Raw genomic sequence first — 72,089 nt, 5'->3', positions numbered from 1 at the left:
ATTCCCAAGAAATCAACAATGATTTTAGTGTGCTAGCATTCTTTTAAAGTTTGCATTCAGCTCTGGCAGCAGTAAGGAGACTTTAAAAATTGCATACTTAATAAATTAAACTTAATTTTCACTTTTTCAAAATTGTTCATAACATTGACAAGATTAAAATGAAAAGGACAAGAAAAAAGGCAAATAGAGAAGAGTTCATAATGAATATGTAACACAACACACACAAAATGTTTTTCATTATGGACCACCCACCTTGGGGGCCAGAGGGAGAGCAATCCACAGAATAAATATAAATCTCAGCTCTACTACAAACATGTCAGCATCCACTCTAACAATATTTATCATAGAAGACTTATTCCAAATTGATGGTTAAACAAACACATTTGTGAAAGCTGAAATGCAGCACTCTGTGAAAGCATGACTTCTGATTTAAATTCAGTGACAATGCTTTCTAAGTCAATTTCACTGATTTCTCAATACCAGATTTTGCATTTCATGTAAAAAATAATGGAACTCTGGCTGCTATTTGATGGTTTCATTAACAGAAGAACTTGGCAAACAATAAAATGAAGCCAGCGTAATTTCACTGTCATTAGATGCTTCAAATGGAAAATTAATGAAGTTAATTTCAATTATGTTCAATTTTTTTCATCTAAGTCACAGAATAAAGTAAGAGTTTTGGAAGATGATTTAGTGGAAGAAGAAACACCAACACTATGGTGAAGATTACTGTGAATTTCATATAAAAATTCAATATTTTATGTATAATCTTTTTATAGTGCTGAACATGAATACCATATTGGTGGAGCTTAATGTCATAATAAAGAAATGACTTTCTTATTAAAGTAATAGCTGTATAGAATAGAAAATATTTGAGATAGATTGTGTGGTATATGCAAACTTTAACTGCATACAAATGAGCTACAATGTTCTATACATAAGAATGGAGGCTACCTTCTGTACATCATTTTTTTCTGCCAGTCCTGGGCTTCAGCTCAGGGCCTGAGCATTGTTCTTGGGCTTTCTCAAGGCAAGAGCTCTACCACTTGGGCCTCAGCACTACTTCTGGATTTTTTTCTATGTATGTGGTACCAAGGAATCGAACCTGGGTCTTCGTGCATGCTAGGCAAGCAGTCTACCACTAGGCCAAATTCCCAGCCCTGTTGCTATATCATTTTTATAATAACAATTTTTTAAACACAAAAAATGCTCAGGAACATTGGCCAGACCTGAGTTCAAGTGCCAGTGCTGACACACACAAGAAAATTTTCTTGTTCATCTTATTTTATTCTCTCTCTGATAGAACAAGTCACAAATTTCACTGGATGACTATCATAAACCAAAAATGTTATGAGGTTCTAAACAAAAAAGAATAGAGACTATAGATGTTACAATGTATACTTTCCTATATGTACAATAAAAGTAACTGACCTTCAAATATTTTGTAACAAAAATAAGCTAATGTTAAGATATATTTGCCTTCACAAATCAATAATAATATGGATTTTTAAATGTTTGAACCTTAGAAGCATTTCTTTTTTTATTGACTCACAAACAAAACTAAACCAAAAGAAAAGAAAAATGGTTGAGGAAGAAAAGATGATGGGAGTAAAAGCTAGAGAATACCTCTATTGGACATTATTTTAATGATTTGAACAAAAGATATTGAAGTCAGTGTGTCTTATTTCAAGATGTCTTTATACCATATTCACTTATTACAGGCTCTGTCTCTACCATTCACTGTGATCCTAGGAATACTAGTTAACCACCACTAATAAGTAAACACCTATGAAAATTCAGTCCATAAAATTTCCCAGATGAGAAGCAGTTAAACAGCAAACCAGAATCTGTGCTGAAGAACTTAGGTTTCTGAGTGAAAAACATTCCCATTCACAATCAACCCAAAACAATGAAAATATGATGTTTCTTTGTATTGCATTGGAGATCATTGTTTGAAACAGAGTTATAATGTGCCTAATTTCAGGGAATTATTAAAGTTAACTTTCCAGCAAAGAGCGAGGAGTGCTTGAGAGGATGGAAATATAGCTAACTAAAAATCCACCCAAACAATAACTCACATGCATTGAGCACTTACTCTGTACTCTGAGATTCCAAAGCTTTATTTCATCTTACTTTCATTACAATACAGAAAGGAAGAAACACATTCACCTTACTTGAGGGATGAGGAAAATGGATGTGAAGCACAAGAAATGACACAATGTAAGTTCAATGCTTACCTTTGAAAGCCCTCAGCCTTGCTGAAGAACTCAGACCTTCCTTAACTGAAATGGAACCAGAAAGAAAAATTGTTCAAAATAGGTTTATCTCAAGAGTATATTCCTAAAGCCCATGGAACTGATAAAGCACATTCAACAATGTAGTAGGGTTCAAGATCAACACACAAAAATAAATAGAGTTTTGTATACCAACAAGGAACTGGCTCAGGGAAAAAAAATTAGGAACACAATTTCATGCACAATAGCCTCAAAAAATGTAAAATCCCTAGGAATAAATTTAAATAAGAAGGTGAAAGATCTCAACAATGACAACTACCTTGAATAAGGAAACTAAAGAAGACACCCATGCTCATAGATTGGCTGAATCAATATTATCCAAATGACTCATACCTGATTAATCTATAAATTCACTGCAATCCCCATCAATATCCAAATGTCATTATTCACAGAAATAGAGCATTCAGTCCTGAAATTTATATGGAATTGCAAAATATCCTGAATAACCAAAGAAATTTGGAGGGAGGAAAAAATACTGAAAGTGTCACAATACTGGGTTCAAATTATTCTGTGGAGCTATGGTATAAAAAATAGCGCAATAGTGTCACAAAATCATACTTAAAGACCACTGGAACATAGAAGTCCCAGAAATGAATCCATCTGAGATTTGATGAAGGAACTCAAAGCCTATAATTGGTAAGAGGGAAAACTGGAGATCCCCTTGCAGAAGACTGAAATACAATCCCTGGCCCTTCACCTACATTATACCAATTAAAAGTGGGCCAAGCTTCTTAACCTAAGATTTAAAACCTGAAAGTTACTGCAGCAAAGATAAAGAAAAACACTGGAACAGGCAGTCACTTCTTAAATAGAAATGTAAAAGCTCAGCAATGGCACTAAATATTGACAAATTGAATTGTACCAAATGGAAAATCTTCCATACAGTAAGCAAACACTCATTAGACTGAAGATGCTTCTACAGAATTAGAGAAAATCGTTTTGCCTGCTGTACATCTGACAGCGCATACATCTGATATACATATGTGTGTATATATTTATATGTGTGTATGTATGTATGTATGTATCTGTATATGTATGTGCTCTAACCAGAATATATAGGGAGCTCAAAAAACTGAATTCTCAAAACATCAACAACCTAAAGGACAAATAGGTAAATCAATTAAACAGACAATTCTTGAAAGAACTGCCAATGTGTAATAAATGTATGAAGAAATGTTCAATTTTCCTAGCCATAATGGAAATGCAAATCAAACTAGTATTGAGATTTTTATCTAGTGATATTTAAAATAGCCATCATTAAGAAAACAATGAATGGTAGTGGGATTCAAAAGAAAACTTTGTATACTATGGTCATGTGACGGTATTTATTTTCTATTTCTTCCCTTACTATTTATCTCATGTTGTTACTGAATCTGACTTTGGCACCTGGTTTGATGTATATATGTTTATTTGCTTATTTGAAATAGGGAAGGGAATAGGAAGACAAGATGATTACAAGGTGTGGGAGAGGGAAAGTGGGAGGGAAATATGGGAAGAGTATCAAGGTTCAAGGAATAATATTCCCAATTCCTGATGAGTATAACAACTGTAACCCATCTACACATCACCTTGACAACAACTAAATTTTAAAAAGACTCAATAAATGGAAAAAAGAATAAAAAAAAGTCAATGATGGTGGGAGTCAGACCCAAACATAAATGAATGTCTTCTAAGGAAAAAAATTTTTGTTCCTGTGTATGTATATCAGTACTGGGCTTCAATTGAGAGCCTTACGGTTTTAGTTGCTTTTCACTCAATGCTGGCACTTTACCCACTGGGCCATATCTCTAGTTCCTAGGAAGAGAATCTTTATGCCCTTGCCCTAGGTAGCTACATTTCATCACAGCTACTCTGTTGATTACCAATGTTTCCTCTTCTCCTTCATGTGTCACTCTGCCCCCTCCTGGTGGAGACATGCAAATACAAAAAGAAATAGATTTAAAACATTAAGAAACATCTAGAGCGAATCATGTTGAGTGAGACAAGTCAAGACCAAAGGAAGAAAAGGCGCATGGTATCCCTAATATGTGGCTATTAGGTCCAAACAGTATAAGAGCAAGGACTCAATATTTGCGTACCCAATGCCATGGACATGGTATTGGAAATATAAACACAACTACAGACATAAAAATCTATGACTCTAATTTTAATTTTGTTCTAAAATGTAAGTGCCAGTGATTCCCTTCTTGAATAGTTTGTTAAATACATCATTTGAAATATGATGTAAAAATCAATTGTTAATAAATTCTTCAATAAAAAATAGGTTCTTGGTAACAAAAAAAAATTAAGAAACAAATAAAACCCATCCAAATAAGTAAATGCAGTCTATATCATGTTAGTAAATGCAAGTTCAAACATGTACGTCTCATTCTTATAAGAAAACACATAAATGAAAGGATCTGGACTAAGTTGAATAAAACCTGAGTTTGGTTCATGCTGATAATCCTCCTCAGGAGGCTGAAATCTGGGCATCACAGTTCAAAGCCAGACTGGACAGAAAAGTTCATGAGACTCTTATTTCCTACTTATTTCACCAAGTCTGGGATTTTGGCCTAGTGGTAGAGTGCTTGTGTAGCATGCATTAAGACCCAGATTCGATTCCTCAGTACCACACACATAGAAAAATGCCAGAAGTGGTGTTGTTGCTCAAGTGTTAGAGCTGTAGCCTTAAGAAATCCCAAGGACAGTGCTCAGGCCCTGAACTCAAGGCCCAGGACTGACAAAAAAGGAAAAAACAAAACAAAGCAAAAAAAACAACTGGTCACCAAACTTGAAAGCCAGAAGTGGGACTGTGCCTCAAGTGGTAGAGTGCTAGCTCAGGAACAATGCCCAAGCCCAGATTTCAGGCCCCAGGATTGGCGAATACACCCACCTACCCCCCCCACACACACACATATCCACACTCCTGCACGTGCACACACACACCTCTGCAAAGATTAGCCATCATACTGTTTCCAGTGATAACCATTAATCCGTCTTCATAAAGACTCTAGTCAAATTTGAAGTTGATTCCTTCTTATACTATCATTATACTTACAAGGAAAAATAAGAAAATAATAAAGCAAATTAGCACAAAATGAAAATGTCCATGTACTATTTCAAGATGTAAGGCGACATCTTCTCAAATATTCTGTTAAATATATTTTTTTCAAGTGAAACATTTCTTGGTCAAATTGGTTCAGGAAAACCAATGTTCACTTAGTGTTATCTTACTTCACTGTCCAAAGAAAAGGCAAACTTCTGAGCACTCGTGGCTTACTCTTGCCTGTAATCCTAGCTACTTGGAAGGCTGAGATCTGAAAATCAATGTTCAAACCCAGTACAGGTAAGAAAGTCTATGAGATGATTATTCCCAATCAATCAGCTGCAAGTGGAACAGTGACTCAAGTAGTAGAGTGCCAACCTTGGGCAAAGAAGTCAAGGAAAAGTTTGTGGCCTTCCTTGAGTTTAATCACTAGTACCTGCACAACAATGAAAGTTGTCACAATCTTTAATCTTAATTCTTAGCAAGATCTGCTAAGGATTGGAGCCAGAGTGTAGCTTCATTCAGCTTCAAAAGCTTCAACCTGACAGCCATATAGCGTAGAGTACAGATAAGGGAGGGACTAGAAGACTACTGCTGAGATGAGAACAGAGCACAGTGGGTGATACAGCAGTGGTAACCGGATACCTGGGAAGGTCAAGCCAGCAAGAGGATTAGCAATGGATTCAATTTTAGGTGTGCAAAGAACACTTGTGAAATGGCATCAATATTTGGGAATGGAGTTATCACTCAAGCTCCAATTTGGAAGATTATATAATTATATAACAGATTTCAGAAAAGGTGCTATATTGCTTTCCAAGGCTGATGTAAGTGATGACCACAAACTAAATGCTTTAAGGACATTAACATTTATTTGTCTGCAATTTTGGAAGCTTGAAAGTCTGAAATCACAGCATTCAGAGGGCACACTGACTCCAAAGCATGCAGGGGAGAGCCCATTCTTGCTTTTTGCAGTCTCTGGAGGCCCTGGTGCTTGGTTCACAACAGCACTACTCTATTACATATTTTGATTTTTCACATGCTTTTTATCTGTGAATCTGTGTGGTCTCATTACACTTAGTGTCCACCTCAACCCAAGATGGTCTCCCCTTGAAATTTACATATTCAAATAAGAGTACACTCTGAATTCCAGATGGACATTGTTTTGGCTGAGAAATCTTTAGTTATTCTGACTGGTTTTCTCTTATAAGTGATACATCTCTTCTCTCCTTGTTTTCTTTGAACCAGTTTGGATCACAATGTAGCACTGGGAGGCTCTTTTCTGGTCTCATATGTCAGGTGTCCTAAGGCCTCTTTTACCTGCATGGACTTTGCTTTTTGAACATTTGGGAAATTTTCTGCTAGTATTCTGCTATATTTCCTATACCCATAGTTGTCTATCCTTCTCCTCCAAAACTTATCACCCACAAATTAGATCCTCTAACTGAGGCCTAAAGTTTTTGTAAATCTTTTTGCTTGTTGCTTAGACTGTTTTTGGTATGCTACCTCCTCCCCCTCCCATCTCTCTCTCTCTCTCTCTCTCTCTCTCTCTCTCTCTCTCTCTCTCTCTCTCTCTCTCTCTCTCTCTCTCTCTCTCTCTCTCTCTCTCTCTCTCTCTCTCTCCTCTCTCTCCCCTACTCTATCTTCGGGTCCTGAGGCTATTGTCCATGTCATCTCTGCTGCTGGAGGGGCTTTCTACTTTATTGTCTATTTCTCTGTCATCTGTTCGAGTATTTTTCTACATTTAAGTCTTTTTTATAGATCTTGTGTTGACTTCTGTGCTTCATTGATTTATCAATGTCTTCTTTCATCTCTTAATTGTGTGGGTATTTTTCCATTGGACTCATTTACCATCATTTGGAATTTGACTAGCTTTTAAATCTGTGTTCTCTGTGAGTTCTTCTATTATTCTTCAGTTCATCTGTGCATGTTCATGAAATGTCTTAAATAGGTTTTCTGTGTTTTTGTTGATCATTTTAATCAATTGCTTTGGGATATACCATTTAGCCCCTGTGTGGGGAAAGGAAGAGTTCTATTTAGATACCAAATAGGCTGTTAAAAGTTTTGAAGAGAAAGGTCTGGGATGGAAATAAAAATTTACCATGCATTAATACAAGTTGTATAATTCTATTGCATTTTGCCAAAATTTCTAAAAAATATATTTTTCAATATGAATAGAAATCTAATTTAAAGTATATAAAACAAAGCATATAAAATATCAATGTGAATGTAAGTCCATACTATCTTTCTAACTCCTCCATATAAAAATGTTTTGTAGGTATAGAGACCAAGAAAACAGAAGCAAAGCAAATTTAATAAAGATATAATAGGGACTGGGAGTTTGACCTAGTGATAGAGTGCCTAGCATGCATGAAGACCTGGGTTCAATTCCTTTGTACCCCATACATAGAAAAAGCCACAAGTGGTGCTGTGGCTCAAGTGGTAGAGCTCTAGCCTTGAGAAAGTCCAAGGACAGTGCTCAGGCCCTGATTTCAAGTCCCAGGACTGTCCAAATAAAAGCTATATTATGCTACAAGTATAATGTATACTGTACTTGAGGATAATAGTTTGTGAACTAGAATCTTTAGATCTCCTGCTTAGAGCTTTTAAACAAGGGAAGAGTCATTATGAAATCAGTAATATGTATTATCAGACCAAGAACTGAGTATTATATCATGGAATGAATATTCCATGGTTATCTTCAAGATTCATATTACTCACATCTTTTTCTCCTGTCACTGATCACTTGAAAGATCAACTAAAAGAGAAACTCCAATCTCAGCACAAGAGACCCGAAACTGTTTCTCCTAGGTGTATACAGGGAGCTGAAGAACAAAATCTTCCCTTTTCAGTAGGAAAATAATCAGTGTAAAGTAGAAAAATACTTATTTGTATGAGAAGCAGAAACATTCTTATCAGCTCAAAGTACAACTCTTGAATATTGCAGCAGATGAAGGCTATATACTTTACAGTAAAACTTTAAGATATATATTTGATGCTGTTATATAAGGTTTAGAACAACTCCTCTTAACTAAAACAATAACCAGTAAACACTTTCAACTGGTCTTGTTAAGGATGCTCATTCATCAACGAGGCTGCTGTTTGCGTTACCATGGAAATCATCCTTAGGTTTTACATTTTCAAAGTGTCTGAGCAGTGTAAAGTGAGACAATATGGGAGCTGGTGCTGAGGATGATTTAGCTTGCTTTAGCAACATTATTAGTCTTTTAGTGTCTATAGTGTCTCAAGGGTAGCATAATGAACTTCAGTTGTCATCTTCATTAAATAGAGAAACAGTGACATAAAGGTGAGGCAGAGGATACCAAAGCAAAAGCTTTCTGCATATTGCCTCAGTCATAATCTATATCATGATCTCAGAAGAGACCCTGACTCTGGAAAAGAGATCTAGAAAGAGAAGAGCTGTTTCTTAACATAGAAATATAAATCTAGTTATAACTAGATTTCATTAACATAAGTCTAGTTATAACTCACCCACTTCTGTTGGTGTCTATAAGGAAACAGGATCCTAACATACCAGCAATTTATCTTTCATGGTAGACTAAGCACCCACCCGATGTCAGGAAGGAAAGAGTGCTCAACAATGCTTGTGTTGTGCACATAGAAAAACTTTGGTTCTGGACTCTGCAGAGGAAATGGAAAATCAGGAAATAAGGAAGCTAGATTTTTTTATCCGATCTATTGAACAGTTGGTCTGAATGTTCCCTATGGAACTGAGAGAGAGGAAAAGAGATTTAAAAAAAAACAAACAGTTAAAAAAAAACTAGGCTTTCTACTGGGTCTTTTACAAAGACAGCCTCTTGCCACCTATAGACACTTTGAATATTTACTACATTAGATTTTAACTGTTTAAACTGGAGACTGGGTCAGCAAGGAAAAGTCATGTAACTAAGGTGGCTTGGCATCCAGAAAACAACTGGAATGACTAAAATTGCCTCTCAAGTATATATATGTTTATTTGACTTAGGAAAGAAAAGGGGAACAACAAAATGGTGAGACAAAGGATGAACCAGTATAACAGTGATACTCACAAGACAATATGTTGTAATATGCACTTTACAACTTGGGGGAGCTGGGAGAAAACATGGGAGGGAGTAACAACGTTCAACAAGAAATGTACTCACTTCCATATGTATGTAATGTAACTATACTCCCTCACAATAAAATTTTAAAAACTAGTTATATTTTATTTTTAAAACAGATCTACAGCTCCTGAAAGAGAAAGAAAATTACTTAGAAAGCTACATAACAGTGCTTAGAAGAGATCAAGGAAATTTTATTTTATTTTATTGTTATGGTGATGTCAAGGAAATTTTAAAATGAGAGAGAGGGATTTCTGAAAATATACAAACAGAAGAACTTTATGGAAAGCTTTTATCTGTAAATAAATGAGAGATGATTGCTGTAAAGACTTAAGTTCTCACGTCAAAAAGTAAATAGAGAGGCAGCCGAGGAAGAAATTATTAAGGAAAACACAGGACAGAGAAAGAGCAAGAGACTGGCAAAAAGAAAGAAACAGACATGGAAAATTCAGCAATTAAACTATTCTTAGAAGCAAACTCTTTCTCCAGAAGAGCAGTAAGTGCAAGTGAGTTCTGAGGAGGGAATAAACACATCTTTATTGGCATTGTATCAACAATAACAAAATAACTATCACCAATCAGACTCTATCATACTTCTCACAGATAAGGTTTAAAACTGAGAGGTTGCTTGACTACCCTGCACAGTCACTAATGAAGTGACTACAAAATCAGTGCCCCATCCATCTTTCTGTCAATGGTGGCTAAAGAGACCCAGGACTCGAAGAAGGAAGCAGACAAATATTTGACTTAAGAAACAGTCTCAAAAACATATTTCATAGCTTTAGCATAGACTGTAGCTAAGGACATTAAATATGAGAGGAAGGTAAATTGTATTTATCTATCAAATCTATTAAAAAGGAAGAAAATACATAAAAGAGAGAGAAGAAGGGAAGGAGAGAACAAGGGAGGGGGAAAGAAACAAAGAAAGAGGGTAGAAAAAAATCAGAATTTTCTTATTTATAAACTACTACAAGAGGAATAAAATAGAAAATTCAGTGGATATACTACAAAATCAGGGAAGGGGTGGCTTGGAAGGGGTAGATGAGAATATTGAAAGGGTAACTCTGACCAAGGTGCATTGTATTCATAAACTGCTTTGTTGAATGGCAACTCCCTGTGCATCTACTTAAAGACAATAAAAATGTTTTAAACTGGGCAGGGAGTTTGGCCTAGTGGTAGAGTGCCTGCCTAGCATGTACAAAGACCCTGGTTCGATTCCTCAGTACCACATACATAGAAAAAGGCCAGAGATGGTACTGTGGCTCAAGTGGCAGAGTGCTAGCCTTGAGGAAAGAGCCCAAGGACAGTGCTCAGGCCCTGAGTTCAAGACCCAGGACTGGCAAAAAAAATGTTTTAAACTAATAAAAGATAATCCTAACTCATCAGGATCCTAGTTCAAAACCAGCCCAGGCAGGAAGTTCCATGAAACTCTTATTCCTAATTGACCACTAAAACTCTGGAAGTGAAACTGTGGCAAAAGTGCCAACCTGTGGTAAAGTGCCAACCTTGAGCAAAATAGCTGAGGGACAGTGCCCAGGCCCTGAGCCCCAGCCCTAGGCCTTGAGCTTTCTCAAGGCTAGCACTCTACCACTTGAGCCACAGCACCAGTTCTGGCTTTTTCTGTGTATATGGTACTAAGGAATCAAGCCCAGAGCTTCATGCATGCAAGGCAAGCACTCTACCACTAGGCCACACTCCCAGCCCTGTGTTGATTTTTTTGCTTTTAAGTAAAGCTCTTGCTAATAAATGAAAGTGTGGTGAGGAAAATAAATAGGAATAGAGAGTAGCTCTAATGAACGTATAATATATATATATACACATATATTATAGAAATACAATAGTAAAACTTCTTTATATGCTAATAAAATTCTGGCAACCCATACACTAACAGAAGAAGTAGGTAACAACCCTGGAGGAAAGCGACTTATAAAACCTCTTTGCTTGACAATCCTTTCTGTACCCAGATATGGCTTGTTCACCTCTCCTGCTGTTTTGAGTTCATATGTGCACCTGAGTCCTAGCCCTGGATCCATGCTAACTCCATGACTCATGCCACTCTCTCTTTCTTGCTGTCCCTTATATGGCAACAACTTCATAGTTTTATGTAAACATTAAGTGCATTAAACCCTGTCATGTACTTAGAACAGTTCTTGGCAGAAAAAAAAAACCCAACAACAACAACTGTCAATTATGTATTTATTTAGCCCATCTGTGGGCTTGAACTCTGGGCTTGGATGCTGTCATCTGAGCCTCTTTGTCTCAAGGCTAACACTCTACCACTTGAGTCACTTCCAGCTTTTGGGGGGTAGTTTATTGGAGATAAGAGTGTGACAGACTTTCCTGCGTAGGCTTGCTTTGAACTTTGATCCTCAGATCTCAGCCTCCTAAGTAAGCTAGCATTGCAGGCATGAGCCACCAGGGCCTGGCCTGTCAGTAATATTTTTGTGTCCCCATTCTTGCCTGGAGCACATCAAGCTCTATCCTTACCTTCTCCCGCTCCCCTCTTGGAAATGGAAGGTGGACTGTACAAAACGAATCTTCTACTTAATGTTCAAGAGGAGTTTGCTTCAGTCAGAGGAATTACATGCAAATACACTTTCTTATTCTTAATAGCACTGATATCTAAAGACAAATAAACCTTCACTATTATGAACTATTTTGATCCCCACAGTGTTGTTGTTGTTGGTTTGTTTGTTTACTTGTTTGTTATGCCAGAGTCCTGGAGCTTGGATTCAGGACCTGGGCATTGTTTCTGAGATTTTTTTTACTCACAGCTAGCACTCTACCACTCAAGACACCCTCCACATCGGGCTTTGAAAGTTAATGAACGCTAAGAGTCTCATGGACTTTTCTGCCAGGGCTGGTTTTGAACCAGGATCCTTGGATCAGCCTCCTGATTAGCTAGGCTTGTAAGGTATGAGCCACAGGCATCCAGCTTTCCTACAGGGTTTTAGCAGCATCCCTGGCCTTTGCCCTACAGATGCCAATAATTGCTCCATGAAAAAAAGTCTTCAGATTTTGCCAAATGTTTGGTAATTTCCCTCCATACCCAACTGCCTAGCACCAGCCAGTGCATCACCATGGGAACACTCCATCTCTTTAAAATGAGAATGATGATGCTACAGCAAACAGTTCTGAAAACTGACAACCATGCATGGAGCAGAGATCTCAATTTCTGTGTGCTACTGCCACTATCAACCTAATGAGAATGCTGTTTCTCATTTTCGAACTACAAGTGTGGCTTTAATGTGTGCATTTGAGGGGCAGTTAGTGCCACTATAAAGCTAAAATGAAGCATGTCTAAAAAGAATTACCACAGTACAGACAGCTAGGAACAAATTGTCCTTAACATGGAGTTTAGGGTATTCAAGCAGACATGGAAGCAAATACCTTCCAAAGGACAGATTCAGAGATCTAAATATACTGACTGCAGGGTTATAAGTTAGTAATAGTGAAAACTCACTTAGGGAATGTCGTGTGCTGTTATATATATTTCCTAATGAGGAAAAAGAGGGTATGGGCAAACTAGTTGCCAAACCTTCCTTCAGTTGCCCATAATGCCTCATATGTCCCATGAGGACTCATTTCTGGAGCGTGGAGCACAGATTTCCTGCCTCAGGAGATTCGTCAGCCTGTTTTCTGGGGGCCTCAGCTCCCTGCAAAGGGTAGAACCAGATCTCACTGAGTGATAGCTCTCCTGCCCTAAGCAAGCCATTTCTTTTCAAAACACAGAGAGGTTTTCACATAGACAATGTCTCCATGCTTGTAATCCTAGCTAGTCAGGAGACTGAGATATGAGGATTGCAGTTCAAAGCCAGCCCAGGCATTAAACTGCATGAGACTATTATCTCCCGTTAAAAACACTAGAAAACCAGAAGTGGGGCTGTGGCTCCAGGGGTAGGGTGGTAGCCTTGAGCTGAAGAGCCCAGGGACAACAAATGCCCATGCCCAGAATTCAAGCCCCACAACACCAACAACAACAAAGGCACATTTTTTTTAAAAAAAAGCACAATTTGTGCATGTTCACCTAGCATGCTCTAAGCCCTGGGTTCAATTCCTTGGTACCACATACACAGGACAAAGCCAGAAGTGGTGCTGTGGCTAAAGTGGCAGAGCGCTAGCCTAGCTTTGAACAAAAAATGTCAAAGGACAGTGTTCAGAGCCTGAGTTCAAGCCCCAGGACTGGTTTTTTTTTTTTAAAAAAAAGGAAAAATTAATTATATTTACCTCTTAGAGTTCACTTTAGTCCTGATAAATGAATGATGATTGTACTAAGGGAGAAAGAAAAATGAATTGATAAACACTGATTAATTTTTAAAATATTTCAGTTGCTTTAAACAGTGCCATAGCCAGTTCTTAATTTTTGTGATAATGTACAAATATGACATCCTGGATATGTAATTTGATGACAACACAACAGTAAAATACATATATATTTATATTAACTTGATAAGATTAAAATGCAAAAAAAATTTCAGTTGCTAGATCCTAGATCTAGAATTCTAGCTACGCAGTAGGCTGAGATATGAGAATTCAAATTTACAGCCAGCCTAGGAAAACAAAGCAAAGAGTCTCTTATGTCAGCAAAAACCAAGAAGCACAGTTGATGTGCAAGAGCTAGAGTCAGCCTCAAGTGAAAAAGCTAAGGGAGAACACAAGGCCCTGAGTTCAATCCCCAGCACTAGCACCAAATAATAATCAGTAATAGCAGAATTAGTAGTAATTGTAGTAGTAGTAGTATAGTATTAGTATCAGTTGTATCTTCCAATGATCTTTGTCCTGTTGATGTTTAATAGCCAATGACCTTTATAAAACTTGTAATCACCCCACATTTCTTCCTCACTGAGACTTGTTTGGGGAAAGGAAAGGAAATTAACAGGATATACTTTTCCTGCCAGTAAAATATATATATATATATATTTAAATTTATTTTATTTTTTTTGCCAGTCCTGGGCTGGAGCTCAGGGCCTGAGCACTGTCCTTTGACTTTCTCAAGGCTAGAGCTCTACCACTTGAGCCACAGCACCACTTCCAACTTTTGTCTGTGGTACGGAGGAATCTAATCTGGGTCTTCATGCCAAACTCCTGGACCTTTAATTTAAATTTAAATTGGAACTTTTTTTGTTGTTTTTGTTGGTCGTCCGGCTTGAACTTGGTCCAGGTGTTGTCTCTGAGCTCTTCAGCTCAAGGCTAGTGCTCTGCCACTTGAGCCACAGTGTCACTTCCGGTTTCCTGGTGGTTAAGTGGAGATGAAAGTCTCATGGACTTTCATGCCTGGCTGGCTTTGAACTCCAATCCTCAGATCTCCCGAGTAGCTAGAATTACAAGCCTGAGCCACCGGCACTGGCTGAACTTGTAACTTTCTACAACTCATTGGTTCTGTTTCAGAGTTGACAAGCTTCTTAACCCATTGATTTCATAATGAAGGAGTAACTTCCCACAGACCAGTTTATGAGATACAAGGAGAAGACCAAGGATTCCTACTTGGACACTAATCAAAGACTCAGATTTCTCCCATTAAAATGCATTTGTTTAGAAAGAACAGTGACACATTTTATCTATTTTAAGAACTTTTATGTAGTTTCTCACTTCTAAAATCCGAACACATTTTCCATTAGATATCAGCATTCAGGAATAACAAGTGGTTATTTCACCAAACAGAAGCTGTAAAATCATTGAAGTTTCTTATAAGTAGTAGTCTCTTAATGACATAAAAATGTGTCATTTGAAGGGCACAGGTCATAGCTTGTGACAGGTCAGAGTCTTGGTAGGAAAAAATGCATTACTGAAGATGGAAGGAATTCAGCAAGATGAGATCACGGTGTAACCAGTATTCCAAAGAGTTGACTCTCATGCTAAAAATTTCTTGAAGTCTACAGCTCTCATTGATATGGAGGTAAAGTTTGACCTTTTGGCCTGTTTTATTAACAGAATATAAAACAGATATCTAAATGCTATCTTGGGACTCACTATATAGAAAGGAAGAAATGTACAGAGAAAAGGGGAGAGAAGGAATGGAAAAGGGAAGAGAGCTATAACTGGCCTTAGCTAGAGAATCTCTCAAACTAGTAGTTAACCCAGACACTTCTTGACCAGGGGCTCTGTTTTGTTCTAAACTATATGCCTAAATTTCAAAAAAACAAAATCCCATATAGGGTGGACTGATGATGTGTCTTTCTTAATATTATGGAGTCTGACAGCCCCATAGAGACTTCCTCATGTCTGATACTACCCTGGGATCCATGAAGGAACTTCCAGAAGGTTTGTGAACCAGGAAAACAATCTTTCTTTGATCTTCTTCTTATTACTTTGGAAATTATCTGTATAGACAAGAAAGGCTGATATTACTTTTGGCAGTAGTGTTATTATTTCCTATGGAACAAGTAAAATTCAAGATGTGATGCTGAGTTTACAGTAGGGAATACACAGCTGCCCTGATTTTCATGCTGAAAAATGTCACAACATGTATGCATATGAAGGCTTTGCTTCCTTTCTGAAATATCTCAGGCATTTCCTTTTTGTGGAAGGTATTTTATCATGCCACAACTCATAGAGCCAGTACAGCCAAAGGATTGCCATATGTCGTCCAACCTAAAAATACCTCTGACAACTAGCTCCTTTCCAAGAAAAACCAAGCTGAAAAAGACTAGAATTTCAGGGAAAAAAAACTTGAATGGAAAGAATGATTGGTGCTAAAAGCCCAATTTTTCTTCTGTCCAGATGGCTATCCTTGCAGAGGAATTTGGAGATGACGGAGGATGGGCTTAGCTGGGTGGACATGGGAATGGAGTGCCGTCTATCCCATGTCCCTTCCAGTCATGCACCCATGCATACAGATTAGCAATCCTTTCCTATCTGACAGAATTGAAAGCAGGTGAACTTCAAAGATAATCTCACAGACTTCTGAACAGAGGAAAATCCCATCATTCATTTATTCAACTGATTACTATGCAATGGACAGGTACCAGTAATGTTGTAGGTATTGGGAAGACTGCACCCAACAAAACAGGATTCTCGCTTCCTAACACATTTAGAAAGGGATGGGATGGGATTAAGCATCTTTGAAACTGTGTTATCCTTTTCCCCTACTCTCTTCTGACAAAGTAAGCTGTGAAAATCCACTTGTTTTTGCTGCTAAAGACTTTTGTGGGACATAATTTTTCCAGAAGAACCAAAAAATAAATCAGAAGTCTCCGATCAATGATATGTCCTTGACATCGCACACAAGATCAACCACTGCTTGATATTATTATCAACTAACCAGGTATATACTTCTGAACAGGATTAATATTTGTGTTTTTGAAAAACCATTGGGATTACCTTATCTTTGATCCCATAAAAGGGCCATTGATTTGTATAGAAAACAGGAATGATATATATATGCACATATAATATGTTCATATAAAATATACTATATATAATTGACGAGACATTTAAGATTATTCTATGCAAAGGTGACCAAATCTCAATGCAGTGAAACAGAACCAAACTTTATCCAAAATGGTGCAGTGTTACATTTTCCTGAGGAGGGCATTGTTAAATTCCACTATACCCTTCAAAACACATAGGTCACACAGGGATTCAAATGCTAACGAAAATCATCACAAAGAAAATGTCATGGCTATTCAGTTCTCCTCAGACCTTAAAATTGGCAAGAGTCTCAGTTTGGGACTAGGGGCTCCTTAAAATCTCTTTTACATTTACATAATTTCTTTGGAGAAAGAAAAAGGACCTCATACTCAGAGATTTCTAAATTAGGAATCCTTGGTCACAATTACTTTCAAGATTTCATCATAGAGGTGCTTCAAGTGGTAGAGCTCCCAGCCTTGAGTGGAAAAGGTAAGAGACAGCACCAAGCTCTGAATTCAAGACCCAGTAAAAGCACAACAACGGGCAAAAATGTCCCCCCCCAATCCAACCGCCCCCAAAGTCACCAAAGAAATACATTGCAATCTATTAAAGGCTTTTTGTTTTGTTTTGTTTTGTTTTGTTTGCTGGTCCTGGGGTTTGAACTAAAGACCTGGGCACTGTCCTTGAGCTATTTCAAGGCTTGCCCTCTACCAGTTGAGCCACAGCACACCATCTGCTTTTTCTGTTTATGCAGTACCAAGGAATTGAGCCCAGGGCGTTGTGTATGCATTCTACCAGTAGGTCACACTCCTAGCCCTAGAATAGGAGTTTTTAAGAGTAAGAAATAACACCTCCCACTTAGAAACAATCAGATTAAGTGAAGTAAGCCAGAACCAAACAAAATAGGCTCAATAATTTTCCTCATTTGTAATAATTAGTACAAACCTAGGACTTTCCTAGCAGAGGATTACAATAGCTCAGACCCTGGATACATAAGGCCATGTAAGGTGAGCCAAATTAGTGGACCTCCAGGATATGGAAACAAGAGCTTAATTATGTGTGATTGTTTATCTTAATGTACTGTTTTTTTTTCTTTTCTCTTGTGTTGCCCTTTGGTCAATCTCATATTGTTACAGTATCTGACTTTGTTGCCTGGTATATTATATATATATATATGTTTATTTGTTTATTTGAAATAGTAGGGGAAAAAGATTAGGGGAGAGGTGGGGAGGAAATGGGGACAAAAACATGAGAAGGGGTATCAATGTGTAAGAAATAATGCACCTTCTATCTGGCCAATATAACTGTAACCCCTCTATATATTAAAATAAAATTTTAAAAAAAGGAATAACACTTCCCCAAAGTGAGAAGAGTGGGATTTTTCTCTATTTTTGAAAATATCTAATAAGGAAGCAGAAGAAAAAATATATTCTATTTTTACTTAGATAATTATGTTGGTGTATAAGTTTGTATAAAGCCTTTTACATTCTAGGCAAATGTTCTATTGAGCTATACCTTTCAACCCATAATCTATCTTTGAAGTCTGGCTTGATGGGTAGAGCTAGACACGTCCTGTCCTGCTATGCTGTCTATTGCAGTAGTTGCTGTCTTATAACTGAAAATAAAATCTGTATATTGTGTGTAATATTGAAATGGCAAAACAAAAACAAAAGTTGGGAAGTCAGTTACAGGCAGAGGGTTGGCCCAAATATTTGCTAAACATCAAATGTTAATATTGCCCACAATTACAAATGGGAAATATCCTCTTTTTTTTTTTTTTTAAAAAAAAGCATCTTCAAGGAGTAACAGAATACTCTATATAGCAGATTGATTTCAATAACCTGAATGGGAAATGCTATAAATATGGAGAACCAGAGCACTGGGAAGTCAAATTCCCTAAAAGGGGGTTACACTTCCCATGGACAGGGGACACAGGGCAGAGAGCACTATCCTGTCTCCTGAGAATGGAGAACACCTACCACCAAACTGGCAGTACCTGTAGGCTAAGGATGCTTGGTTTCCCACTATTTGAACCCCAGCTGGTTGATTCCTAACATCCTGTGAGAACCCATACATGTGTCTTGATGTAGTAAAAAAAACAAAACAAACAACAAAAAAACATTTTTTAAAATAGATAACAAAGCCCAATTCTCTGCATTATCTGTCTAAATGGAGCTATATGGTGCATGGTGGTGATAAAACCATAAAGATCAAAAGATTCACTGCTCTCCTAGCTTATGGGTTTGAAAATTTGTATCTTCTCCCAAAGACATCCTGTTTAATCAATATGACCCCTTCCATACTAGGCAAAGATATTTTGATTACTTAGAAATAAATGTCTTAGCCACGCTTCAGTGGCGCACACCTCTAATCCTAGCTACTCAGGTGGCTTAGGATCCAGGTTCAAATCCAGCCTAGCAGGAAAGTCCATGAGACTCTTATCTCCAATTAACCACCAGAAAACAAGAAGTGGCATCGATAGGAAAAGGAAAGTAGAGTGAGAAGAACCAGTCACTGGAGAGCAAAGAGAGCATGCTGGCTGGATCCATTGAGGGTACAGTAGCACAGAGGAAAAGTGAGAAGGGAGAGGTGGGCTTGCAGCTCTCACTTCAAGGAGCTGTAGTCCGATGGTGAATCTTGTAGACTGCACGCTTGAATGTTTCCCTCACTATGGGAGCTTGCAAAACATAAGGTAGCTTAGTAGTGGAAAGCAACCCAGAGCAAGGCTCCAAAATTTCCATGGAATATGGCGGCCCAGTCAGTTTGTCACCCTCCTTTCCATCGCTGGGAACCTGCAGTGTCTCAGACATGAATTGCAGATTGAGTTCTATTCCTTAACAAGAAGGAATGGCTTGAAAATGAGAAGTGAGCCTCTGGAGCATCCTGGTATCCTGACTCACGTTTTCCAGGAATTTCACTTCCAGACAAGAAATTGAGTCCTTGTATATTCTCTCTCTCTCCTCTCCCTCTCTCCCTTTCTCTCTCTCTCTGTCTCCTTCTCTCTCTCTGTCTCTCTCCTTCTCTCTCTCTCTGTCTCTCTCTCCTCTCTCTCTGTCTCTCTCTGTCTCTCTCTGTCTCTCTCTCCCTCTCTCTTTCTTTCTCTGTCTCTCTGTCTCTGTCTCACACAGACACACATACACACACGTGTACACACACACACACACACACTGCAGAATGTGCCCATGCCTATCTCATATATCATCCGAATGGAAAATTTTGTGAAGCAAAGCCCTCCATAACACAGCTGACACTGGTTGAGAAGGGGCTAATTATGTTTAATGCTAGACAGAAGCACCCAAGGCGTTGGACTGTGAAATATTTTTTTTCATCCAAAATGTACTTTGCAAAAAAGCAGAAAAGCTGAACAATTCTGAATCTCTCATTAGGAGTGTGCTTTGCAATTCAGACAGAAAACTTCACCCCTCATCATAATTATCTTTATGGGCGTAAAGAGGCAATCAACTTTTTCATTTCTGTGAAGCATAAACTATAAAATATAACAAACAACTATAGGTAAATGATCTGGTTAGAAAATGTCTTGTAACTGCATTGGAGATCAACCAGGAGCAACAGAGCCTTGCCATAATTGGGCCCCCAAGCCAGACATTAACTTGTATGCACGGTCCTAGAAATCATGACTTAAAGCAGAGGTGGCTAACAGCTGCTAGTAGAATCTTCAAGGTGTAGGTTTCAGAACATCAGTTTTTTCCAACTCTAGATTATGTGGATTTAAGTAAGAAATGTTTCACTTATGCATAATTATTATTGTATAGACAAGGAATGCTTGAAGGAACCATCTGACTCTAACATTAACATAGCAAGTCTGGACTGCAATCTGGATGGATACCTACGTGTACCTCCTTTTACACACCAAACATACACAGATACACCTTTTAAAAATGTGATGTTTAACTTTATTTATCAGCTGGACTGGAGGAAAGGTTGCCCAAATAGTGGCTGAAAAATTGTTTCTGGTGTCTCTTCAGGAGATATTTCTGGAAAACATTACCATTTTAATTTGGTACCTTAGTTAAGAAGTCAACATTCAATGGGAGAATCATCCATACTTTAAACAATGCAGAATATTTGCTATTTTTTACGGTATATCTTTCACAAACACACAGAGGTAAAAAAGTGATCCTATGACGAAAATAAATTTAAGAAAACTCACCTATTAGGCTTTAACTCCATTGCCCTCCCTCCCTTTCATCACAGCCCTGAATATCAAAATGCAGAACAAGTCTGCTATAATTTTATTGTGCTTTACAAATGTAGTGCTTCTGGTACACGTAGAAGGTTTGTGGCAACCCACTGACCAAGTCTGTCAGCAATTCTTCCCAGCAACACGTGCTTAATTTGTATCTCTGGGTTACATTTTGGTAATTTCACAGTATTTCCAACTTTTTCATCATTATAGTGCTCTATGACAAATTCACTTTTTGTTTCATTGTAATTGGAGGCACCATGATCCATATCTCTGTGAGATAACTTAACTAGTGACTTATGTGGATTCCAACTGTTCCACTCACTCATGGGCTTTCTTTCCCTCGGCTTCTCTTCTGGTCTCTCTAGTTCTTGGTATACAACAGACTAATATTGGGGCAGTGAATACCTTCAAGTGGTTCACATGGAAGGAAGAGTCTTGTGTTTCTCAGTTAAAATCAAAATCTAGAAATGATCCAGGTTAGGGCTGAAAGACAAGACAGGCTAACGGCTAGACCTCCTGCACCAAAGGTTTACTCAAGTTACAAATGCAAAGGAAAAGGTCTTGAAAGACATTAGAAGTTTACTCCAATGAGTATACAATTGAGACAGTCACCTCACCTCACTGTTGATATGGAGAGAGTTAGTGATCTGGGTATAATCAGGCACACTGTTCCTTTAAGCTAAAGTCGATAGAGAGAAAAGCCAGAATTCTTTTTCAACATTTCTGTGAAAGTTGAGAGAGGCGAAGAAACTGTGAAGTAATCTTTGAAGCTGGCAGAGGTTAGTTCCTAAAGCTTAAAGGAACAAGAGTCTCCCTGACATGAAAGTGCAGAGGAGGCAGCAGGCATTGTATGGGAGCTTCCGCCATCACTCAGAAGATCCAGCTTGATTGTAGATGAAAGTGGCTGCACTAAACCACACACCTTGGGTGGAAACAAAGCAGTTTTCTGTTGGAAGAAGATGCCACCTAGGACTTCCACAGCTAAAGACAAGCCAGTGTCTGCCACACTGCCAAGCACAGGCTGATTCTTTTGTTAGGGACTAATGTTGCTGATGACTTTAAGTTAACCTGCTCTCATTTACCATTCTGAAAATTCTAGAGCTTTTAAGAATTACACTCAGTATGATCTGTGTGCAGGTGGCTTATGGCTATAATCCTGGCTACTCAAGAGGCTGAGATCTGAGGAGCAGAAGCCAAACCAGACAAGAAAATCTGTGAGACTTTTATCTCCAATTAAACACCAAAAAGCCATAAGTAGAGCTGTGGCTCAAGTGCTAGTGGGCTAGCCTTGAGTATAAAAGCTTAGGAACAGTGTCTAGGCCTTGAGGTCAGAGGTCAAACCCCAGGACTAGCAGACCACCACCACCACCACCACACAAATACACACACACACACACACACACACACACACACAATTATCATCAGATTTATATGTCTTCTGCCTGGCCCTAAGCATGGAAGAACACAGCCCAGGAAAAAACACCTCCTGTATACAATGTGGCTTTCAAACTACTTGCAGCCCACTGTTGAGAACTATTGCTCAGAAGAAAAGATTCTTTTCCACATATTGTATCTCTGATACCAAGGTACAAGATCAATGTCATTTTTGTGGCTGCTAAAACAACATCCATCATGCAAATCCATGGGTCAAAGGGTAAGTTTTACTTTCAAGGATTGCTGATTCTAAGAAACAATAACTACAGCACATAATAGTTCTCTACCATGTTCGATTTCCTATGTATCCATTGACAGTAGAAATGATGTTTATGATGGGTCTTGAAAAAGTAACTTCACAATATTGTGCAAAGAATCCACCCTTGTAGATGCCAAGGGAAACATGATTAGTGGAGGGAAGTCAGAAGATCAACATGAACAAGAGTTTGGAGGAAATGGATTCCAACCTTCCTGAATGACGGCAGGGGAAGAAGTCACTGCAGAAGTAGTGTGGCCAGCCAAAGATTCAGGGTTAGAAGTTGAGCCAGAAGTGAGAAGGGGTGGGGACAGGAGGAAAGGGTGAGAATGGTGAAAGGGGCAGCATAGCCCAAGGTATCTTCGCACAACTACTTAAAGATTTTTTTTTTAGAGTAGAGACTGAACCTGAGGCTGAATTTCTCCAATCTTACTATACATCTCATCAGTGAGGAACTGGTGCTTTCTTTGTGTGTATAAGTGATAGAAGTAGTTTTCTGAGATGAAAAGGACTCCTGGTAGCAATAACAGAAAATGGAGAATACAACATAAATCTAACTAAGAAAGCAGAGCAAAGATTGGCTCTAAATTTGAAAGAAGTCATGCCATGGAAAAAATTGTAAAAACCAACACTGAATGCCACAGAGAAATCCCTGGTAAAAAGAAAATCCAGGCAGTGTGGTAAACTACACGGTTGTCTTATTTTTAGGAAACTGGCCCAGGCAACCCCAACTTTTGATAAACAACATTACCCTCATCAGTCATCAGAACTCAAGAGAACTCTACCCTCCAGTGAAAGGTTTATGACTTGCTGAAGTCAAAGATGATTGTTAGCATTTTTCAGCCATAATTTATTTATTTTATTTTACTTGCCAGTCCTGGGGCTTGAACTCAGGGCCTGAGCACTGTCCTCAGGCTTTCCTCATAGCTAGCACTCTACCAATTGAACCACAGCCCCACTTCTAATGTTTTCTGTGTATGTGGTACCGAGGAATCAAACCCAGGGCTTCATGCATGCTAGGCAAGCACTCTACAACTAGGCCAAACTCCTGGCCCAGACATAATGTATTTTTAATATGGACAATAAGCTTTTGTCATAATGCTATAGACAATAGTACAATATAATAAGCACAACTTTGAGATACAGTAGGAAACTATATACCATCTGACAGACTTCATTGCAACATTTACCTTATCTCCAATGTGTGTCCCTTTCTTCTCATCCTGTCACATTTTTGACAAATTGCTCTTTTAAAATGTTTTTTACATTATTTTTAGTAGTACAAAGAGAGTAGTAGTACAAAGAAAGTGCCATGTAACAAAGTTTATGATTGCTGCTTTTTACAGGACAGAAAATGGAGAAGTCATAGCAACTTGAACAAGCCGATAGTAGTGACAGAATTTGTCCTGGTGAGGATTAAGTTTCTAATCTTCCTTTAATGATCAGACAAGGACAGATTTGAATGAGGTCAAACTGTGAAATATCGGGGGAAAGTCTTGACTACATCACAGAGCAAAGGTAAGTCAAGTTCCTACACTAAAATTGTAAAATATAAACAAAAGATGAAAATGTAAACAACCAATCAGTATGGAAAACCATGTTTTGCCTCTTTGGCAATCTGAATAATGCAAATTAAAGCATTAATGAGACATTATCCTATCAGGTTAGAAAAGACTGAAAAAAAATGCCTAGTATCTTAGACTCTATTACAGAGCTATACTATAGTAACCAAACAGCTTGGTACTGGCACAAGAACAGGCCCGAGGATGAATGGAATAGAACTGAAGACCCAGATATTAACCCACAGACCTATGGCCACCTAATCTTTGATAAGGGAGCCAAAAAAATAGAATGGGAGAAAGACAGCCTCTTTAACAAGTGGTACTGGCAGAGCTGGTTAAGTACCTGCAGAAAACTAAAGTTGGAACCTCACCCTGCACCAGGATTTTCTCTAAATGGATCAAAGACCTGGAGGTAAAAGCAGATACACTGACAACTTCACAAGAAGGAATAGGAGATACACTAGGTCTCCTTGGCACAGGTCAAAACTTTCTTACTAAGGACCCAGAAATACAACAAATCAAAGAAAGTCTGGACAAGTGGGACTGCATTAAACTGCAGAGCTTCTGTATGGCAAAGGACATAGCTAGCAAACTAACTAGAAAGCCCACAGACTGGGAGAAGATCTTCAATAATCATACAACAGACAAAGGCCTCATATCTAAAATATATCAACAGCTCAAAAAATTGAATTACTCCAAAACTGATCTCCAAAGAAACAACCATCCCATTAAAAGATGGGCCAAAGACTTAAAGAGAATCTTCTCTGAAGAAGAAATAAGAATGGCCTATAGACACATGAAGAAATGCTCAATATCTCTGGCCATAAAAGAAATGCAAATCAAAACAATTCTGAGATTCACTCCAGTTAGAATGACCATGATCAAGAAACCTAATAACAACAGATGCTGGCAGGGATGTGGCCAGGAGGGATCACTACTACACTGTTGGTGGGAATGCAAACTCGTTCAACCACTATGGAAAGCAGTATGGCAGTTCCTCAAAAGACTAAACATAGAACTCCCCTATGACCCAGCAATTCCACTACTTGGCATTTACCCAATCATCCAGAAACAAAGACATACTAAATCCACTAACACAATGATGTTCATTGCAGCACTATTTACCATAGCAAAGATATGGAACCAACCCAGATGCCCCTCAGTTGATGAGTGGATCAACAAGATATGGTATTTATACACAATGGAATTCTATGCTGCTGTCAGAAAGAACAGCATCACCCCATTTGTAAGGAAATGGAAAGACTTAGAAAAAATTATATTAAGTGAAGTAAGCCAGACTCAAAGGAATATAGGCTATGTAATGAATGATTGTTGTCCTTAATGTACTATGTTATCTCTCATCTCTTTTGGTGTCCCTTGGTTATCTCATATTGTTACAGTATTTTACCTTGTTATCTGATAGGTTGTATAGATGTTTATTTAGTTATTTGAAATAGGATAGGGAAGGGGGAAAACAAGATGAGTGGGGGGGGAGGGAAATGGGGACCAAGACATGAGAAGTCATATCAATATTTGTGAAGTAATGCACCTTCTAGCTGGTAACCCTTCTATTAGTAACAATAAAAAATATATGAGAAAAATGCCTAGTATCAAAATTAATGAGCAATTTGTGTATACAACTAAGTTCCTTCCAAATATGCATACTTTATTTTACTTATAAATTATACTTTGCAGGATGCATTCTAATAAGTTAATCTGACACATACACAAAGATGCATGTACAAGTTGTTTATGATAGTATAACAATGCTGAGAAAAATGTTATAATTGATGAATAAACATGGGCACATCATTATTTATCATTTTGCTCTAATAGTAGATGTATGCTGTTTTAATTTTCCCTGAACTAATAGAAAGTACAAATTTCAAGAATAAAATCTAAAATAAGCTTGAACATTATTTTGACAATATTAGAGTTAGAAGGAACTTCTGTTTGTCAGACAAGTTCTCTGCCATGTGGGCCATACCCTCTGTCGTTCTTGCTATAGCTTATTTTTCAGATTGATCCCACCTTGGACCATGATCCTCTTACCTTTACCTCCAACCATACCTGTGATTGTAAGTATACACTATTACACCCAGCTTGGTTTTGAGGTAAGGTCTCACTAACCTTCTGGCTCAAGTTTTCCTTGAATCATGATCTTCCCCTCTCTACCTCCAATATACCTGGGCTGCAAAGCCTTAAGATAATTATTTCATTTGTTAATTTTTATGGAAACTGCTACATGTATTAGGAACTTTTAGCACATCCTGTCTTGTATTTTCTGTGCCTGAGAATGGTGGTGGCAGAATATGACATGTTGTAGAGATCTTTTTGTTCTTGGAGCGGGAAAGATTTTTTTCAGTTGGCTCACATCCTAAAATTCACTAAATTCATTCCCCTACAATGCAGGAAAAATCATTTTCATGGTCATTCATTTGCAAAAAACAAATAGACATTGTCCTTTTTGAATATGAATGGTTCCTCTCATGGCCTCTCTTGGTGGAGCCATCAGCCTTCTTCAGAGGCATGGACTGAATTTGCTCTAATAAGAGTCGCCAAAGATAACCTCTCTTGCTCAAAGTTACACCACTCTCCTAAATTCACTGCCTCTCTCAGAAAACCCAGACATGGGTATTTCAGCCTTACCTCAACTGTTTAAAGAGAAGAAAACTGCACTCACAGTGTGTTTAAAAACAGTTCAGTGACCAAAAGAAATGTAGATGCTCCTTAACTTATGGTACCTTATGCGCTAATAAATCCACTGCCACTTGAAAGTACCATAAATCCAAATGCATTGAATGCAGCTCGGCTAGCATAGCTCTCAGCTTAGAAACACAGTCCATTGTAAAGCTGTGCTCCTTTTTCCTGTGGCTGACTGTGAGCTTAAGCTTACTTTCTGTCTCCTGCATCCTGTAAGAATGGCACCCCACATTAATAGACTGGAAAAAAAGGTAAGAATTCAAACTTCAAGGTAGCGTCTGCTTGAATTGTATGTCACTTTCACACCATCATAAAGTCAAAAATCATTAGTTGAACCATAATGAATTCTCTTGCTGAGCAATGACTTTGACCTCCTCTCAGTTTAACCCTTTAGAGGAAAATGAGTTTGGAGGTTTGGAATTACAAACATCGAAGCCTGAGTTGACCAAGTTTACTCACTCTTGGTCACCAGGATATCTTTCGTCACATTAGTCAGCTTCCAGTGCAATGTATTATTTGCATTGGTATTAATGGCTGTAATCATTTTATGCATGTGTCTGAGTTGAGTGGACCTACCATCCTGCTGGACTCATCTGCAGATCAGGGAGAAATAGGGAGTAGAAAATGGCCTCATCCACATCTCAGCCTCTTACATGGAGGATGGAATTGCTGGGACATCTCTTCACAATATGTCTCTTACTCAGCAGGTTAGTTCTTCTTTCTTCTCAGTGACTAAATTCCAAGAAAACAAAGACAGAAGCTTTAAGACATTTTGAGGCTTAGGTTCTAGAACTCCCAAAACATCATGCCAGCCACATTGCTTAAAACAATTACAGCAACAATGTTTACAACCCCGGGTGACTGTGTTAGGAGAAGAAAATGTGGGAATTGATTAGGTCCTGAGAGAGTCCCACTCCCACTGAAAAAAGCTCAGAAAACAAACGTATCCTTCCCACTATGAAATGACGCAGCATGTAGGAATGAGAAAGCAGGCCCCTGACAAGATGCTGAATCTTCTGGAGTCTTGAGCTTGGACTTCCCAGCATGTAGAATTTGTAATACTGAATTTGTATTTTTTAGAAGCTCCCCATTGTATGGCATGTGTTATAGCAGCTCTACTAAATCAAGAAGAATGGTTGTACCATGTTAGTGCTCTCTTGTTTCAGACGTGTTTCTCTTGTTTACAAATTTGGTAGAGTTTAGCCAAGTCATTCAGAATAATGAAGGCTGGAAACTATGATTATTTATTATAGCAATGGCACCCAACAAATCATATCTTCCCATACCCAGGCATCCTCCAAGTAGGATGTAAGCCATGTAATTGGCTTTAACCAGTAGGATATCAGCAAATACATACATTGGGGTTGGTCCTCCTAAAACACCATCTTCACATGAGTAGGTCATTAAAAAATGGTTGAAAAGCCATGTAGATAGAAGAGTGCAGCTAAGCTACTGAATTAGAAAGTCCTTTAGCTGAACATAGCTACATAAATAAATCCAGTAAGATAGCAGAAAAATGGGCCAGCCAACACCCAGAACCTTACACAAACTTGACTTATTTCAGGCAACTAAGTTTTGAGCTTCCCAGCATTAGATGAGTGAAACACAAATAAAACTATTTTAACCAAATCTTTCAATGGCACTACTTTTTTTAATATTTTACTTTTGTATATAAAACAATACAATATTTCATTAGGCTAAATTTGTTTTACTGGTTCAAACTTATGGCATTTACTCAGCCAATTTATTCAGAATTTACACAATTCCCTCTTAGAACAAAAATATGAATCCAGATTCACAAAGAAGCAAAAGAATTCACCTAGTCTTGTTTATAGTTTAACTGATATCTTTTCTTTCCATAATGTGACATAAAGAATATCCTATTCAAGAAAAGTAGTTGTAAATGTTCAGGATATTTCACGCTTGCTCCAAGTATCAGAATATAAAATTGGCAGGAGAAGCATTGTAATTTGTTCCTATTTAGAAAATTATGAACCCATCAGTCCAAGAAAATAAATTGAGTTTTAGTTGCCAGGAAGTGAATATTTGAAACATACTGTATTTAACCACCAAAAGAATATTATCTCTAAATAAAAAAGTAAAAACTCACAGAAAAAAATTTAAATGGAATGTTTATGTTATGGTATCCTGCTATTCTTAGAAATTTGTTTTGGAATCTATTAAAACACTTGAATATTTCTATTTCTTTGTTATTGATTTTGTATAAAATTGAGGGAGGCTAATTCGACATTTCAAAAAGAGTTTCTTCCATGCCAGCTGCACTGCCAGTTTGTCTTTAAACCCATTTGTTGGGCTCCTTAAAAAAATGTTTCTTCCAGTTTTTTAAAACTTTATCTTCTGGTTTTTATTTGTTAATAATTAAAAATAAAAGAACTTAGGAAAAGAAATTGCCTAGCAAAAGAAACATCACTATTAAAATTGGATGGTATTTTTCAACTCCTTTGAGTGAACTGGCAATGAACTTGAGAACTCAGCAAGGGGTCTCCATTGTATCAATTCAGTAGCAAGAACATGCTCTCTCTTGGAGGTTTTGGTTTGTCTTTACCAGTGTCTGCTACAGCTGATGGCTCAGCAAAAATATACTGTGTGTTCTTCATGCAATTTTGATGTGCACTTTGCTTCCAAAAGGAGAGCCTGACAATAGTGAAGTCTTCAAGAAAGCTAGGGAATTCAATCATTTGACTCACTCAATTTTAGAAGGAAAAAACAGGCTTGTTAAGGATGTTGAATAATCAATATGTCCATTGCTAATTGGTTACAGGCTAAGATCCAGGAACCCAATGGAAAAAATAACTATTTTTTTATTTAGACATATCACAAAAATGGGGAAGACATGTGCATCTCAAATATAGAAGATATGGAATATTTTAAATCTCTTCTACCTAGACAGAAGAGGGAGAGTGTAGGGCCTGGGGCATAGCCTACTAGTAGAGTGCATACTGAGCATGTATCAAGACTTGAGTTCAATCCTCGGTACCACATACACAGAAAAAGCCAGAAGTGGTGCTATGGCCCAAGTGCTACAGTGCTAGCCTCGAAAAAGCCCAAGGACAGTGCCCAGGCCCTGAGTTCAACCCCAGGAATGGCAACAAAAAGAAGAAGAATGAGAGTGTAGAAGGAAAAACAAAGTGATAATTATCGGGGACTCATTTATTCATTCAGCAGGTGCTGATATATGCACATATTGACGTATAGCCCTGGGCATACAACTGAGGACACAATTAAGTGTGAAACATATGTAATATTCACTCTCTCGGACCTAGACATAAAAGAGCACAAAGAGTGAGAAAAGTAAGAGAAGAGCAGAAAGGAGAGACCAGCAAGGGATGGTGTCTGGACTCTGTTTAGGATGCGTTTCTCATTTCTGCTTAATTCTACTGTGTATTGAAGGTCAAATTAAAACAGTAGGGAAAGGTAATGATGTTACTGAGCTTCAGCTCTTTGGCCTTGTGGTCAGATGATCCCACAAGTAAATGCAAAGTGATTCAGGTAAGGGCTTGTGGGCCAAGAATTCTCAACTGTCAGCACCCTGAGATAACATTCTGTCCCTAAGCACAGAGACCTTTGACAAAGATCACAAGGCTGGAGTGTGTCATCTGAAATGCCAATGGATTCATTAACACTTAAGAAATGTGTTTCTTAGGTAAATTGGCATAAATAATGGATAGTCTTGCTGTAGAGTTGCATGAGTAACAAAACTAGGTTGTTTCTCATGAAGAGAACATAAGCCTGACTTTCTCACCAATGGCTAGTCTTGCCAATGGGACTACATAGTAGCCCATATGTCTTGATGCTTCTACTATCAGACTTCTCCAATCTGGTGAGTGGAAATACTGCTCTTGCCATAAATGTAGGCACAGCCATCTGGGCTTCATTAATTAAGACAGTCCAGTTGTCTGAGCCAGAGTCACTGGTTCAGAGATTCACGCATGACCTAGTGAAGTAGGACTAATTTCCAGACTATGCTCACTAAAACAAGGAGCAAAGACCTCTACATTCCTGGGGTCAAATGACTGTTGCCTCCTGTACTTGTTTCTTCATCCTAAGTAACCCTCCCAATCCTTGAATATAGCAAAATTAAGGAATATGGATGTCACAGACTTTGGAATACACTGCGCATATCTGTACTATTTGTTTTCTGGGTTGTTATTGATACAAATGGTACCGAGGGAGTTCTGAGGATTCATTTGCAAAATAATTCACATATTTCCTTAAAGTGAAAAGACTACAGAGCCTCTCATCATTGAGCACTTAACTATACTCCTGGCAAGAGACTAATTTTACATTCAATTAAATGTTAATCAAACATGCACCAAAATGGCCTGACCTCTCAGCCCATAAAGTCAAGTGAGAAGATACACATTTTGTTTAAATATTTACAAAAATAATAAAGTATAATTATGCATTATAAAAAGTACTGCAAATAATTGCTTTGTGCTGTAATAAAAGTGTGTAAACAAGCAAACACGAAAGATGAAAGGACTGGAGGCACTGCTGAAACAGGTGTGAGGCCCTGAATTCAAACTTCAAAACTGCCATAACTAATAAAGATATTAAAATCCAGATGAGTGGTAGGCAGGTCTGAAATGGAAAGTTCTGGAAAAGTTAGGATTCCATTCACCCGTGATGATGATCAACTGATACTGACTTGTTGATGTTGTAAGCTCTGACTACTCTTGATGTTTTTCTCCTTTGGGGTCTATTGATATGAAGGGGAAGGAGCTCTGCTGGGAATTCTTTTAATTTTTTATTTCACTTTTCTTTAAGTCAACATGAAGATCAGTATTTCCCATATTTAGAACTCTATCAAGATTGAGAAAATTTGAACTAAGCCAAGATGGCCAGGGATTGTTGGAAATATTAAATGAGGCTATATTTCAATATGAAAGAATATATGTGTCCGCTTTGCATCTCTAGAAATGTAGATGGCTCTTTCATACCATGTTTATCATCTACTTCATCCTGTAGCATTCTGAATTGCTAAAAAAAAGCAAAGACTAAGACAAGGACTCAGGCACTGGCTCTTTATTGAAGGGGTAGTCCTAGGAAATAGGGTAAAAGAATGAGAAGAGTTAGAAACAAGAAAGGAAAAGGGAAGGGTCTGTTATAGACCTCACCAGGAGGAACCTGGAGATGCAAAGAGCATGCTTCCTGAACATGATCATGGAACATGGACTATGGACCAGTCTACTGGTTCTTAAACCCTATGGTTGATGGCTACCCCAGAGGCTGCTCTTGCTCCCAAGACTAGAATGCAAAGACAGGCACAGAAGTATCAAGTAGAGAGAGCTTCAATTCACACTGGAGGTGGTACATTTAGTACATATCATATCAAGCTGTCATGGGACATCTAATGGCTAAAGTCAGGATTGACCTTGGGTGGGGGCAGCACAGCACAGCTATAACATTTGCAAATGTTTCTCTTATACAATAATTGCCGGGAGACTTGGAACACCTTTGATAGGAACTTAAAAGTTAGTGGCTGGGAGTTTGACCTAGTGGTAGAAGCCTAGCATGCATGAAACCCTGGGTTCGATTCCTTGATTACCCCATATATAGAAAAGGCCAGAAGTGGTACTGTGGCTCAAGTGATAGAGCACTAGCCTTGAGAAACCTCAAGGACAGTGCCCATTCCCTAAGTTCAAGCCCTAGGACTGGTTAAAAAAAAAAAAGTTTAGACTTGCACTCTGAAAATTCAGCAGTGAGACAGCATGGCACGTAAGTTCTAAAAGGACAGACCCCTGGTCCACATTCCCTCATGTGAACCATGTAGTTGATACTTCTTGGTGTGGTGACTGGAAAATTACATAATCATTCCCATCTTCCTCCTCTTTGTTAGTAAATCAGTGATAATTATAAACCAGTGCTTATTTTACAGAGTACTTATTATCTTCAGGGCACATAATGATGATAAGAATAACTACCATTTGTTTTGTCATTGTGTCTATTTTCTCTTGCAATTTCTTTTTTCATCAGCAATATAAAACTAATTTTACAGCCCAGCTAACTTACAACAACTTCTTTATAGCAAAGCTGAACTAATGGATTTTTTTCATGTGTATATGTAGAATCATTTAATTTTTCTGCAAAATTCAGAAAAATAAAGTTAGTGCAAAATCCATCTGAGGTCCCTGTATAATCCCTCAAATAATGTTCTAAGTTCCCATTCCAAGAATAGAAGTGGAGAAAATGTTATTTAGAATTGGAAATAGCTGAGTCTGGCACTCTCCATCTTTCAAAGCAACAAACAGAATTTGCATGATCTGAAGACTGACACAAGGCCCTCTGCCTACTTCAGTTTTTTATTTCTACATGCTGAGAGACTGGAAGAGAGGTTCTAGAAGTTTTCACCATGCATATCATCTGAACTTCTTCACAAAGTCTGTTATTCTTAGTAGGTTCCTGGATAGGCCAAGAATCCTTATTTCTCAAAAATTACCAGTTAGAGACTGTAGTCTTTGGACCAGGTTTCACACAAAGGCCTCCAGATAAGAACTGAACAAAATGAAGTTCTCAGATTAAAACATAGAATAGTGGCACATCTTGGTGTGGAAAGCCGTGTCTGGAATTAAGCAGGAGGAGTGGCTGCAGGCCAAGCAGTATCTCTATGAAGACTTCCAGCATCTTGAAGATAGGACTGATGATTTTTAAAATTATCTAATCTCATCAATAGGGCAGACTATATTTAAAATCTGGTATCTTGCGGTGTCAAAAAATGATGACAAGATCCTAAGCTCTCCTTTATACAGTGAGCATTCTTTAAACAGCTCATAATGCAAGGATAGTTGCATGCAGGCTGTTGTTCTCAACTATTTCCCTAGTCTTCCTGACACCATTGGTTTAGCTTGGAAAACAAACACCTCTTAGGTAACTGGTAGAAATACCACTAAAGAGAAACCCATCCACTATAAATTACTGAAAACAAAGCAAAGTCTTAGGAATCTTTTCCTTTCAAACTTCCTGACTTCAGTTTCCAATCAACGATCAAAATAAACATGGATCATCCACAACTGTTGGTTTAGTGTGATTTGTCCCAATGGGTAATTCAGGTGATGAAAACTGAGTCTCCAATATCAAAGTTTTGAGAGCCTGTAGGGCTTTATGAAATATGGCTCAGCGAACAGGTCCAGGGTCATAAAGTGTTCTACTTTTATAATACATTACTAACTTCCTTGAACAGTGAAGCTTGTTTTGTTGAGCTATTTCTATTACTCTTGGGAATTAGTTTTCTTGAGACCATTAACGTAAGTAGTTATACATAGGGTTAGTTTACACACACACACACACACACACACACACACACACACACCTCTTGCACATGTATGTACCTCACCTTTTACTTGTTTTTCTTTCATTGTTCTATTATATTGCTCCTACCAGCTGCTGAGCAGATGTTGACATCTTGCTCTTGAGCTTTCTTACCCTCTAAACTGGCAATTAATGTAAACCTCACTTTTTTATAAAGTACCCAATCTCTGGAATGTGCTCAAGTAACACAAAATGCAGCAGGTATCAACCAGTATCTTCCATTAGATCTAATGTCCACCATCCCGCTGGCTCCAACTAAAGTAACCCAACAAGTAGCTGAACATAGACTTATTTTCTGTGTGTCCTTACAGGGAAACAACAACAACAACAATAACAAAGTACTGAAGGTCAGTGGCTCACACCTGTAATCCTAGCTACTCAAGAAGCTGAGATTTGAGGTCATGGTTCAAAGCCAGCCCCAGCAGAAAAGTCCCAGTGAGATTTTTATCTCCAATTGACCACTCAAAAGTGGGAAGTGGTGATGTGGCTCAAGTGGTAGAGCTCTAGCATTGAACATAAAGAGGTTCAGGGATAACACCCAGGCCCTGAGTTCAAGCCCTAAAACTGCCTGAAAAAAAAAAAACTTTCATTTGCTCTAGTAAATCAAAGTATGTCTTCTAACTTCATGATGAAACTAATGATGACAAATTTCCAGTGAATAAAATAAGTTTAATTGCCTCTCTCTAACGATGAATATATATTTATTATAAATGAGACATTATTTTCATTAGTTCTGCTACAGTTGGTTGGCTCAGAAATGAAGATACATGAGTAACAGGAGAAAATTAGTTTTTAATTGCCTATAATTGGCAATGTGCTTTATTGAGAAAAAAACAAAAGGATTATCCAAAAGAAGAAATCATTTGGGATGATTACATCTAAAATCTACAGATGGTGCTGAGAATTCACATTTTACCCTCTTCCTTGTGACCTCGAGATGAAGTATAAGATTTAAAAAATTAGAGCCCAGATAATTCTATTCTGGGGAATGTCTTTGGAGAAAACCACACTGGACATTGTAAATCACTTATTTTTTAAGAAAATAAATTATCAAAATACATTTAGAATTGTGCAAACATAAATCCATGACCCAATGTTTTGTGAGTGTACCGTGTGATCACTACAAGAACAAGGTATTCTCATAACTCACTTTAGGTTTAAATGGTCATGCTTTGTGGCATTCTTGACCTTTAAAGTAAAACTCAGTCACAAAGTATATTCTAGTGTGCTTTGTTCTTTTATTTAGAACTATTTGTCCAAATTATATGTTGTTAACTGTACCTGTAGATTAATGTTCACTGCAGTATACTATTCCTTGCATGAATACCACAATTCTGCTTGCCCATTTTAAGACTGATAATTTGGGCTTTTTTCCAATCTGTGGTTATCATGAAAAAATGATACAACAAATTTCCTTCAAAAAGTCTCTTACTGCACATATGTGTGTTTGTCTAGATGTTGGTAAATTTGCTGTGTCACAATGTTTCTATTGTTTAGTTAGTAGATAATGCAGTTTTTCAATGTAGTTCTCATAGTGTTCTCAGTACTCTTCACCTCCTTGTACCTGTTCTGGTGGTTCTACAGAAGTAGTTCTACTGCAGTGTCTCAGTAGGGTTATCATGCCAAATGCTAATGAGTTTGAACACTGTCTCAAATATTTTTTGGTCATTTAGATATTCTACTTTCTGAAGGGATGTGTCACTATTTGGGGCTATATTGGAGTTCAAACTCAGCATCTTACAATAACTAGAAAGGCGATCTACTGTTTGAGCCATACTCTAGGCCTTTCTGTCTTCATCACTCTGGGGACAGGTTCTCAGGTTTTCTCTTGCCTGAAAAGGCTTGGACTGCCGTCCTCCACTTCTGCTTACTACATAGCTAGGATCACAGGTGTAGCTGCCATGACAGCCCTCCTTACCATTGTTGGTTTATTCTTTGTTTGCCAGTACTAGAACTTGAGCTCAGGGACTTGCACTGCCTCTGCTTGCTTACTTGGCTGGTGTAATACCTCACAACCTGGTCAGCTTTCTGCTAGTTATTTAGAACATAGAGGCTCATAGACTTTACTGACCAAGCTAGCTTTGAACCATGAGTCTCCAGGTCTCCATCTCCTGAGTGGCTAGATTACAAGTGTGAATCACTTGCACCCAGCCTATTTCTTGTTTTTTTAACTAACATTGCCTTTTCTTTTTGTGAACATATAGATTCCTTATGCATTCTATTTAAAAACTTGTTTTCACAGGATATAGAAACAAAAACCATACAAATGAGTGATTGTTGTCCTTAATGTACTATGTTATCTCTCATCTCTTTTGCTGTCCCGTGGTTATCTCATATTGTTACAGTATTTCTCCTGGTTATCTGATATATTGTATATATGTGTATTTGGTTATTTGAAGTGGGATAAGGAAGGGAGGAAAAAAAGATGAGGGGCTGGGATGGGGGCAGGGAAACGAGGACCAAGACATGAGAAAGGGTATCAATTTATGTGAAGTAATGCACCATCTATCTGGCGAATATAATGTAACCCTTCTATTAATTACAATAAAATATATGAAAAAAACTTGTTTTCCACAACAAATCAGAGAAAGGCTGGCAAGTGGGACTGCATTAATGCAGAGCTTCTGTATGGCAAAGGACATAGCTAGTAAATTGATTAGGAAGCCTACAGAATGGGAGAAGATCTTCAATAACCATACAGTGGACAAAGGCCTCATATCTAAAATATATCAACAGCTCAAAAAATTGAATCACTCCAAAACTAATCTCCAAAGAAACAACCATCCCATTAAAAGATGGGCCAAAGACTAAAGAGAATCTTCTCTGAAGAAGAAACAAAAATGACCTATAGACACATGAAGAAATGCAAATCAAAACAACTCTAAGATTCCACCTCACTCCAGTTAGAATGGCCATGATCAAGAACCCTAATAACAACAGATGCTGGAGGGGATGTGGCCAGGAGGGATCACTACTACACTGTTGGTGGGAGTGCAAACTCATTCATCCACTATGGAAAGCAGTATGGCAGTTCCTCAAAAGACTAAACATAGAGCTCCCCTATGACCCAGCAATTCCACTCCTTGGCATTTACTCAACCATCCAGAAACAAGGGCATACTAAATCCACTAGCACAATGATGTTACCATAGCAAAGATATGGAACCAACCCAGATGTCCCTCAGTTGGTGAGTGGATCAACAATATGTGGTATTTATACACAATGGAATTCTATGCTGCTGTCAGAAAGAATTGCCTCATTTGTAAGGAAATGGAAAGACTTAGAAAAAATCATATTAAGTGAAGTAAGCCAGGCTCAAAGGAACATAGGCCCAATAGTCTCCCTCATTTGTCATAATCAGTAGAATCCTTGGGCTCTCCTAGCAGATATTTACAATGGAATAAAATCTAGAGACATTAGGCCAAATAGTATGACACTAAATGTAAGGACCTCCAGGATAAGGAAACAAAAGCCATATAATGAGTGACTTGTCCTTAATGTACTATGTTATCTGTCATCTCTTTTGGTGTCCCTTGGTTATCTCATATTGTTACAATATTTCACCTTGTTATCTGATATATTTTCTATGTGCTTAATTGGTTATTTGAAATTGGATAGGGAAGGGGGAAATCAAGATAAGCGGGGGTAGAGTTGGAGGGAAATGGGGACCATGTCATGAGAAAGGGTATCAATGTTTGTGAAGTTATGCACCTTCTATCTAGTGAATATAATGTAACTCTTCTATTAATCACAATAAAAATTGTTTTTAAAAAAACTTGTTTTCAGTATTGTGTATGACAGTTATTTCCCATAATGTGTTATCGTCTCACCCTCTCAATAATACTTTTGGAAGAAAACAAATCTTAATTTTAGTGTAATTTAATTTACTAGGATTTTCTTTTATGTTAATGTTTTTAATCCTATTTAATGAAGCTGTTCCTGTTTCAGAATTACAAAGATATTCTCTGACATTATCCTTTAAAACTCTATTGTTTTCCTTTCATAATTAAATTTGAAAGCATCTGGATCAGATTTTGTGTGTGGTGTAGTTTGAAGTTCCATTTTTATATAAAGATATCCAATTAATTTGCTGCTATTCATTGAATGGATCATGTTTTTTCCACTTCCCAATGGGGAAAATCTTATGCTACCATTTACCATAAGATACATGTAAATTAGTCTTTAACATATATGTATATTACCTTGATACAGAATAATTATTCTTAACTGTTGCAGAAATACCTACACCTGATCTCCTGCTGCTTTAAGCATATGTTATGTCCTTTCAGATGTAATTTATTATACCTTAAATTCTTCTCTTAGCATAAGTTGGACATAGAGACTAAGGCAAGAAATGAGGCAAATAGATCTATAGGAGTATAATTTGACTACAAAAATTCAAATTTAGATTATTATATAGGTAGCATACTATTTGTATATTATTTTTGCATGTTTGTTGGCAGTATTTTCCTATGAGAATATAAACTGCATGAGTTTACCTCATCTGCTACTCTATCCCAAAACCTCTTAAGTACCCAATAAATATTCTCTTAACTAATAACAAAAAGGGAAAGTTCCTATGTCTTCTATATTGTTTCAGAATCCATAGCCGAGGACAACTTTTAGAACATACACTGACAAAGCTTTCTATGACTTAAGGAGTACCTATGGACAAATTAAAGAAACTTTTGACAAATAGGACATCATTAAACTGCAGGTCTTCTATAGGGCAAAGGACAGAGCTAGCAAGTTAAATAGAAAGCCCACAGACTGGGAGAAGATCTTTACTAACCATACAACAGACAAAGGCCTCATATCTAAAATACATCAACAGCTAAAGAAATTGAATCTCAAAACAAATCTTCAAAGAAACAACCATCCCATTAAATGTGGGCTAAAGAAATAGAGACTTCTCTGAAAAGAATGGCCTATAGACACATGAAGAAATGCTCAACATCTCTGGCCATAAAAGAAATGCAAATCAAAACAATTCTGAGATTCTACCTCACTCCAGTTAGAATGGCCATGATCAAGAAATCTAATAACAACAGATGCTGGTGGGGATGTGGCCAGGAAGGATTACTAACACACTGTTGGTAGGAGTGCAAACTCATTCAACCACTATGGAAAGCAGTATGGTGGTTCCTCAAAAGAGCTCCCATATGACCCAGCAAATCCATTCCTTGGCATTTACCCAAATGTCCAGAAACAAGGACATACTAAATCCACTAGCACAATGATATTCATTGCAGCACTATTTACCATAGCGAAGATATGGAACCAACACAGATGCCCCTCAGTACATGATTGGATTAAGAAAATGTGGTATTTATACACAATGGAATTTCATCCTGCCATCAGAAAGAATGGCATCCCATTTGTAAGGAAATGGAAGAACTTAGAAAAAATCATATTAAGTGAAGTCAGGCTGACCCAAAGAAACATAGGCTCAATGGTTTTCCTCATTTGTAATAATTAGTACATATCTAGGACTCTCCTAGCAGAGGATTACAGAAGTTCAAACCTAGGTGCATACGGTTATATAGGATGAGACTAAATGAAAGGATCTCTAGGATATGGAAACAAGAGCTTTATCTTGAGTGATTATTGTTCTTAATGTACTATGTTATTTCTCTTCTCTGTTGTTGTCCTTATGGTTAATCTCATATTGTTAGTGTATCTGACTTTGTTACCTGGTATAATCTATATACGTTTATTTGTTTATTTGAAATAGGAAAGGGAAGGGGGAAAACAAGATAATTGGAAGGGAGTGGGGGGACGGAAATGGGGACAACAGTATGAGAAGGGGTATCAGTGTGTGAGAAGTAATGCATCTATTACCTGACGAATGTAACTGTAACCCCTCTATATATTACCTGACAATAGAAAAGGAAAAAAAAGGAAAAAGGAAAGAAGCATGTGGAGTGGGGAGAGGCACCTGTGATATTCTGTAATGATAATTATAACTACCTGCTTTGGAACTTTCTAGCAAAGATCGCTTGGAAAGCAAAAGGAAACAAACATCTTTTTTGCTTGTTCCACAGGTAAGATCAAGCCCCTGATTTGGGGCTTCAACATAAAGGTCAGTCAAGGCTTTCATAAAAAAATAGTAACATGGTCAATAGAGAGTACTGACAGGCTAAATAGCTAGTCTCAACTTCACTCACCTAGACTTTCTACTTGACTTCTAGCAGATAACATAACACAAGGCAATGCATGCTTCCCTAACAATTCATGCTATTTTGGCCTCCAATGAAACCACAGAGAGAACTTCCTTCAGAGTGAAATGTGAGTTATTTAACTCACCAAGAAAATGGTGCACTTTGTTTACTAGACTAAGTCATTGTTTCCTTAGGAAAGGAAACAATATCCTGAGAACAAGCCGATGTTTGGTTGTGGAAATTACTATTTTCCTGGCATGAATACCTACATTACGATTTATATACAGGACAATTGGTCTTTTACTCTTGTATAGAGAACTGATTGTACATGTCACTGCTGTTGATCATGGAAAATGTGTTCATCAACAGATTTTTCCACTTTCTGATTAAACACTTCCCTTCACTACTTGCAAGGTCTGTCAAGGAGATGATAGGGAGGGGGTCCCTTTCTTCTAATCTAAATTCTTTTCTTCTTCTGTACATTACATCATTGGAATTTGATCATCCTGCTTGATCTCATTTTTTTCCATAACTAACAAGTAATCTGATTTACAAGAGTGTTCATAGCTCATTGTTTACCCTTTGCCAAGGCATATGTCCCAAATATTCGAGATTACTACTTCATATTTTATCTTTCTTTTAAAACCCGTGAGTGCTTCTACCTATCCCTCACCTCCCACCTGTCGGTATTATTGTTAACTCACTGAGGAAACAAATGTCCTCAGGAAAGGCATCTGGAGTAAGGTTAACAGCTGAGAAGCTTCCTCTGTGTGGGTCTGTGAGGGAGAAGAGTTAGAATAATAAAGAAGAACATGGTGAGACCAAGCAGAAAGGAAGAACCAGTTAGACAGACATAGTCCTAAGACACTATGTTGAAAGTGAACTTCACAAGTAGTGGAGAGGGAAAGTGGAAGAAAACGAGGGAAAGGGTAAGACTTTCAGGCCACAAATGTTCTCATTACCTTACTTATGTGACTATAACCCCTCTCTACATCACCTATCCAATAAAATAAAATATTATTCTAAAAATAAAAGAAAATTTATAAAGAATATTAAGCCAAAAATTAACAGAAAGAAGAGAGTATATTCTGAAGGGAGAAAGAGTATTTCACACAATGGTTTCTTGTATCTTTTATTGTCCCAAAGACAAGCTCCAATGCTGCCTAAATAAATAAATGCATACGAGTAAATGAATAAGCAAAGGGATAGGATTAGGAACAAATGGAAGGTTAACAAATAGAAACATCAAATGTAGACAACAGTTAAGGAGTTTTTCTATAAGAATTGGAAGAATTGGGGAAGAGATGAAGGAGAAACATGACAGGTTTAAATATTTATAGCACAGGAGATATATTTCAGCAGGATTTCATGGATAATGAAATACCCAGAAGAGAGAGAAAAGGCTAGGTTGATGCACAGAAGAAAGATAATAATGAGGGACAGAACAAACAGATAAAAAAGCAGTGGTGTCCTGAACAGGCTATGTGACATTTTCCTATATGCATCTAATGTACTTTCATCATATTTATAACCCCGCTGTCCTCTCCTATCCTCCCCTCTTCCCTTTTTGGTTTCTCTCATCTTCTCAAATATTCCCCCTTTGCCTTTGATGTCTTTAAAAAAAATATAGATTCTCCCAGGAGCTTGGTCTAGTGGTAGAGTGCTTGCCTAGAATGCACAAAGGCCTGGGTTCGATTCCTTGGTACCATGTACATAGAAAAAAGCCAGAAGTGGTGTTGAGGCTCAAGTGGTAGAGTTCTTGAGAAAGTCCAAGGACAAGTGCTCAGGCCCTGAGCTCAAGCCCAGGACTGGCAAAAAAAAAATTTAAATAAATAATCAAGATTCAACATATATAAGAAAATACATGATATTTGTCTTTCTAAGTCTGACTTACTTTGCTTAGCATGATGATCCCCAGTTCTATCCTTATTCCTCCCTTCCATGGCTGAATAAATGAGCAATTTCCCCAGACTTTCATATTTCTCTAGAGAACAATATAAGGGGTGATAGAGACCAACTACATGGTACTCAGAAACTAACACATCAAATTATAATCCCATTCACAACTACTTAAAGATAATAAAAATATAATTTTAGAAAAAGAAAAAATACTTCTCTAGATATTATGGAACAACATATCATTGCAAAATGCAGGTTGAAAGCTTGCCTGCTTTCGTGCATGTGTAATCTAGGTGTATAGATCCTAAGGTACTGGAAGGATGAATCCCTTTCAGAGACTATTGGTGAAGAAGTCAGTCAGAAATGGAGCTTTTGATGTTGTTAGAATTAGAACCATGGTTCCAGACACATTGAACTCTAGTCTAAACTGAAGCCATAGTTAGCTGACAGAGTAGCTTCCAATATTTATTCTTCATAGGCCGACACTGAGACATGACATGCTTAGTAGAGCAACAAAGATTAAAATGGACTGTTACAAATCAAAGAGCCAGTGTGAACTATTGACTTAATACACAAATGCCCTCAAACAGTGTTGGAAAGCATGTTGAAAATTAGCCTTGGCTACAAGCCCAGGAACCTTACAATTTGATGAACCAGTTTGGAAGGTGGTTTTCATCATAACCATAGAGATTCTTGCTCTGCCCTTGTCTTCCCTCTGGGACGTTGTACACCTGCCATTGGTAAGCACCTCACCTGAAAATGTATGCTCCGATTGCCTCCTTCTCTACCTTGGATGTAGTTTTGGTATGTCCCCCAGTGGGAGGACATGATTTTTGAGAGCTTGATGCTCAGTGTGGTATGTTGAGAGGTGGTACATCTTTAAGGAGCAGGTGCTACGAGGGGGATATAATTGCTCTTTTCCTTCACTCTGCATTCCTGGCTTGCCATACAATAGCCTGTGCAGCTGGCATGCCATCTACCTGATTCTCACCATAGCTAAGCTAATGGTGTTGTTATGCTTTTGATTCTCCAGAGCTGGAAACTAAGTAAACCTTTGTTTTAAATACAAATATATATTATATATACATATATATATATAGTCGTACAAAAAAGTTGTCATTTCACAAAGCAGCTTACAAACACAGTGTGTCTAATACTGACTCAGCTCTTTATTGTTAGTTACAGATAACCCTGCAATGTACCTGACTACAGAAAACACCAGCACGTGGCATCCTTTTTCAGCCAGGCTTCACATGGGCCAAAAAGCAACCAAACGCAGGTATCCACTTGCCTTTTCTTTTTTTTGCTCTGGCACAGACCATATCGTGGCCCCACAAAAGTCTATGCTTGCTTGCTTGCTTGCTTGCTTGCTTTCTTTCTTCCTTTCTTTTTTTTCCAGAGCTAAGGACCAAACTCAGGGCCTTGTACTTGCCAGGCAAGGACTCTTCCACTGAGCTAAATCCCCAACCCTATCTGTGTTTTCTTATCAAAATCAAAAGGATCTTTGCAATATAGTTCTTTAGGGAAACCAAATAAATTTCTTTTGTTTTTTAATTAGATTCACCATGTCCCTTATATGATTCACCGTGGCCTTCTGAAAATAGCGTTCTTGTCTGTGGTGTGCATCTTAGGGAAAACCCATGAGGACTGGTGGCTTAGGAGAAAACTGTACCCCAGACAGACTCCTACAATCCTAGAGGGTCTCACCACTCCCAAAGAAAGGGAGTCTATATAGCTGTAGCCTGTTGTTAAAAGAAAACAGGGAAAGGTGCAAGTAAAGGTTAGGTTAAGCTAGAAACTACCCTGTAGAAGTCATAGTAAGACTGGGGCTTCAATGGACTTAACATTCTGTCCTTGGGACTCTAAAGGACTTGATGGCATTGGTTTCACACATATCAAAGCATCACTATCTCATATCCACTAAGACAGAATGCTAAAACTACAGGTCACCTAAGTTCTGAATTTTCTTTCTGGATTGTTGCCAATAGAATACTGCAATGATCCAAACACAAAACAATAAATCTTACTAACTTGGAAGCAGTTTGTTTGCTACTTGGCATTTTTCATATCTATTAAAAATTATGCAAGCCTGCTACAATTAAAAGACTTTTTAAGAGATTTGTCAGTTCCAGCATGGCCTTTAGAGTGCCTATTAACAAGAGTTAATTTCTGAAGCTCTTTAACGTGTGTTTTATCTATTTGTGTTTTTGTAGATCATTTTTCCCCAGTCTTAGGGCCTGAACTCAGGGTCCAGGTACTGTCCTTGGGCTAGCACTCTACCATTTTAGCCACAGCACCAATTCTGGCCTTTTCTGTATATGTGGTACCAAGGAATTGAATACAGGGCTTTGTGCATGCTTGGCAAGCACTCTACCATTAGGCCATGCTCCCAGCTTTTGTAGATCTTTGATGTTCTAAAGATAACTTATTTAAAAATCCTCAGGGGCAGGAAGTGTAGCCTAGGTACACTTCATGAAACCCTGGGTTCAATGCCTCGGCACCATATACTCAGCAAAAAACAGAAGTGGTGCTGTAACTCAAGTGGCAGGGTTCTAGCCTTGAGCAAAATGTGTCCAAGGACAGTGCCAGGCCAAGTTCAAGCCCCAGGACTGGCAAAATAAACAAACAAAATCTTCAGCAAAAAAAATTGTTTCAGAGGTGTGACAATCATTCATGTGGTATAAATTCTCACATAGCTTCTAACATAGTAGCAAAGAGATTTAAATGAGCTTGTTGAATTGTAGCCATCTTTACTGTGTCCAACTTGCTGTCAAGGGCTACAATACCACTTGTTGTGCTTTGTATGTTATTGTTGTTTTTATTTATCACAGCCATGAAATTTTTATTTTAGCATTGGAAATAACTGTTCTCTGTCTAGAGATGCGCAAGTGATGGCACAAATGCGTTAAGCATGCCAGTTTTACTCCATCGGCCCATAAAAGCAAGCAATAATTTTGACCCATCTAAAATATTTATTTAGGAGAGCCTAGTTACATGGGAAAAAGGCATCTCTTACTAATAGCAAAACAATATATAAAATATTTTTACAATTCTTTTAAAAATGTTTTTATTACCTTTCAGGAGCTGTCGAAAGGAGTTGCCACCTAACAGAGCAGTTTATGAATACAATATATCTTGATTGGCTTCCCCATCCCCCTCAACATTCTCACCACCCCTTCACCCTCCTCTTCCCTTACAGTTTCTCAATATACAATGAATTCTTGATTATACTCTGCCCTCCCCACTTTATTCATCTACCATGCTCCCTTCAACTCATTTCTCCTCTTGCAAGTACCCATTTCCTGAGGCGTATTTAGTTAGTCTTTGACTTTGTCTTTCTAAAAAAAAATTACACTACTTGAGCTCTACTATACTTCTTTCTTTCTAAAAAAAATACAATATTTCTTTAATGAATTATACCATTTGAGCTCTACTATACTTTAGCTAATTCATTTGCTACCAATTATATACCATCCAGCATGTTTACTTATAGATTCAAAGGCACATTCTAAACACCACAAATGAAGGAAAACATACAACATTCTGACAGGAGCTGAGAGCTAGTGGCTCATGCCTGTAATCCTAGCTTCTTAAACGGCTGAAGCCTGGGGATCAAGATTCAAAGCCAGCAGGGGCTGAAACATTTGTGGGATTTTTTTAACCAGTCCTGGGGCTTGAACTCAGGGCCTGGGAACTGTTCATGGGCTTTTTCAAGGCTAGTGCTTGAGCCACAGTACCACTTGTGGCTTTTTCTGTGTATGTGGTACTGGGAAAGCAAACCCAGGGCATCGTGTAAGCTAGGCTAGGACCCTACCACTAGGCCACACTCCTGGCCCCATTTGTAGGTTTCTTATCTCCAATTACTCACCAATTGGAGTTGTTGCTCAAGTGTTAGAATGCTAGCTTTAAGCAAAATAACAAAGCTAAAGCATAGTGCCCTGGTTCTGAATTCAAGCCCCAGCACACACAAAAAAAGAACTGAAATAAAATAAATGTGGATAGATAGGGAAATACAAGAATCTAGTATAAATGGTTTGGGCTGAATATTCAGAGGTTCTGGAGATAAGGTGCCATACGCAGGCACACTCTCACATAGTACGGAACATTCCAGAATGATTTATACTTATTTGAATGTCCATGTAAACCAAAAATATTTTTTCTAGCAACTCAAACATAAAAAACTTCCTTTGGAGCCAGGAGCATAGCCTAACAGTAGAGTGCTTGCTCAGCATGCACAAAGCCCTGGGTTCGATTCCTTGGTACCACATACATAAAAAAAGCCAGAAGTGGTGCTGTGGCTCAAGTAGCAGAATGCTAGCCTTGAGCAAAAAGTGTCCAAGGACAGTGTCCTCTGTCCCAATGATGACCCAAGTGGGGCAAACAGGAGCTGAGATAGAGAAGTGGACCTGCAGTTTAAATAATTACCAGAATGGATGGCTAAGTGAACATTTTACCCAAGGAATTAAATTTAGAGCCATGCATGTGGTCCCTGAGACACTTGCTGTGGCCGTGGTTGGTTGGCTCCCTGCAGCCACTGAACATCGAGAGAACTTTTTATAAAATCCATAGACTTGCCATGCTGTCCTTTGCCCAGAATCTCATTGCACCTGACATTTCAGTAGATTTAAAAGCCTTGAGGGAAACCAAATGCTTATTCTAGCTGATATTTACTTCCAAAAAGTCAGAGCTGTGTTTATATTCTCTTATTGCTGCATGCTAAATAATAGCCTCGTGAAAAGCAATGAAATCAGATAAGAAAAAAATGTGACACTTAATCAAAGTCATATCAGGGACCCAGCAGCCCAGCTGCTCAAAGCTGCCCAAATAGATCTGCAATGCATGCTTGAGTGTAGGTAGGTGCCAGCTCTCTGCGTGTGTTTCTGCAAGTTACAGCCAGATCCACATGAGCCTGAGGCTGCCTATGAGCACCTGGGAAGAGTAGATGGCACAGTGGACTGCCAGGTGCAGGGGGATGCTTCCCTTGGACTACGGAACCAAATTGTTCAGGCTCTGAATCCTGTAGTCACTGGTTAGCACAGCTGGACAATAGCTTGATATTTTTTTTTCCTCTAAGAAACGGAAGGCTTGTTTTATTCACAGGGGGATAGTAGACCTTGTAGAATGGTCACAAAACCTAAATGGAAATATATCCATACCTTTTAACATAAAAATGAATATAAGGGGCCGGGAGTTTGGCCTAGTGGTAGAGTGCTTGCCTAGCATGCATGAAGACCTGACTTTGATTCCTTGGTTCCACACACATAGAAAAAAGCCAAAAATGGTGCTGTGGCTCAAGTGGTAGAGCTCTAGCCTTGTGAAAACCCAAGGACAGTGCTCAGGCCCTGATCCCAAGCCCAGGACTGGCAAAAAAAAAAAAAGTAAGAATATAAGGCCAAGCCTGGTGGCTCATGACTGTAATCCTAGCTACTCAGGAGGTTGAGATCTGAGGATTCCCGGTTCAAAGCCAGCCCTGGCACAAAAGGACCTGAGACTCTTATCTCCAATTAATCACTAGAAAATGGGAAGTAGGACTGTGGCTCAAGGGTAGGGCAGGAGCTTGAGCTGAAGAGCTCAGGGACAGCACCCAGGCCCAGAGTTCAATCCCACAAAATAATAATAATAATAATAATAATAATAATAATAACAATTAAAACATTGTGTGAGACTTTTTCCTCTGGTTGGTTTGTAGCCACAATCATAGAGTGTGAAGGCATGCATTCCCTCAATGGTTGAGGTCCATGTTGCAGGAAGGAACCATTTGCATTCACACAGCAGCTTGCTTAGCCTCACAGAAACGAAACACTCAACTTACTGGTTGTAGGACTTGAATTTCACAAGCTAAAATTACACCCGTTTGCATTTGCCTCTCCAGCAGGCAATTAAGTTTGCCCAAATGACCGAGAGGTATAGCACTGCATTTATTGAGCATGTAAATCTGGATTCTACTTCTCTGGAGGTCTGTGGTCAGTCTGCTGCATTGTTAATGATGGCCTAGAGATGCCGCCACGAGGAGTCAAAGGTCGTCCACTGGAAGCCTGAAGCATGAATCATTTAGGAAAGTCAGCGATCCGAGCCTCAGGTCCTGCATTGTCAGATTTGACATAACCATGCTTCTCCTGTCTAGCTGCTAAGATTATGTTTGGTACTCTTTTACATGGGTGAGAATGGTATTGAAAACCCTTAGGAAATTGTCATGCACATTGATTACATAAAAGATTATATGCACAGCAGGACTTCAGAGAAAGACTAAAGCAAGACCACTCCTATTTATATTGTAACATTGCCCCTCTGTTTAATCTGTATCACAATAAATGTAGTAAACACTGTGTGGCAGTTTGGGAGAGAACACCTGAGTATCTTCAGGCTCATATTAGTTACCAGGACTGCCATAACAAATGCCTGAAAACAATTTAAATATACTGTCATAGTCCTGAGGGAGGAAAGTTTAGCATCAAGAAAGGCACTAGCTGGATTCTATGTCCTCCCAGAGCTTCTAGGAGAATGCAACTCCTTGCCTCTGACTTCAAGTGGCTACACGCATCCTCTGGCCTATGCTTCTATCAATAAACCAATGAGTCTGCCATGTCACAGTGTGCTCTTCAGGGCAGCTCGTCTGTGTCACCCTGCTGACGGAGCACTTGACATTGGATAAGGGCCCAGACAACTGGCTGATTTTATCCTGAAGACAGCCATTGTATTATGTCTGCAAAGACCCTATTTACCAATGAGATCATATTCACATCTGCTAAGGATTTAGAACTTGTGTATACTTTGAAGGAGACTGCCATTCAGCCCACTACAGAGCTCAATTAGGAATTTAAAATATAGTGCTCAGCAGACATGATTGTTATTGTTGTTTTTTTCTTTTTTTATCCCAGGCAGATTGAAACTGATCCCCTTCATTGTACTCAATGTAACTTGAGCAAACTAAGCCATCTCAAACCAACAAATAGGAATCAGAAGTTCTGCCTTCAGAAAATGAGCACGGGGATATTATCATTGGAACACCAGAGGTGAATGATTTTCTACAAGTTGAGTGAGTCCTTTGCTTAGGGCTCCATGGTCAGGTCCATAGGACAGGTGATGCAAGCAACAGAAATCTAATTTGTCAGTTCTGCATATGAAAAGTCCCAAAGCACAAGTTGCACAGGCCTCTTTCCATGGTGTAGTGGTGGCCATCTTTTCCAATGTCTTTACATGGCCTTTCACTTGCCTGCCTGTATCCAAATCTCTTCCTGTAAGGACAATAGTCACATGGAATCAAGGCCTCCCATGGTGGCACCAGGTCCCAGTCACTCCTGATACGAGTGACTTAGGAAAGAACCGAAACCACTAACAGCCTAACACATACTCATCAGCTCCCCAAAAAGGAAGCTTCCTATTAGAGTGGTTTTGCAGATACACCCCAGTGACGGCTCCATTTAGTGCCAATGTGGTGCCATGTGACATTGCCAGATTTATTACAGAGACAAGGGCCAGTGAAGCAGATAGGAATTCTTTTATCAGAGAGAGGTGGGGAGTGAATAGGGAGAGAGAAAGGAAGTATTAGGCAAGCAAGTGGCTCACACTTGTAATCTTACCTACTCAAGAGGCTGAGATCTGAGGATCGTGGTTCAAAGCCAGCCTTGGCACTCTTATCTTCAATTAACCACTAGAAAGTTGGAAGTGGCTCTATGCTCAAAGGGTAGAGCAGTAGCTTTGAACTGAAGAGCTCAGAGTTAGCGCCCAGGCCCAGAGTTCAAGTCCCATGATTGACTGAAAAAAAAAAGAAAGAAAAAATATTAACTACATGCCTAGCAGTTAAAAAAAAAAAGCATTAAGTGTGGTATAATGATGTAATCAATCCCAGCATTTGGTGGTGAGGTGAGGGGGAGGCATAGGAGGTAAGAAGACGATGAGTTTAAAGTTAGCCTGAGCTGTATAGTGAGATCCTGTCTCAAACACACTCATGCACGTGCATGCATGTGCATGCACGCACACACACACGTGCACGTGCACAGACACACATGCGTGCTCACATGCACACATGCCCACAAAACAGAATCCATTAACAGAGTGACCTCTACTGGATCATATCTGTCATCCTTGGGATCATATAAGGTATATAAGAATCCTGGCCATCATGACTCCATAATTGAAAAGAAGCACTTGCAAGTCTTACAGGTAGGAAAGAATGAAAGCCAATACTTGACAGAGGGTGCCTGTTTCTTAAACACAAGGCTCTGTGGGTTTGGTTTTACTTTTTGCACAGCTGTGACTAGAATGATGAGAACAGAGGTGGCCTTCCAGCTGAGACGTGTATTTAAAAAAAATGATCTGAGAGCAAGAAGATTCAAAGTTCAGAAACAACACATGTCAAGTCTGAACTGACACTGAAGCATCTGGTATCAGAAAGAAACTTCTTACCACACCCATCAGACGAGACCTCCCAGGGTTAGTGGTTCCCAAAGCCACAAATGATTCCACCTCCTTCCCTCCTGACCTCTTCTCTTGCTTCTCTGCCCTGCTCTTACCTTATCCACCATTTTTGTATCCTCAGTGGTTCCAGTGAGATTGCTCTGCTGGATCTTCTCTCTGCCTGCCTAATGCCCCCCATTCCTTCAAAGCCTTGCTCATTGTTATAAGAAGGCCCACCCCAACAACACTATTTAACACTGTCTGCCATTAGCTCACTTTTACAGAACCAGTACATATTCTGCTCTGTTTCCTGTCTACTTACCCCCTCATAGTGTCGTACTTGGCTTATAAACATGTATTGCTTACTGTCCCTTCTAACAGTATACAAACTGATTTGTTTTGTTCATTTGTATGCCAAATGTCCAGGACCATACCTGGCATATAATAAATGTTTAAAAACATATCTTTCACTGGAAATATGGAGGAAGAGGGATGAAAGATGTATCTTCCTGCTACTTTTTTTCATGTAACTAAACTGCAGATCTCTGACCTGCAGCTCTTATCCCCCTCTGGTCTCTGAATGCTCAAGTCTAGTATGTATCTTAGAACCCTTCATCCTGAATACAAGACTTGAATGTAATTATGTACATTAACCTCAGAAGAAGCCTTTTCACACTATAACATTTATCTGATGGTCTTGAAATTGTATTTATATAAGATGCTACTGGAAAACAATTTGATGAAGGATTAGGAAAAGATTTAATGTTGGTGTTGTTGATCTGAACTCTTTCCATGTGATGCTATTGATTGTAAGGAGAATTTGAAAATGATTTTAACACCCTCCCCCCAAAATTTACTTTTTGTAGAACTTTAATTATGAATACTGACATGCTGGGTATAGAACCATCAGTGCTATGTTCTACCTTACAGGACTACATAAGTTAATCTTGGACTTGTTTTAATTTACAGGATATGGATGTCCAAGCAACATGGAAAACAACAGCACAATTTGGAAGGACGTATTCTTCACTATTACAAGCTTTAAAACTAAGATCAGAGCAGAAGATGGCGCCGAGACAATAGGGACACTGCCTACCTCTCTCTCACAAAAAGAGAGAACCACGGAGTCCCACGAGCCAATTACCTTAAGAAATGCACAACAACAAACTCAAGAAGCAGCCGAGAAGGACTCAAACCGGAAAAGAAATCCAGATAAAGCTCACATCCAACTTTCTCAAAGAATTCGGAACGCGAGGACCCCTCCCCCATCCCTCGCCGCCGGATCCAAGCCGTGAAAAGCTGCAGTGGAAGGCGCCGGGCCGGGCAGCCCTGACCGCTGCAGAAACCAGCATAGGACCGGGCCAGCGAGCCGCAGAAGCAGGGGAACCCAGACGCGGAACCAGGACAGCAAGCAGCGGGACCCAGACACAGACCACAGGTGGCAGTGGAGATCCAAGGGGAGTGAAGGATTCTCCAACACCGTGCAGCACCCACAGATGGAACGCAGAGGCGTGAGTAGCGCAGCGGGTCCCCAAACCCATCAGGAAAGCAGAGCTGGTGCCAAGCTATAGAACTTAACTCAGACCCCTCCACCCCGCCTGAGAAAGACCGGCAGGAGCAGGGGGGCAAGGAATTTAGAATCCTGTCCCTTCTCTCAACAGCCTCCTCCCCCAGGCCATTGACTGGCGACTAACAGACAGATGGCGTTAAGACCCAGCACCCCACCAAGGGAGGCGGAGGTATCCCAGTCCCCACCCGCCCACCAGGTTCCTCTCCCAGGCCATTGACTGGAGACTGACAGGCTGGCTGCGCTAAGACCCAGCACCCCACCAAGGGAGGTGGAGGTGTCCCAGCTCCCACCTACCCACCAGGCTCCTCTCCCAGGCCACTGGGTCTGGAGAGTGGGGGGCGCTGAGACCCTGCCTTACAACAGCAGGTGGGGTGTGCGGGAAAATAGGAGCCAGCATCTGTCCCCCTCAAATCTTGAGTCGGGCATCCTCCAGCTGGGAATCCTGAGCAAGACAGCACCGAGGGGCCCTCCACAGTCACAGGCTCTCTGACAAAGCAGCAGGGAACTGAAGGGCGGACCAGCAGCCAGGCTCGACTCTGAGAATCAGAAAGGCACAGCTCTGCTCTTGGGCCCCGCCCCTGGGAACAGAATGGACACCTGCTGGTCCTGCTGAGAGCACCTGGAAACTCCTAAACCCCAGACTCTTGGCCGGGGGCCCACCCCTAGAAGCAGCACGGGAAAACCAACTATCTGCCCAGCACGCTGAGACTGAAGCTCGCAGATCCATCCCACAGCCCACTGTGAGACCACTGGTTGGGCTGAGAGCTAGTCTTGCAGCAGCACACAGCCTCTGGGAACTGACCGAACACCTGCAAAAACTGCAAACTCTGACCTAGTCAGCAGAGGAATCAATTTGGCCGAGAACCACAGGTATTCACATATTCCCAGAACCACCAGTCCCAATCCAAGTAAAGACTGCTACCTACTGACCACAGAGCGAACTACAACAACAGTTCTCGATGCCAAGGAGAGTGCAAAGACGAATTACGACATACATAAATAATCAAAGTCCCACGCAAAACCCAAAAGGTAACAAGAGCGAAGGGATGAGAGAGGTGTCACCATCCCAAGAAATGACACCTAAAGAGACACGAAACATGACCCTATTCAAGGAGATGATTGTGAACAGAACTCCAAAAACAATTCCAGGAACATAAGCAGGAAATCTCCAAAGAGCTCCTCGAATTCAAAAGATAAATGGAAGAAAAGATTAATACCCTCAGAGCAGACATGATCAGCTCAGTGTCCACACTTCAAGCAAAAATGGAGGCATTAAGCAGCAGATTGATGGAGATGGAGACTAGAACATCAGAAATGGAAGATAAAACATAAGAGCTGGAACAGAGAATCGCCACCTTGGAAAAATCAGTCAGAATCTACCAGAGAGAGCTCCAGGAACTGGCAGATGCAGCAAAGAAGTCTAATCTTCGTATAATTGGGATTGAGGAGGGGGCCGAATTTCAGGACAAAGGTATGCAACCTTTATTCACAAAAATCATAGCAGAGAACTTCCCCAACTTCAAAAGGGAAAATACTCACATTATTGAAGGTTTCAGGACCCCAAACAGGCAAGATCCTAGAAGGAACTCATCTAGATATATCATAGTAAAGACACTAGACCAGAATACCAAGGAATTGATCTTAAATGCTGCAAAAACAAAGAAGGAGCTATATTATAATGGGAAGAAAATTCGAATTACAGCAGATCTCTCCAGGCAAACCATAAATGCAAGAAAAGCTTGGAAAAACATCATTGATGTCCTAAAGACCAACAACTGCCAACCCAGACTGATATATCCAGCAAAACTAGCATTTACATTTGAAGGAGAAACAAGAATATTTCACTCCAAAGAGAAGCTTTATGAATATGTGCACACTAAACCAGCGTTACAAAGAATACTAATTAATCGAAAACAAATTGTAGAACATTAAGAACCTCCATCAAGAAGCAAGCATCTATAATTCACTAAACACAAAAGGGGAAAAAAGAGAAAGAAACCTAGAAGTAAAAATAAATAACGACAATGGACACTGACCACTTCTCCATAATCTCCCTAAATGTGAATGGGCTGAACAATCCAATCAAAAGACACAGAGGAGCAGACTGGATTAAGAAACACCACCGATCCATATGTTGCCTCCAAGAGACCCACCTCACTGCCAAAGACAGAAACAAATTCCAAGTGAAAGGATGGAAACGAATTTTCCACTCCAATGCACCATGCAAAAAAGCAGGAGTAGCAATCTTAATCTCCAACAAAATTAACTTCTCAGTAAAATCAGTACATAAAGATAGAGACGGCCATTACATATTAGTAAAGGGTACAATCCATGCCCATAATATTGCAGTTATAAACATCTACTCCCCCAACACGGGAGCACCCAAATTCGTCAAACTCTTTAGAATTACAGAACAAGATAGACCCAAACACAATCATTGTGGGAGACCTCAATACACCACTCTCAACAAATGACAGGTCAACTCAACAAAAGTTAAGCAAAGACACCATCGACTTAAATGACACCATAGCCCAGCTGGGCTTAACAGATATACACAGAGTCTTCCACTCAACGGTGAAACTTTTTACATTTTTCTCAGCAGCACATGGAACACACTCCAAAATAGATCATACAATAGTTCATACAGAAAACTTAAGCAGATACAAAAGGTCTGACATAATCCCATGCATTTTATCAGACCACAGTGGAGTCACACTAATTCTGAACAATGCAGTCAAAGTTAAAAAACATTCAATCACTTGGAAACTGAACAACACACTTCTGAATAACTCCTGGGTAACAGATCAGATCAGAAATGAAATTAAAAACTTCCTTGAATGTAATGACAATCAAGAAACATCACAAAGGAACTTATGGGACACAGCAAAGGCAGTTCTAAGACGCAAATTCATTGCACTAGGAGCGCATATTAAAAAGACAGAAGAAGAGCACGTAAATAACCTTAAAAAAAATGAAACACCTAGAGGAGCAAGAAAAAGTTAACTCTAAAACAACTAGAAGGACAGAAATAACAAAAATAAAATCAGAAATTTCAGAGATTGAAATAAGATCTACTATACACAAAATTGATAAATCAAAAAGTTGGTTCTTTGAAAGAGTCAACAAAATAGACAGACCCTTGGCAAGATTCATCAAAAAAAGGAAAGGGGAGACTCAAATAAACAAGATTAGAGACCCCACGGGAACAATCACAACTGATTCCCAAGAAATCCAGTCCATAATGAATAGGTACTACCAGAGCCTATATTCAAAGAAACAAGAAAATCTAGTAGAAATGGATGATTTCTTAAATAAAATAGGCTACCCACACTGAACAACGATGAGGTAAACAAATTGAACAGACCGATTTCTTACAACGAAATTGTGGAAGCAATCAGGGAAATGCCAACCAAAAAAAGCCCAGGTCCAGATGGATTTACTGAGGAATTCTAAAAGATGTTTAAAGATGAAATAACACCTATACTCTTTTTTGTTTGTTTGTTTATCTGTGTGTTTAATCTTTAAATGTTTTGTGGGAATAGTTAAAATCACAGGACTAAAATTCAATGCCAGCCCAGGAAACAGTTAGAAAGCCATTTCAACAATTAAGCTAAGCATATACACAGTGGGTACACAAGTGGGTACACACTTATGGCCCAGCTGTAAATGAGACATTGGGAACGATCTCTGCACAAGGTCAACCCTGTGCAAAAAACACCTATACTCTTGAAACTCTTCCGAGAAATAGAAACAGAAGGAGCAATACCAAACTCATTTTATGAAGCTAATATTACTCTCATCCCCAAACCAGGGAAAGACCCAACAAAAAAAGAAAACAACAGACCTATCTCTCTAATGAACACAGACGCAAAACTCCTCAATAAAATATTAGCCAACACAATCCAGAAACAAATTTAAAAAATCATACACTATGATCAAGTGGGCTTCATCCCACAAATGCAAGGCTGGTTTAACATTCACAAATCAATCAATTTAATACATCACATCAATAGAGTTAAGAATAAGAATCATATGATAATTCCTCTGGACGTGGAGAAGGCATTTGACAAAATACAACATCCATTCATGTTGAAAACACTAGAAAAAATAGGAATAAGAGGTACATTCCTCAAAATAGTGAAAGCCATATATGAAAAACCTACAGCCAGTTTTATACTAAATGGTGAAAGACTGGAACCATTCACCTTAAAATCAGGAACTAGACAGGGATGCTCACTCTCTCCACTTTTCTTCAATATAGTGCTGGAACCCTTAGCTAGAGCAATAAGGCAAGAAAAGGACATCAAAGGGATCCACATAGGGAAAGAAGAAATTAAACTATCCTTATTTGCAGACGACATGATCCTCTACTTGAGTGACCCAACAAACTCCACTCCCAAACTTCTAGAATTAATAAACCACGTTAGCAAAGTGGCAGGATACAAAATCAATCTTCAGAAGTCACTAGCCTTCTTGTACACCAATACACAAACAGAAGGCCAAATCAAGAAAATGATCCCATTCACAATAGCCCCCAAAAGAATAAAATACTTAGGAATATATTTAACCAAAGATGTAAAGGAATTATTCAATGAAAACTATAAAAGCCTAATGAAAGAAATTAAAGAGGACATTAGGAAATGGAAAGACACCCCATGCTCATGGCTAGGGAGAATCAACATAGTGAAAATGGCTATACTGCCAAAATTGATATACAAATTCAATGCAATCCCCATCAAAATCCCAAAGACATTCTTTACGGAAATTGAAGATATAATCCAAAGATTCATATGGAACAAGAAAAGACCTAGAATAGCCAAAACAATTCTAGGCAAAAAGAGCAATGCTGGTGGTATTACAATACCAGACTTCAAACTCTACTATAGAGCCATAATAACAAAAACTGCTTGGTATTGGCACAAAAACAGACCAGAAGATCAGTGGAACAGAATAGAAGACCCAGAAATAGAACCACATACCTATAGGCAACTTGTATTTGACAAAGGAGCCAAAGATATACAGTGGAACAAATACAGTCTATTCAATTATTGGTGCTGGCAAAACTGGGCAGCCACATGCAGAAAACTAAAAATTGACCCTAGCTTTTCGCCATGCACAAGCATTAACTCAAAGTGGATCAAAGACCTCAATGTCAGACTGGAAACCGTGAAACTGCTACATGATAAAGTAGGAGAGACACTGGAACTCATAGGCACAGGCAACAGATTCCTGAACAGAATCCCAGGGTCACAACAGATTGGAGAGAGACTCGATAAATGGGACTACCTAAAAATAAAAAGTTTCTGTACAGATAAAAACATAGTTGCAAAAGTAGAGAGATAGCCAACCAACTGGGAAAAGATATTCACCAACGATACATGTGACAAATGCTTAATATCTAGTATCTACAGGGGACTCAAGAAACTAATCCCCCCCAAACCCAATAAACCATTCACTAAATGGGCAAGGGAACTAAAGAGAGACTTATCAGAAGAAGAGATTAAAATGGCAGAAAAGCATATGAGAAAATGTTCATCCTCTATGGTCATAAAGGAAATGCAAATAAAAACAACCCTAAGATACCACCTTACCCCAACAAGAATGGCCAAGTTTTTGAACTCAGACAATGACAGTTGCTGGCGGGGTTGTGGAGAAAAAGGAACCCTACTACACTGCTGGTGGGAATGTAGTTCAGCCACTCTGGAAAGCAGTGTGGAGGTTCCTTAAAGAACTGAAAATAGACCTTCCCTATGATCCCGCCATACCACTTCTGAGCATCTATCCTGAACAGCATGCCCCAGGATATTATAAAGACACCTGCTCAGCTATGTTCATCTCTGCACTATTCACAATAGCCAGGCGATGGAAACAATCCAGATGCCCTACTGCAGATGAATGGATACAGAAAATGTGGTATATATACACAATGGAATTCTACATAGCCAATAGACAAGATAAAATAATGGCATTCGCAGGGAAGTGGATGAATCTAGAGTGAATCATGTTGAGTGGGACAAGTCAAGACCTAAGGAACAAAAGGTGCATGGTATCCTTAATATGCGGCTATTAAATCCAAAGAGTACAAGAGTGAGGACTCAATAACTGCATACCCAAAGCTATGGACATGGTAATGGAAATACAAACATAACTATATAGACATAAAAACCTATGACTCTATAGACATAATGTTTTATTTCATAAATTGATATGTTTCTATGACATACAAACCCTTAGCCTAATTTTGATTAAGTTCTAAATACTAAGTCCCAGAGATTGTAATTAGAGATTCCCTCCTTGAACACTTGTTTGTTAAACTTGTCATTTAAAATATGATGTAAACATAAGCCATATAATGAATGATTGTTGTTCTTAAGGTACTATGTTATTTCTCATCACTTTTGCTGTCCCTTGGTTATGTCATATTGTTACAGTATCTCACTTTGTTACCTGATGTATCGGATATATTTGTATTTGGTTATTTGAAATTGGATAGGGAACGGGGGAAAACAAGATGAGGGGTGGGGGTTGAGGGGAGGGAAATGGGGACCAAGACATGTGAAAGGGTATCAATGTATGGGAATTAATGCACCATCTATCTGGCAAATATCATGTAACCCTTCTATTAATTACAATAAAAATATATGGGAAAACAAAACAAAACAAAACAAAAAAACTAAGATCAAACTGTTTAACATTTTACCCAAAATTCCCTGAGGAGGTAAAAAATTAAAAACCTACAGATTTTTTTTTGGAGACCAGAGTAACATAAAGCATGTTTACGAACGCTTACTGCTGTGTATACATTGATCATGGGGTGAATGGGGGGAGGGGGCCTGAAAACTGATTCCCATGATCCTGAAGAACCAGAATAAAATCCAGGCATGGGGGCCTCCTCAGTCCTCAAATTGGAAACATCTGTGTTGTTCAAGTTCTCACTTTTTCCCATAATCAACAGGACTGCTCCTGCAAGAGTGGGGTCTTTAGAAAGGGTCCCAGGCTTTCTGGAACAATAACACAGGATGTTCTGAGTTTTCCTTAACTATTTTTGGCTCTTTGGTACTGTGGGGCAAATTTTCCACCGTCCCTAATAGCCTTAGTCATTCTGGTTACAGAGACCGAGACAATATTATGAGTATCATGTTTCATTATTTGCCATAGTATTAGTCATGCTGCAAATTATTATTGTGTATACTTTTAATAGAGAAAATTATCTGTTAAATACCCATTTATCATATATAGCTTTATATATATGCATATATGTGAAATAAAAGGTGAAACAAATTGGTTAAGGCATTCCTAAAATTCTTTCCATTCAGGACAAAATTTCAATATAGGGTGTTAGTAATAGAATACTCTTGAAAAGTTCCCATTACTATCTCTAGATTGGCAGTCAATACTGCCATCCATGCTGTAAGCTTTAACTACTGCTGCTTTCTTTATCTTACCAAGTTGTTAACCAGAAGTGCAGACAGCAATCGGATTTTGTTTACTCTGTCCGATAGTCTGTAAATGGTTCCTTGACAGTAATGTTGTGTTTTCATCTTCCTAGGAATGATAAACAAGTTTGCTCAGATGCAAGCTATAAAGACTCTGGGTCATCAGCAAAATTATGAAACTGCATATACTTACTTCAAAGGTGTTAAAATGTTTTTTTTTTCAAAAATCTGTGCCTTTAATTAATGGAATCCAAGAATCATATTGTAACTATACACTAACCATTGAAATAGTAAATTGGGGAACAAAACAGACTAAAAAGACTTCTAGCCTCGTTTTATTGCTTCTCAATAAAACCTGATCTTCTGAGAATCCGTTCTAAACTCTGAATAAAACAGTAAGAAGATCTAGCAACAGTATTTTAAGAACAGTAATGTGAACATGCCAAATTTCTAGTTAAAGTAACCTAGCAAGACCTTGTACACACAGCTCATATTTTATTTTTTTCTTTCATATATTTTATTGTAATTAATAGAAGGGTTACATTATATTCATCAGATAGAAGGTGCATTACTTCACACACATTGATACTCTTTCTCATGTCTTGGTCCCCATTTCCCTCCCCCCCATTCCTGCCCTTCATCTTGTTTTCCCCCCTTCCCTATCCGATTTCAAATAACTAAATATACATATATACAACATATCAGATAACAAGGTGAAATACTGTAACAATATGAGATAGCCAAGGGACAGCAAGAGATGAGAGATAACATAGTACATTAAGGACAAACAAGCTCATATTTCTTTGTACATAAATTCAACTCGACTATAGCAGCATCTCTGTTCACTTTCTAGATGGTCATTATTGAGGAAAACCTGTGACAAATCAAGAAGCAATCAAAAATTTTAAATTCTTAACAATAATGACTATTTTAGCTGATTACTCTTCAGTGAACCAAATCACCTCCAACATAGCAAATAAATAAGGAATTTAAATTGCTGTTCAAATTTCTTGCTGTCTCAGTCACCTCAAATCCATGTAAGAAGTGAGCCAGAATACACTTTCACTAGAAACAAAGATTTCTCACATTTCTTCACAATGTTTTTTGGATTACATTTTGCATGACAAAAATCCAGTCTCTGTGTGTGATACACTTCAGAAGACAAATACTGACATTTTTATCACAGTCCTTGACCTTGATGGAAATGGCCCATGAAATTTGGGTACAAGAAACATATTATCTGAGTGGAAAAAAATAACCTGTGAGTGCTGTAATCTTTGTACCACTTATTACAGTCCTGAGAACAAGTGGAAAATATCTACCAGCTCATAATTTTTAGTAGCCTGTCTTCCTCAAAGATAGTACAAAGTAAATGAAATAAAACTCGTATTCTTTCCCACTCAACCTGGCACAAAATATATTGGCATTTGGATGAACAATCGAGGATTTTTCTCCCCCAAGTATATTATAAATTATGGACAGATCCAAGCATCAAATCAAATAGTCATGCCATATGGGGTTAGAGGACTTGCCTGCCAATACAAGGCTGGCACTTGTTTTCAGACCACTGTACATAGCATTCACATTCTTATTAACCTTCCCCTACCCTCTCAGTGAATTGAAAAGCAGTTTTCAATTTACTAAGATGATGCATCCTAATAAGATGACAAAATAGAGAGCCAGGAGTTTGGCTTAGTGGTAGAGTGCTTGCCTAGCATGCATGGAGGCTCAGGTTCAATTTATCAGTACCACATACATAGAAAAAGCTTGATGTGGTGCTCAAGTGGTAGAGTACTAGCCTTGAAGAAAGCCCAAGGATAGTGTTCAGGCCTTGAGTTCAAGCCCCCCCAAAAAGATGACAAAACAAATACTGAATGTTGAAATTGCATGAAAAAAGTGCACATAATTTGAGTGAGAATAATATTCAGGCCAAAGAAACCCAAACACTGTCATATACTGAATATTTAATATTTATGGGCACAGTATCACAGTTAGACATTTTGTGTAGTAGCTTACTCTTGCTTATAAATAAGAAATTTAAGTCAGGTGCTGGTGGCTCATGCTTATGATCATAGGTCTTAAGAAGGCTGAAATCTGAGCATCACAGCCCAGGCAGTGAAGTTCATGAAACTCTTATTTCCAATTAACCACTAGGAAATTGGAGGTGGTGCTATGACTCAAGTGGAGGAGCAAAAAGCTCAGGAGCAGTGCCCAGGCCCTGAGTTCAAGTCCCACAACTGAACAAAAACAAACACAAAATAAAACCAAATTAATTTTCATCCTGAACTTGTAAGCTCAGGTATCTTCCAAGGTTTCATCCATGGTTCTTCTTCCACAAGCTCCAGGATGCCGACTGCTGCCAGAGATGTCAATATTGGAGAACTGAAGCTGAATGCAGGTTCCGGGCTCCCAAACCAGGGCTCCTGATCCTTTCCCATGTAAAACATAGGACAGCAAAGCCTCTGAAACACAGACATAGCTAAAGATATCCAACTCCCTCAAAGGCCTAACTTGACTCATCTAGAAAAAAATCTAGAAGCATATTTTCTCAGAACATTGGATTCTCCTCAGGATAAACACTGAGAGCAGTGCTGAACTGAGTGATTCTCCATCTATTCAGCATCCATGGACAGCTCCAAAGTTCATTAATGACACTAGTTGGTAATTATGCACGGTATTCCTCCAATGTAAGCTAAGCATAATGAACCTTGCGGCACAGAGAAGGTATCCAGCTACACGTGTTATGTGTTTGTTGTCAGCTGCCCTAGACACAAAAGCTCATACGTGTGTCCTGAATCCATTAATTTCTAGAACAATGGTGGGACACTAGGCACACAGTGCTTAAATCTAGTTTACAGTTTATGCTCAAGCCCTGGTGCTTGTCTACCACTTGCTTTAGATTTGCAGTCCTGTCAAGCTCATTGCCCACAACGCCAGTCGATCAACAGATACTCATCCCATCTCCCCTGTCCACCATTATTGGTGAAGGCTGGGTACAGGCCATGTGGCCTTGTTTAGGAGAGAAGCCTTCCTGCCTAGAGCTTGCTATGCAACATTGCTTCCATTGTTTGTGGCCTTTTTTTGCACTAATTTGTGTATAAAGGGTATCATAAAGGAGGAGTGTGTTGTTCAGTGATCTTTTATTATCTCTAATCATGTCCTTCATAAAACATCCAATCAATTTTCCAAACCACCTGCCATGTGCCTTACCTACGTGAGGTACTAGGTGTGAAACATTACCATCCAGGAGGCTTAACCTGTGTCCTATCTTACCAGACTTTTACTTAGGATGGGATCTTTTCAAACAACTACTAAAAAAAAGAGCCCAGACACTTGAAGCCAATGCTTGGGAGGCTAAGATTGAGAGGGTTGTAGTTTGAGACTGGCCAGTTTAGAAAAGTTTGAGATTTCTTCTCAACAGAGAGCGAGGTAGGCATAATGGTAGATATTTGATATCCTCGGTGGACAGGAAGCTCAGCATAAGTGGAGCACTTAGACAGAAAGCAAAACCGTATCTCAAAAATTAACCACAAAAACTCAGAGCTAGTGGTGGAGCTCACTAGTTAGTAAGCCTGAGGCCTTGCATGTAAGTCCCCAACTCACCAAAAGACATGCATGAATAATCACAGTTCATAATTACTGAGTATTTCCTGTGTCCTATGGAGTCTAAATAAATTGTCTGTCCTTATCTCTATAGCTCTGCGAGATAGGAATCATCAATAGCATATTATACACCAATAAGTGGTGCTAAAAGCAAAAATAACTTACACATGGGCAAAATGAAGACTTAAGCCCATATCTGTCTACAGCTGATATCCATGTTTTTCATCAGATACCACAGCTGTCACAAAGGCAAAAAGCAACATCAGTAAAACCCCACCCCCTCTAGCTGATCAAACTATCTCATTCTTAGTTAAAATCGACTGAAACACTCAAAAAATAGAAGTCAAGTGGAGGCTTGCTCACCCTTAATCGATACACTGAGATTCACTCTAAATTGTTTAAGCGAATGAATGTAAGCCAGAAGAAAGAATTATTGATATGCTTCCCTGAAAGCTAACCAAGATGGATAAAGAGCTATTCCCATTCTGATGGGAATAAACTTGCCAACGAATGGGATTCTGGAGCTCAGTACATCAGCTCGTTCCACATGCATTCACATCAATGTTACAGATCGAATGTATGTCATAGTTTCTCTATAGAGACTAATCCCTAGCTTTACATCCCAGCGTTGCCACCCACCATCTGGGTGGCTTGGAGCAACTTAAACATCTGAACCTCCACTTTCTCATCACGAATGGACATTCAAGCTACACCACAAGATTGCTGTGAGGACTTGATGAAATGGTGAATATAAACATGTATCACTATGCTAGGAGTGGGGCCTAGTGGTAGAGTGCTTGCCTAGCATCCATGAAGCCCTGGGTTCAATTCCTCGGTACCACATACGCAGAAAAGGCTATAAGTGGTGCTGTGGTTCAAGGAGTAGAGCTCTAGCCTTGAGAAGTCCAAGAACAGTGCCCAGGCTCTGAGTTCAAACCCCAGGACTGGAAAAACGCAAACAAAACAACAACAACAAAGAAGTATTACTGTGCCTAACACATAAAGTGTGTCCCGTAAATGAAACTGTTCTTATTAAACCATTGGAAATCTATGCACAAAATAGAGATACAAAAGACTTGGTCATCTTGTCCATCAAGAAATCGAACCTCTATTGAGTAAGACAAACAAATAAATCAGAGCACATAGAAAAAAACACAAGGAAGTTCTCCACAGCGTGGTGCTGTGAATCAGAGCTTTCCAAACCTTGACATGCACAATGGTCCCTTGGAGGTCTGTAACTGGAGTCCTTTAGCCTATGAATCTAAGGGTGGATTCTGAGACTCTCTTATTATTATTATTATTGTTACTATTATTATTATTTTATTATTTACAAGCTCCCACATTACCCCTATCATTACTACACTTTACACAGTGAAGCCATAGCTATTTAGAAATGGAATAGGCCTGCCTAGGAAGGCAATAGTGAGTGATCTCCCAGGCCTGGAGAGTGTCATAGTACACATTAGGAAGGGAGAACAAGCATATGAGACTATGAGGAAATTTCCAGTTGTGTGGCAAAGTCCCTACTCTGACCATTCTGGGGTGCAGGAGGGGCAGCACCTCGCTTCACAATCAGCATCCCTCAACCCTCACTAGCCCCACAACCACCAAGGCTCCCTGTAAATACAGATGCCTGTGCCATCCCCAGTGCTCAGTGAGAGGATATGGCTTCATTAAATTTTTGAGTTCATCTTCAACCATACAGGCCAACAGTCAGTAACCATCCACTTGGAAATCTGTCTTGCTGCTAGCTTCACAAATAGCACTTCCATGACACTTCCACATGGTAGGCACATGCTACACAAAACTGAGGCAAAATAAATCTGCTTACTTTGGTCTACCTAGTCCACTTGGCCATCACAAATAACTACTAATCCCAACGATATATATGCGTGTGTGAGTGAGTGTGTGTGTGTGTGTGTGTGTGTGTGTGTGTAGGCGCATATATATATATATATATATATAATTTCTAATCAACTATGCCTCTGCAGGTAAAGGCTCATGTACTACATGATATAGTCTTTCAATGAGTTTTAGAAATTGGTGCTGCAATATTTATTGGTAATTTTGTTCCTTTTAAATATAGAATGGCCACTTTCTCTTTGCTGGTCAGGAAGAGCATAACTCTTTTTCATAACGCATAGAAACACAGACTTCCATCTCTGAAGTCTTTGGGAAAACCTTGTCATTGGGCCACTGGGCCATGCTGATTTAAATACCTTAGGATTTTCTGGTACTTATTCAGCAAGAAGTACATTCCTCCTCATTTGTCATTCCCTCAAAAATCAAAGCCGTCCCAGCCAATAATTTGTCCCTGATCTTTCTATGTAAAATGAAGAAAATATTAAGTGAGTCTATGTTTAAATCACCTTGTAAAAATTAGCTTCATTCCTCAAAGAGAGAGGATGACAATTTTTGCTTCATTATACTTAATAATCTATGTAACTTTGTGAGTCTGTGATGTCCCTTACCCAGTGACCTCATATTTAGCCAAGCACTCCTAAAATAGCAAAATTTCCTTGGCCCTTGAAAGACATTGAATGCCTATTTCCCAGTGCACTTTCTTGAATAATATTGCTTCACAATTTTACTGCGTTTTAAAATAAATAGAGGGAAATAGAGAGAAAGGTAGATAGAGAGAAAGGAAGAGAAAGGAAAGGAGAAAAGTAGGGAAGGGTAATAAAAATAAAGGAGAAAAGAAGGAGGAAGGGAGGAAGAAAAGGAAATTAGAAAGAAGAAATGGAAGAAGAGAGGAAGAGAGGGCAAAAAGAAGGGAGTGACAAAAAAGGGAGGGAGGAAGTAAAATAAAATAAGTATTAAATTTGGGATAGACACTGATGCACTCAACATTAGGCTTGTGAACTTTTCACATCATTAATCTCTCAATTTCCAAGATTAAAGACAGAATAAAAAGCCATCCTTAAAAAGACATAGAAGCCAGTGGCTAGTGGCCCATGCCTATAATCCTAGCAATTCAGAAGGCTGAGATGTAAGGTTCAAAGCTAACCCAGACAGAAAATCTGTCAGTCTCTTATCTCTATTGAACTACCAAATTTTTAAAAAGCTGGAAGTAGAGCTATAGTTCAAGGGGAAGAGCACTAGCCTTGAGCAAAAGAAACTCAAGGACGGCACCCAAGTCCTGAGTTCAAACATCAAAACTGGCACTAAAAGAATCTAAAAACAAAACAAAAAAATCTAAAAACATTTAAAAGAAAAACAGAAGAGAGGGGAAAGGAAGAGTAATAGAGGAGATAAAATTGATTGGGATACCTGTTGTCATGGAGGAAAATATGTGAATATGCTGATAAAGAAAAGCAATACCTGCTAATTTCAGTCCATGCCTACTGGGTGCCAGTCAGTGTCAAGGACAAAGCTCTTGACCTCAGGAGATTATGGTAACTTTAATCTCATTTTATAGATATAAAAAAGTCATGCAATTGAGTCTAGGCTTCCTGCCTCCTAAGTCCATACAAAATCTCAACCAGTTTGTTGAGTATAATACATAGATAAGAGCCACAAATCTTGTAACTCAAATGCCTTATTGCATGGTGCTTATATATTTTTCCAAACATGAAGCATAAATTAGTTTTCATTTAGCTATCATTAGTTTTCACTACTCAGTTATTCAAAGACTAGCTGTAAATTTAAATCAAAACTCCTAGTAAACCCTTTGGTTAATCTCATATTGTTACAGTATCTGACTCTGTTACCTGGCATATTGTATATACGTTTATTTGTTTATTTGAAATAGGAAAGGGAAGAGGGGAAAATAAGATGATTGGGAGGAGGTGGGGAGAGGGAAATGGGGAAAAAACCATGAGAAGGGGTATCAATTTGTGAGAAGTAATGCACCTACTATCTGGCAAATATAACTGTAACCCCTCTTTACATTACAATAAAAAAACTCATAGTCAGAACAAAAATCTCAATCTATGCTCTTTGAAGTTCACTTTTCCACTGGAGACTAAAATGTTTTCTAAGACCAATGTAGAATTCCCAGAAGCACCTGACCTTGAATTTTCATGTCCTAACACAAATATATTTTGCCGTCATTATCATATGATTATTGATGTATTTCCATTATTCACCCTTCTCCGTTCATTAATCAGGATAACATCCTGCAAACAGCTAAATCTGTACAGAAATATAAATAGGCTGGCGTTTGCTTGTTATTCACTGAACTATCAGGAGACCCATGGGAAAAAGCTTACTTCACAAACAGCGTGACCTGGTAGCAGCCTTTCACGGTCATTCTCATTTGATCTTAATTTTTTTCCTTCTGATCATGAAATCAGGAACTTGCAAAGCTAGAGTTCAAAAGAATAGTGAGTTGCTTCATGATATTTGACAATAAAAAAAAAACCTTTTGAGATAAAATAGAAAAAGTAAGAGGTTATCCAATACTTGTAATTTATTGTTTACTCTGTTTTAGTTTTCTGTGTTTTCCATGCTGAAATCCTCTACACAGATGATGTCTTAGTTATGAGTTTTCTTAGAAGCAGGCTCTAAGATAACAATTCAAGGACCAATTGTGGGCAAACCTAGAAAGGAGTTTGAGAGAGAAACAAGGAAATGAAGAAGGCCGTTGAAGGCTGCGGTATCCATCTGAAGAGTGGAGAATATTATCCATAGAAGAATGGAGCTGAAACCCATGTGTCACTTAAACCCATGTGTCAATATTATATGCAAGACACATATGTGAAAATGGAACCATGTGGCTTGAGGGTATGGATGGGATTAGGAAAGGTGAGGGAGAATGATGGAAAGGGAGACATTGTTCAAGATGCATAAACTGCTTGTTGAATTAAAACTCATTTGCAGAGTTACTTACAGATAATTGTGGAGGAAGTGGAGGAGGAAAAAGATAAAGGGAAGGAAAAGAGGAAGGGAGGAGAGGGGAGGAAAAGGGTGTAAAATGGGAGAGAAAGACTTCGTTAAACATTTGTTGGCCTTCATTCCATTAGGACTATGTGAATTAAACTAATCTTAATAATTAATAATGCAGAAATTACTTGTAAAAACAAAACAAAAAAGTACATGTTTGCAGGGTGTAGACCTACCAGTTCCCTTCAGCCATCACTGAGAGATCTTCCTTGGACATCAGTTTTCTACAGTACCTCTGAGCTGGAGGCTTCCACAGTTTCAAAGAAAAGCTCAGGAGACTAGAAGTAATGAGGGACTGCTGGAAGACAGCCTGCAAGTGTGACTCTGGAGACAAAAGAGCTTTAGGTGGTATGCACATTGCCTGTTGCAGATTATGTGCTGAAAATTCTCACAGCATTTCCAGTAACTCATTCTCAAACAGAAAACATTAAAGCAGAAAGAGAAAGTCATCTGCCTATATTCATTTAAATAGCCAATTGAGGACAGAACCTACTTTGAGGAAGGCAGTATGTTCCCAGTCTAATAGCTTACATTAGTATCTTACATCACAGACTAATATTTAATATTGTAGCCTAATATCTAAGACTTGTCTTAGTACTAATATATAGTCTTAGATGGTACTCTGGACAGCTAACCCAATGTAATTGTATAAGGATAATTACACCAAAACCCTCAAAAGAAAAGATACTATTTTCACCAAGTAAGAGAAAGTAAACAGTTATAACTCTTTTCATTGTGAAATCCTGATTCTTTTTAAATGTCTAGCACAGTTCTAGCACCTTCAAGTATTCAATAGATGATAATGAATGAATAATTGGATGCATGGATGGAAACATCGACAACTTGTATAAGGTACATCATAAATACCTATACATTGACTCTTATTACCAAAGAATAATATTAGCCTCCAGTTTAACAGAGCCATCAGCCATTTATATTTTAACAACTCTTCCATTCACAAGACCATAGCTTTCTAACAAGAATGCTCAAGTATTACTAGAAGCCTCCAGAAATTTTCTGATGAGCACTTCAAAACCATTCAAAGGGCAAGTTGTGGATAGCTACCAGCTTCCTTTCTCTGGATTCCAGTATCCTTGCTTCCTCCAGGCAGTTCTGATCCCACAGGCTTCGCTCATGTACAGAAGCCCCATAAGCATCAAATTCCTTGGAGGTATATGAAGAGCCATTTGGTATGCTTGGCAGAAAGAGTTCTCTGCATATTTACTCCCAGTTTTCTCTTTTTCCAGAAATAGACAGCAGTTCATAGGACCATGGACTCAAAGGTAAGAAAGTTGGGAGACAATGCCTAAGAATGTATTCCAGGGCCTGGCATGGACTGCTTGACTTTCTGTGCTGTAGGAATGATTTTGCTGAGACCACCTTCTCTTTCCAGACTGGAGATGTTCAGTCAGCATGTTTCCCCTTCTCTGAGTCCAATGTAAAAGTAATGCTCAAGCTTGGTCCAGGCTTGTTCATTTAAACACAGCTGAATGCACGAGATCAATATCCATCTACAAGTTGCAGATGCAACATTTTATATAAAGTTGGAAATACTATCGAATATTGCTATTGTCATGTGATATTCTCTTTACTCAGTTTTTAACCCTCCAGCTTGTTCTTTGCTGAATTTGTGAAATACTCAGAATATAAATTGTATTATATCTGAGTATATCAATGACATACTCAGAATGCATAAAAAATGAATTTTTTAAGTTACAAAAATCTCCTTTTAGAATTTATCAACAATGTATATTATAATCTGATACATCTATAGATTTTATTTTCTTGACCTAATTATATGATATTTCCAATGATAATATAAAGAAGGACAATGTTTTAATCAAACAAATGAATCTCTGATGGTGAAATTTCAGGACTTGGGGTCAAATAGATAAGGTGACTATTTTGAACACAAGAACTTTCTCTATTTTTCAAATAATACTGTGTGGCTGACTTCTAACTATAAAGCAAATCTAAGCATGATTGGAAAGTCCTGTCCTAAATATTGATCTTTTCAAGTCAAATGGTAATGTGCTCTCTGAGGGATTATCTTTAAGGGGCAAAACTTAGAACACATTTACAAAAACTTTCAAACTTCTGATATATTAGTTTCCCATAAAATATAGAGAGTGGGGTTTATATAGGGAAACTTTTATAGACATGTTTGAGAAAGATGATTACATTTTTTAATCTAGGAACCTCATTGAACCTTTCAGTGAATATGCATACAGAATAATTTTATTTACCTTCTTGTCCATTCTAGGGCAACAGCCAAAATCGTCACCCAAACCAAATACAAAGGCTGTCTTTTAAATGCTTACTCGACTTCAATAATAACAGTATAGTAAAGTTGTAAGAAAAGTAGAGATGCAGTTTAACCCAGTGCCTTTGAGAAAAATACACAGTTAAGACATGCAAATATTTAAAACAGAGAGCTATCTGTAGACATCTCACAACAACCATATGAAGTAGAAAAAAGGCATGTAACAATAAGGAATCATCTCTTAAGAAACACTGTAGACAGACAGACAGAAAGACATACAGACAGACAGCTATATCATCAATAGAGGTCAATTCAAAATTCCACAACTCCTATTTGAAAAGTGATTCTCAATACAGAAACTCTGAATAGGAAAGTGACAGATATAACTGAACCAGTTGATTTTATTTAAATTTTCATTTTTGTGTGACACAATGTTGCTTGTTACAGGACACAGAGGATTTAGGGCAGTGTGGTATTGGGGTTTTGAACTCTGGGATTCCTCATAATTGAGGATAAATGGGTTTTATGGGCTCGCTTGAGAGAGGAAATAATTGCGTTCTTTTTGACCTATAAAACTTATGAAACCTTTCAGAACAATTTTCACATCAGACAGAACCTCTCATCTGATTTCTTTTCTAGTCCACTTACCAAAAAGGTATTTTCCTATACTGACCAAAGGGCAGCACTGATGATAGTTGGGAGCTTGGAATCGACCTCAGAAAAATAGGAATTATGAAGAAGTAATTCATGCCTTCTACATGGTTGATTTGTACAAAAGCGAACTGAGTGAAAATTCAGGACGGAGGGGTGTTGAGATTCTGACTCCTTGTCCTATTGGGTAAACACATTGACTTGTTCCTGAGGAAGGGACCACCCCTCGGACATGCTGCAGATCTCACTGTGCTACAGCTGATTTTAGATTACAACGCATATATACATCAATCTCTCATAAATGGATGTTTCCTTGCACTGCTCTCAAGGCCTTTGTACAGAGCTTTGGTTTGCTCAGCTCTATTTTCAATAACAATTTGTCTTTGAGCAGAGCAGGTTTTCATAATGGACGTTTTTCTGTCTCTCTATGGCTGTAGAGAGATCTGACTCCCTTAGGTCATCACAAGGCATGGTGGGTAATGTTCTACTGCTGTGAACAGGGAAGAAAAATGGTCACTGAGAACATGAGAGCCATGGAACACTGGAAATGCCCCATCGTGGGCCTGCAGTGCCGATAATGAGATCCTTTGCTTTTCCTACTGAAGAGATAAACATTTCTGAAAAGAAGCTTTTATCCTTAGGATATGATGACGAGATTGAGAATTCAAATCTACAAATGTAATTCTAAGCATCTGCATTAGTATTCTTGTTTTTGTTTGGTTTTTGGTCAGTTGTGGGGCTTGAACTCAGGGCCTGGGCTCCATCTCTGAACCTTTCTAGAATTCTACCACTTGAGCCACAGTGTCACTTTCAGCTTTTTCTGCTACTGAGGAATCAAACCCAAGATTTCATATATACTAGGCAAGTACTCTACCACTATGCCACATTCCCAGACCCATGCATTAGTATTCTTTATAGAACAATCAGAACATCTGTTCTGGCTATCTGATCAGCAATTGTTTGTACAG

This window comes from Megascapheus bottae, chromosome 21, assembly GCF_031878675.1.
Source record: "Megascapheus bottae isolate mThoBot1 chromosome 21, mThoBot2.hap1, whole genome shotgun sequence".
In the NCBI taxonomy this organism is placed as follows: domain Eukaryota; kingdom Metazoa; phylum Chordata; class Mammalia; order Rodentia; family Geomyidae; genus Megascapheus; species Megascapheus bottae.
This window is presented reverse-complemented; position numbering follows the sequence as displayed.